General features: G+C 47.0%; 4 protein-coding genes across 4 annotated transcripts; all 4 read right to left on the minus strand.

The window, feature by feature from the left end:
* Positions 1 to 10700: 10700 nt before the first annotated feature.
* Positions 10701 to 21279, minus strand: LOC146199054 (uncharacterized). The gene is made up of 9 exons (XM_084594542.1): positions 21143 to 21279; positions 20248 to 21057; positions 19642 to 19754; positions 18953 to 19196; positions 17173 to 17328; positions 17018 to 17087; positions 15011 to 15057; positions 14849 to 14930; positions 10701 to 11149 (listed from the first exon to the last, which is right to left on the minus strand). The coding sequence occupies exons 1-9, from the start codon at positions 21195 to 21197 to the stop codon at positions 10909 to 10911; spliced, it is 1818 nt and encodes a 605-aa protein (XP_084450668.1). The 5' UTR covers positions 21198 to 21279; the 3' UTR covers positions 10701 to 10908.
* A 7297-nt stretch (positions 21280 to 28576) lies between these two features.
* LOC146199055 (uncharacterized) lies at positions 28577 to 29488 on the minus strand. Its single transcript, XM_084592025.1, has one exon. The coding sequence runs from the start codon at positions 29486 to 29488 to the stop codon at positions 28577 to 28579; it is 912 nt and encodes a 303-aa protein (XP_084448151.1).
* A 5630-nt stretch (positions 29489 to 35118) lies between these two features.
* On the minus strand, positions 35119 to 49703 carry LOC146199056 (uncharacterized). The gene is made up of 4 exons (XM_084592026.1): positions 49676 to 49703; positions 48667 to 49268; positions 44376 to 44588; positions 35119 to 35418 (listed from the first exon to the last, which is right to left on the minus strand). Exons 1-4 carry the CDS (start codon positions 49701 to 49703, stop codon positions 35119 to 35121), a joined length of 1143 nt encoding a protein of 380 aa, XP_084448152.1.
* Positions 49704 to 66274: 16571 nt separating this feature from the next.
* Positions 66275 to 68495, minus strand: LOC146199057 (uncharacterized). Its single transcript, XM_084592700.1, has 2 exons — positions 68061 to 68495; positions 66275 to 66445 (listed from the first exon to the last, which is right to left on the minus strand). Exons 1-2 carry the CDS (start codon positions 68493 to 68495, stop codon positions 66275 to 66277), a joined length of 606 nt encoding a protein of 201 aa, XP_084448826.1.
* Between the last annotated feature and the right edge of the window lie 2870 nt (positions 68496 to 71365).

A 71365-nucleotide genomic window follows, 5' to 3' on the forward strand; every position in this document is an offset into this window, starting at 1 on the left:
TAACACATAGATGATATTTGTCAAATATGGCTCGCTTAGTGGCCTGGTTAGAGCTATGTGATTCGAGTGACGACCTAAATAATGAAGATTCTGTCTACTCCCCTTTATCTCCATCCATGGCCATGAGCCTTCCCATTCAATAAAGGACATTCAATCAATCAATGATGCGCTACGCGTTCGTTGCCCGTCCCTTTTCTTTGTCCTCTTCCTTCGTGCTCCTTGTATTCTAAAATAACATTTGTGTGATGCTTGCTCATTACACTGCTGGCTATTTACAATCTTTAATAACTGCTGGGTGTCGCCGTCAAGCATTGTAATTTTTCGTTTTATTTCCGTCATGGAGCTTTTTAAAAGTTTATTTTAAGTTTATTAAAAGTTATTGTTGTTAAAGTTGTTAAAAGCTTATTTTAAAAGTTATTTTGTTTGTTCGCGTTTTTCTCGGGGAATTCTCCTATGACGCATAATTTCTGTACGATGTCTTGCGTGCACAGTCGTACTTTTATGGTTCACCACTGTGGCATACTGGATAGAGGGTGACAAATAACCAGCGCTTACCAGTGCACAGTCGTGCTTATACGGTTCACCACTGTGGCGTACTGGATAGAGGGAGGCAAATAACCAGCGCTTACCGTCTCCTGCCTTCAGCACTCTGAACTGTGTGTAGTCGAAATGTGTTGCTGGAGCATTACCCTTCTGAATTAACAGATTTACACATATATGGAGCTGGTGGCCGATTCTCAACCTATCCCTCCTCTCTCTTTCTCCCTTCCTCATCCTTTTCTAGTTTAACTGTCGCCCGATGGCTCTTCCCAGGTCGATAATAATAATAATAATAATAATAATAATAATAATAATAATAATAATAATAATAATAATAATAATAATAATAATAATAATAATAATAATAATAATAATAATAATAATAAAATTGGTTCACAGGAAAAGAAAGGTGCAGTATACGTCACACTTGTTCCTGTGGGCACCTGAACCGCGCCGTAAGGGAAGGGAGGAAGGTGAGAGTTAAAGTGGAAAGAGAGAAAGAGGAACCGTAGTGGATGGAGGGCTTCGGAGCAATTTCGACCACCTGGAGATCTTTAACGTGCACTGACATCGCGCAGCACACGACGCTGAAAACTATTTTAAATGTCTGCAGGCATACGATAGACTTGTACTCATGAAAAGATGACCGAACTTTTTGCTTTATTAAGACCGCGTTAAGGACCCCGTTCTCCGGAAAATCCGGCGTCGGCCCTGTAAGCGTAATGGGTGTGCTTCTGACAGGCGATAGTTGGCAGCTGGTATGGCCGGCTGCTGATTAGTTGGTTGGTTGGTTGTACAACTTTCAATTCCATCGGAAATAGGCGTTCTCTTTCCCGCCCTCGGCACGCGTGCCGGGGAAGACGGGGAGTCGTGCGCCCGCGGATTAGAGGCTGGCAGGTAGCCCTTGGCTTGTTATATAAAAAAAATTCTTTATTCTTTATTTTCGAACCCGACCTCGGCGGCTGCGTTTAGATGGAGGCGAAACGAAGTGGCGTCCGTGTGCTGTGCGATGTCAGCGCACGTTAAAGATCCCCAGGTGGTCAAAATTTCTCCGTAGCCCTCCACTACGGCTCCTCTTTCTCTCTTTCCACTTTCACTCCCACCTTCCTCCCTTCCCTTACGCAACACAAGTTCGTCTAGGTGGCGTTCCGTTACGGTGCGGTTGAGGTGTCCCCAGAAAACAAGTGAGAGAGTTACCGCGCCTTTCCCTTTCTATAAATCAATCTTCTGCCAGGTGGACGGTGCGGTGCTGGATCGCAGGGTCCGCGCTTCGCAGCGCGGTATCCCAGGCTACTCTACTTGTAATATTTTGTCCTATTCCTGGAGATTGTGGGCACTCCCAAATTATGTGGTCGGGGATCCCTCTCGCCCCACAGTGTTTGCACAGATCATTGTCCCTAAGGTCTAGTAGCACGTGAAGCGCCCAGACTGGGTTCATGAACGTATTAGTTTGTAGCCGCCCCGCCGGGGTGGTGCAGTGGTAAGACGCCCGACTACTGTGCCGGAGTTCCCTGGTTCGAACCTGACCGCGGCGGCTGCGTTTCGATGGAGGCGAAACGAAGTGGCGTCCGTGTGCTGTGCGATGTCAGCGCACGTTAAAGATCCCCAGGTGGTCAAAATTACTCCGTAGCCCTCCACTACGGCTCCTCTTTCTCTCTTTCCACTTTCATTCCCACCTTCCTCCCTTTCCTTACGGCGCGGTTCGGGTGTCCACAGAGCAAGTGTGACAGTTACTGCGCCTTTCCCTTCCTGTGAACCAATTTAACTTATTTATTAGTTTGTAGCCGCCTCCACGCGACAGCTTCTCTATTATTTAGTCTAACATCTGGCGGGGGTACCAGTTTACGTCCCAATTTATAATGGTCGATGATTTCCCCGTAATTTTGCAAACGCTCGTCGTATGCCCAGTGTTCGGGGCGCTCGACGGCTGCCCGGAAGTAGAGAGCTCGGGCTAGCTCGTGAGCCGCCTCGTTACCAGGGACGGCAGCGTGAGCGGGTGTCTAAACTAATTGAATTTTCCTATTCAGCGTTCTTTGGGTGAGAATTTTGGCCGCCTCCGGCGATATCCTCTCCTTCCCAAAATTTTTAATGGCAGTTTTGCTGTCGCTAATTATGAACTTGGCTTCCGTTCCTACGCAAGCTGGCGCTATCGCAACTTCCTCCACAGTCTCTATGTTGCGACCTCTGATGGCTGCCGCGGATACCGGCACGCCTTGGCCATCGACTACCGAAGCTACTGCCGCACCTGTTCTGCCACTTGCCACATCAACATATACTTCCTTCGCTCTCATGTTTTTGAACCATCGCTCTAGAGCTTCGGCTCGTTTGGCCCTTCTTTCGACATTAAATTCTGGATGCATATTTCAAGAGAAGGGGGGGGGGGGGGGAGGGGGGAGGGGGGGGAGGACTGCCAAGGCATTCCTGATTTCACTATTATTGTGACTTTAAAAAACTCCTCTGTCTGGGTTGAGGCCTACTTTTGCAAGGATTACCCTGCCTGTCTCGGTCGTGCTTATCTAATTGGGAGACTCGCACTGCCTCCGCCAATTCTGCCCACATGTTATGCACCCCGAGTTCGAGCAGTCGGTCGCTCGAGGTACCCATGGGCAGTCCTAACGCCTTCTGATTACTTGGTGGGTTGTGTCACGTCATGAAACCACGTGATATGCCCGAGATGTCAAGGGCTGCCAGCTCTGACTGACAGCTTGTTTGAGATGGGGTGAGATGGTGACCGAGCCTAGCGGGGCCGGGGGAACCAACAGGCGCCTACGGGGGCAGTCGAGCTAGGCACTCTCTACTCGTATACAACTATCGTCCTAGTAAGCAACGTAAATGATCGCTTACATCTTAGTTAACGCGAAGTGTTATAGTATCTCTGTCAGATGGTGGTTTACATAAAATGGCAGTTTACGATTGTTTGGCAAAATTATGTGCGAGGAGATAGAGGCAAAATTTGAGGCATTGGTGATTAAGAGGGTGGCAAAGTGGATGTACGCGAACGAGAATTCGTAAAGCGGAACCGCAGACAAGAGCCATTAACGCTATCGCGTCACAGCCTAAAGGCGGAGCTTAGGTGCCCCCCCCTCCCCCCCATATTTTTTTACCTGTGTTCGATACATGACTACTTAGATTAGCCGGTATACACGAGACAGTAGGAACATAATACATGAACAGAAATTTCAACGCCTTTAATATACGGCAGCCTTCAAGCTCTTATTCAGCGTAAAAGCAGTGCATGCAGGACTTTATTTGTATAATAATAATAATAATAATAATAATAATAATAATAATAATAATAATAATAATAATAATAATAATAATAATAATAATAATAATAATAATAATAATAATAATAATAATAATAATAATAATAATAATAATAATATTAATATTATTAATAATAATAATAATAATAATAATAATAATAATAATAATAATAATAATAATAATAATAATAATAATAATAATAATAATAATAATAATAATAATAATTGGTTCGCAGAAAAGGAAAGGCGCAGTGTCTGCCACACTTGTTTCTGTGGATACCTGACCCGCGTCGTAAGGGAGGGGAGGAAGCTGGGAATGGAAGTGGAAAGAAAGAGGACGTAGTGGAGGGCTACGGAGTAATTTCGACCACCTGGGTGATTTTTAACGTGCACTGAAATTTCACAGCACACGGACGCATCTTTGTTTCGCCTCCATCGAAACGCAACCTCCGGCTTAGCTGAAATTCCCATTTGTAAATTTGCACCCGACCTCGGTGGCTGCGTTTCGATGGAGGCGAAACGAAGAGGCATGCGTGTGCTGTGCGATGTCAGCGCACGTTAAAGATCTCCAGGTGGTCGAAATTATATTCCGTAGCCCTCCACTACGGCTCCTCTTTCTTTCCACTTTCACTCCCACCTTCCTCCCTTCCCTTACGGCACGGTAGAGGTGTCAACAGAAAACAAGTGAGACAGTTAACGCGCCTTTCCCTACCTATAAATCAATCCAATCCAATCCCATTCGTAAATTGAGTGAGCGGGCTGACTCTATGACTTATTTTAACTTGCAGCGAAAGGCTTTAAAATTAAAAGACAAAAACATCCCTGACTGATTTGTTCCCTTATTCAGTGTAGGGTTCTTAGGTGCAGCTGTTTGTTTGTTTCTTTTTCTTTTTTTTTTTTTTTGCCAGTTAAACTCATTGGCAATCCCTTAGATCGTTTTGTTGGCTTTGCCGCAGTACACACTAATGTGCGCAGGTGCACCCTTTACAGTGTTCGAGTCTGATAGGGCGGCACCGAAAAAAGTTAAAACGGCGGTCTAGCCTTAAATATGGTTTCGTTTCATTTATGGAGTTTAACGTCCCAAAGCGACTTAGGCTATGAGAGATGCCGTAAGTGGAGGGCTCCGGAAATTGCAACCACATGGAGTTCTTTAACGGGCTCTGAAATCATACAGCACACGGGAGCCTTGATTTTTGTCTCCATTTAAAAAGGCGGTCGCCGTGGCCGGAATTCGATATCGCATCCTTGGTAAAGCAGTCAAGCTCACTAACTACTGCGCCACCGTAGTGAGGCTAGTTTTAAAAGAACTTATTGAACTTTGATGTAGTGTTGCGAAAATGCGGGGTGCGAACAACAGCAGAGAAATTACTACCGTTGAAGCTAAGATTATTACTGCTTTGTTTTACATTCAGAGTGAAGCAAACCCAAGGTGTATTACCGATACCGACCCCCCCCCCCCCTCCCCACCCGAAAAAAAAAAATTCTATCCAAACGATCCGGCTTTTAGGTGAGCGCAGAGCAATTGGTTCAAAGAAATGTATCCAAAGCACTTAACTGCTTTGCGAGCTATATAATGTACCAACATTGCTACGATTCTTAGTCATCTATGTGCTGTCCTTTTTTTGCGGCAATGCTGGGCCTTGAAGCTCTTCTCCTGTTGCTGAACCTTGCTCAGTTGCTAATCCAGCTTCTGCCTCAATTTCTTCACCTTGGCGGCGTGCGAGAGGGTGCGCTGGCGCTCAGTCTCCAGGTCGCGCTTCCACTCGGCCAGCTGCCTCCTAACGTGGGCCTCTTGCTCAGAGACAACGGAAGCGATGCTCAAAGGCACCTTATCTGTTATGCTCAGGTCGGCCGGTACTAAGCATCGAACCTCGTGCCGGAGAGCTGCCACCGCCCCAGTGCGGGCAGCCAGTTGGGCCTCCAGCCGCTGGGAGATAAGCTCCAGGATGCGCTTAGCACCAGCGTCCAGCTGCTGGGGAGGACCAAGCCCCTCCGAGCACCTAGACCTAGCGGCGCCAGCCGCCGCATCTTCGGCGCCATCAGCTAGTGGTGTACACCGGTCGACCGCCACGTCGGGAGCTTGTGTGGGGCATCATCCCACCGCTGCCACCAAGACGTTACGGGGTATGATGACACCCAGGGGGCACACATAAGCAGAGGCACACCACCAGCTCCATCGTCCTTCTTCTTTCATCTCCTATCCACGTGCTTGCCCCGCGCTTCTTCTTCCACGCCGTAACACGTATAGGCTGTCTAAGCTAAGTTTAGCCAAGGGTTAAAAAATAAAACATTTGAGGTAAGCGAGGGAAACCAGTTGCATGCAGCTGCAAGCGGTCTTGCGCACAACAGGTAGTTTTTGTTTTCTGATTAGTTAAATAGTAATTAAGGCAATTTTTTAAAATTACTAAATATTGAATTTAGTCAAAAATGTGATTCGCAAAGTTGGAGAGCACCTTCATGAACCCCCAATTCATTTACTTGCGATAAAGAAAGCCTCACGCGAATCTTTTTTCCAAGCTGCAAAGAAAGCCCGCGAAAATCAGAATATGTCCCGATTGGTGCATAGCGCTAAAAAGACAAGGACACAGCGAGACACACAGGACGGGCGCTAACTTACAACTGAATTTTTAATGCAAGACCAGGCAATATAAGCACTTTCTTGACAAAGAAGAGGGGGAGACATAAAAGCGTTAAAATATAGGAAGCAATCAAACAGCGTTATCGTCAAACACGTTCACTCAGAATATGTCACGTGACTGACGTATTCGCGCGCCGCGATTGTGCTAGTCCCAGTCGTGGCTTGAGTGAACGAAATCACTGCGACCGTGGCTCCACGGCCCCGTTGCAGCGGCACGCCGATGACTGCGGTAGTTTCTTCGTTCGCGTCAGCCAGTCGGCGCACGTGCTGCAGGCTGCAGCGAGCGCGTCGAGCTCGCTGCAATCAGCCAGTGTCCCTCAATACTTTTTTTCTGGTCACGAAACTCCTCCGTAACGCTATGGGAGAGGTTCGTATACCGCCCGCGCCTTCCACTGCCCAGTGGAAGGCGCGGGCGGGCACTGAAGAGCACCGTTGAAGTGCTCAGCACTGTCGCGACCGATCAGAAAGCATCGCCGCTGGTATGAATTTCGACGTCTCGTGTTATGCTGTGCGTTGAAATCATGTAACTCGTGTGCTTGGAACCATGCCGGACACTTGCTGCGTACCAGGACGCCGTTCCGCCTACAAAGGTGCGACCGAGAAAGTCTCGTTGTTTCGCTTCCCTGCTGACAAGGAGCTGTCGAAAAAATGGAAGCGTGCAATACCGCGGCAAGAGACTGGAGACTTCACTTTCGATTCTAAATATGCGCGTATTTATGAAAAGCACTTTCATGCCGCGGACATCATTCGTGTCGAGGGATTTACTGTGAACAGCAACGCAGCATCACTACAACGGGAGAGGCCAGCGCTCCGGCCATTAGGTTATCCCAAGGATTTTCGAAGGCCTTCCAAGTTATTTGACAATTGTCTAAACCACGTAGGCGGTCCCTAGTAGCTCGGAAACAGGGGAGACCGCGGCGGTCCAAAATTTAGTGATAAGAGAGGAAGCTGGCTCAGCTTACATTTTACGCGACGTAAACAGCGATATCTGTAACACTCGTAGCGCAGAGGTGCAGCAGTTGCCATCGGTGCATTCCTGGGAAAACATCGCGCACACTCGCGATGTGGAGAATCTTGTGCTATCATCTTTAAGCTTTCGTTTCTCAAATTCGCGACTATAATTGCATAACAAGCGGCCCAAAAAATCTTCAAGCAGAAATCAAATTCAACGCTACGGGAGCCGACGCGCGTCGCGGCTGTGGGCGGGCTCAAGAGAAAACTGCGGGTCAGCGGAGCACCGCGACGACGTGCAGGCCGATCTCGACGACGTGGTGGTGGCACTGCAGGCTGACGTCGGCACGCCGCTGACCATCACCATAGAGCGGCAAGGGCAAATAAAGCACAGAAAATGTGTTTGCTAACCATCTGCCAACCGATATCGGTTGACGAAGATCTGTGACTGCGCCTTAGATCACGCGCTATGTGTTCAACACGGACTGTGATGGCGTTCTCGCTTGCGTGCTGCAAGTTTTGTGATCGGACAGAACAGCGTGTAGGCAGCAAACAAGTAAACGGTGCTGCGGCTCGTTTAGTAGGACCATAGTGGATCTAAGTTTGCCGCAACGTTAGAAACTTCATTGATAGCAGGTTCTATGCTGTGCAGTTAGTTTCACGCCCGGCGTCTGCTCCGGGGAGGCATGCGCGTATATCATTAGCGTTGTCCTCGTCTCTCAAGGAATTGCCTAATGGGGAGCACATCCTTACATCACCTAATACGACAATCACAAGACAATTTGAACTTTTAGAGGCAAATAAAACTAGAAATATGACGGTCGGCTGCACCACCGGCAGCGGATGCATGCCCTTCAGTGCCCAACTGCGCCTCAAGCGGCCAGCGCTGACCTTAGTTGGTTCACAGGAAGGGAAAGGCGCAGTATCTGTCACACTTGTTTCTGTGGACACCTGACCCGCGCCGTAGGGGGAGGGAGGAAGGTGGGAGTAAAGTGGAAAGGGAGAAAGAGGAGCCGTAGTGGAGGGCTACGGAGTAATTTCGACCACCTGGGGATCTTTAACGTGCTCTGACATCGCACAGCACACGTTAAAGATCCCCAGGTGGTCGAAATTACTCCGTATATTAAACTTTGGAGGGAGTTTCGCTTTCAGAAAAACAAAAAAAAGTATTGAGGGACTTTGAATCAACCTTCCGCTGGAACTGGGCCGTCGATTCACGGTGGCTGTTAATTTCGTTCATTGAAACCTTGATTGGGAGCGCAACAATCGCGGCGCGCGAATGCGCTAGTCCTGCGGTAATTTTTCTATTTCATGGGCTTTCTTTGACGATGGGAAGAAATATATGCATGAGGCTTTCTTTATCACAAATAAATGAGATCGGTATTTACGAATATGCTCTTGAACTGTGCGAATCACATGTATTGGCTAAAGTCAATATTTAGCAATTTAGAAAAAAATATCTTAATTACTAAGTAAATAACTGAGGAGCGCCAGACGGTATGCAATGGGTTGCCCTGGCCTGCCTCAAATGTTTTATTTTTAACCATTGGCTAAAGTTAGCCTGGACACTCTGTATAACTACATAACGATGTTCGACTCGCAGCTGCGGCCTGCCACGCTTTCTCCTGGAGACGGGAGTGAAGCCTAGAGTCACCAGTGACTTTAGTGAAGCTGTCATTGTCACGCCCCTTATGTTGCCATGGATACGGAAAGAACGCTAGACAAGGAGAGTTACGTTTCTCAAGTGTCCGGTGTGGCGCAGTTGGTTAGCGCGTTCGGCTGGTGATTGGAGGGTAGTGGTTCCGATTACTGTGGAGGACGATCCTTTCTTAACGGTTAAATCAAAGGTTAATATATTTACTGGATTGGCTTTGGATTGGATTATGATCTGCTGGTTTAGATTATGGACTCTTTTCTGGATTGGCTTCTCGATTTGATTACGCACTGGTGGGTTGGATTGTGGATTGTTTTATTATGGACTGGATTCCGGCCTGGCTTATTGGATTGGCTTTGGATTTGTCTGAGCTGCTTTTCTTAGCCTTTTCCTTAGCAAAAATAACACACGCGGACACACTTAAACCTGCTGCGAATACAGCAGCAACTGTATTTTGGCACATGGGCCCGCGAGAAACTTATCAAGACGTGCTTGTGAAAGACAGTAGTGAAAAACAGAGATAGCAGTGAGAAATAATGCTGAGATATGGTTACGTTCACTTTTCCACAGCTATAATTGGAACCGAATGTGCAGTTTTCAGCTCCACGCTAGTCACTACGCCTGTCTTCTCGCAACGTATAGCGTAACAGAACGACTTCACTCATGAAGAAACAAAACTTGACATATAAGCCTACTTTTGTCGTTAACGGGTTGTATGCTGCGCTTGATTTACCAAGAACAGTTTCCTGCCATTTCATTGAAATTTTGCGTAATTGTACTAACGTACACTACATACCCTGCGAAAGTCATAATTATGATTTAGAAATGAAGCAGAGTACGGCGAACGATATTTACTGGTTAGAAAAAAGGGCTCTTCGGGCACCCACATCTTTATTGCCGCAGCATTTTCCCCTTAATTTGTCCGCCATTCTGCTCTCGGCGCTTCTTGACAGCACTTTGAGTAGGCCATTTTTTAATGGCAGTTGTGCCGTCGACTTTAACGTATTTGGAACTTTTGTAATTGACTGAAATTTTGTGAAATACAGCGAGTGGTCGTAAGAATAAACGTTCCTGTCAGCTTTCAAGGAATATTTGTTCCAAACTGCGCTGGCAAAAAAAAAAAACAAAAAAAAACAAAACAACATATATACAGCCATAGTAGCTTAGCCAGCGAAATGCGAAAGTGCGCGCGCCAACAGAATACATGCATGTGAATCTCGTTTTCTAACACGTGGTTCGTTGTTAAGGCGTTTAATTTGGCGGAGTAGGATACCTGTGGCATTAATAGCTGCCCGAAGTCTGCGTTCTCCCTGTTCGGGATGTGCCGCTCCGATTGGCCGAGTCTACCCGAGGTGCCGCTCCGATTGGCCACAGTTGTGCTACGACGACGAGCAATTCACAGCGCGCGAGAGCGGCAGTTAAACAGGCGGAATGTTCGGCTGCGGCTATGGCCTATCGTTCTAAAGCAGTGGTCAGCGATACTTTTCCTTCCGGGCGACAGTGGAATGAAAACCCAGTCTCGACCCATTTTGTTTCGGCGCCAGCGGAACTGCGCAGAAAAAGCTGAATGGAAACCTTAGAACTACCGCACCAAAACACAGATGCCTTCGTGCCCGAGCCTACAACCAGCATGCAAGAAGAATTCACGTCGTTGAGGACTGCAGTTTTCTTTATTGATGCGCAAGTTACACGCGTAGAAAGCAAGGAGAAGCGAGACCCCTCTCGCACTAAGAGAAGTGCTCGAGAGAGATTGTTACATTAGTGCCTAAAAACCGCGGCATGAGCTTAAAACAGAAATGAAGGAAAATGAGCAATCTAAAAACCCGCGTCCCTCCATCAACTTGGGCCGTTTCTTGGGTCTACTTGGATATTACGGAGACGACCACGCTGGAGAGGCTGCCTTCTTCGAGGCAGTTGACGAATCCGGGGCGCAGGCTGTTGGCGCTGTCGGGTGAGGCGCAGGCGGTTCCGTGACGGTCTCCGGTGCTGGACATTGTGTTCCGAGCTAGCTTGGTGTCGAGCGGCCGCTTAGAGGAGCTTCTCTTGGCGGGCTCGACGATCAGCATACGGCATACCCGGTTGCTGCAGTGTTGAATACGCCTGCGATGAGAAGTAGACAGACGACGTGTAGATTATGTTGAGGGATGTGCCGCTGCAAGCAGTTCTTGGCACAGTGCTCTTGTTGCACGCTTAGGGTAGAGCGCACCTTATGTTTGTATTATTTTGTTGCAAAATGGCTGCTATGATCAGTTGGCGTAAGCTTGAAGGCGAAATTTAACAATTCCGACCTACAAAACGACCAAGTTAGTGATCACTGCGTCACTGTGGTAGATCCATTACGGGAGTGTGCTCTTTTACCTACGAACTATTGACGAGGCTGATGCATTACAATGCTTACTACGTTGAAAGAAAGACAACGATCTAACAGTAGTTCGGAAAATAAGGCAGGCTGACGTTTCAAATAGTGGACACATTTATGTCAATATGAGTCGTTGCTAATCTCTCGAATATTCCAACAACGCTTACTTGTCAATGACGTGACTCTGCATCTGATAGAAGTAAGTGTGCCACAGACACTCGAGCGATCCTGTGCACTGCATAAACCTCAAACACATCCACGAATGAACGCGAAGCGCTTTTTTAACACTGGGGCTCTTCACTTCTTCCCACATCGTTGAGCAGACTTTTTCGAATAGGCAGCCATAATAATCCTCGCCTTCGTCTATATGCGGTATTAAAAAGAAAAAGTAAAAAGCTGCCTGCGCTCTTCGGCTTTCTCCAGGCCGCAGTTGGCGTATTAAGCTCACAAAATGTATCGATAACGCGGGGTAAGAGAAATGACGAAATTGCCCGACATGTTCGGCTTCTATTAGCATTACCTCTCGGACTGCACATCAAGATGTTTGCATATCTATGATTGTGCTGAAAATTGGGAGACGCTTAATCTTCGTTTTAAGAGTGGAGCGGAATGGTGTTAACGGTCCTCATCTTGCTTTTTCTGCTTGTGGTTAGCTACCTGCCTGTCATGGGATTGACAGGTAAACAATTTTTTTTGGTCTGTAGATTTCCTTTAGAATTTAAAACGACATTGCTTACCAGTGCTGCTGTTTACGCAATTAATAGCTCCTGATTAACATGCTCTTAATTACAGTTAGCATCAGTACACGTCTTCAAGGCACACTAGTCAAAAACAAACCACAGCGCATTCACCAGGTTCATTTCTAACAGTGAACCAACGACCCTCAGTGGCCTATGTATAGAGTGTTCATCTCGCAACAAATGCCTGGATTCGACCCGAAATACCTACCCCGATTGATCCCATCTATTATCAGATATTCTTGTTTGTCTACAGGACAAGAACCCCGTCACCAATGTTGGCTCCATTTGTGATTCCCTTGAATTGGCTGGTTAAATATGAACCCTTACCAACTTGCCCAGTCGTCAACCTTGTTGAATTTCTTTAAAACCCCTTGTATTGTTCGATCACAAGTGACGCATTTGCTGGGGCCGCTGACGACGATGCCATGCAATATTCAAGATCATTACGCTATCGCGTAAAATTCTCCATGCTGGATACCAAAATCTCGGAAAACGCCGATATTTTCTTATTCCACAAGAAACAGGACGTCAAGGACTTGAAAAATTGAGGTCCGATGAGCTTACCGCCGGTTGCCTGCAGGGTATTAACTAAAACAATCGCTAGTAGAACCAGTACAATAATACACTTCAATTAACTGAAGGAACAAGCAAGCTTCCATAAACTCTACTCGAGTGCAGATAATATTCATACTAAAATTATTGGAGACTCTTAAGCTTCCCCGTTAGGGTTATGACGCGATAGCGTAGGCTACCATCCGACCTACAAAACTCTGCTTTAACCAAGCAGTATGAACGTGCTTGCGTGGCCTAGGGGTAACGTAAATGCAAGGATCCTGGCAGGCTGTGATATTACCCTCCGATATGAAAGGACAGGCCAGAGTTGGCAGCTCCTGTCAAACGTAACGTAAGGAAATTCTAAGTCCAGTCAGTGCGCGGCCATGTCGGTTGACAGCTGCCACCTGCCAGCACCATGCTCGCGATTTTTTGGTCACGACGCCAACGCCGGGTTTTTCTTGAAAGGGACCTTATGCTATAGCAATAAAATTAAGTGGTAGAGAGATACGACGAAGTGCTCAGGCGTCAGCAGTGATATATGCATTAGGGAACCACGGTGTGAGAGCCATACGTAAAAATACTGCAAGATTTTATACCGGATGCACAGACGTCGTGGTCCTTCATAATAAAAGAAATAAAATCCCAACAACGAATTATGTGAGGTAGGAAAACATATGTCCAGTGCTGCTCCACCGCTTGTTAACAGGAAGTATAATCTGAGCTGGATAGGGAACAGTTGGGAATAAGAGTTAAGGGGGAATACCTAAGCGATCTGCAATTCGATTATGGCATTGGCTTGGTAAGTAACTCGGGGAAGGAATTGAAAAGCATGGTCAATGACCTAGACAGGCAAAGGTTGGTCTAAACAAGAACTGATGGCACATTGATCAGACATGATTTTTTGTGCAAAAGCGCTGGCTGACAGTTTTGTTAATCGGGAGGGGTTTCGGTAGAGGTCTCGGACCCAGCACCATGTCCACTTCATCCGAAATACATCTACTGGCCTTAGCTCTTCCACGCATCGAAGAACCCGCTTTACGATTGCTATTAGCTTGGGGGACTACATCCTTGGCTCAACCGCAAACTTTGGGCCAAGACGTAGGACGCGCTGCACATCCTCGAAATCCAACGAAGTTCATAACCCGGAAATTGTCCCTATTCCGGAGGATGTGCAGCGTGTCCTAAGTTTTGGCCCAAAGTTTGCGTTTGAGCCAATGATGTAGCTTCCCGAGCTACTAGCAATGGTAAGGCCCGACGAGTGGAAGAGCCTGAAGCCAGTAGATGTTTTTCGGATGGAGTGGGCGCGGTGCTGCGTCCGAGAACTCTACCAAAAACCTCCCGATCAACAATACTGTCAGTCAGCGCTGTGTCTCGCCCCTTCTTATCCTCTGGCATCTGCCGTAGCGCTGTTGCATAGTAAGTGAGTATAAAAATCAGTACCCCGAGAACTAATGTAATGGCCAACAGCCTAGGAAGGGGCTAACAGTTTTCGTTGTTTTAGGTGTTAGAGAGGACAAATAAAATGGGTAAATGGATACTTTGACAGTTTGACAACACCCCTCAAGAGGAAAATATATAACAGCTGTATCTTACGGATAACTATGGCGAGGAAAGGTGGATGTTAACGAAAATGTTCCAACTTAAAGGACAACGCATGCGTATGGAAAGGGCAATGTAATTCGAAGGCAGGATAACCGACGTCCGTTAAGAGTGATGTACTGCATTCCCAAAGCAAGGGTAGTACGGGGCGGCAGTAAGTTAGGTGGGTGTATGTGGCTAGGAAGTTTCCTGGGTTACAAGGCCGTTGCTGGCACACGACCACAGAGATATGGGAGATCCTTCGTCCTGCAGTAGGCGTAGTCAAGCTGCTGCTGGTTAACGTTCTACTATCTATGGGCAGCGAAGGACTTAAGCTATATCGCCGCTGCTTAATTGAGATGTATGTATTTCGTCGCGCAAGCATCGGGCTTGGAAACGGTTCAGACAAACTTGCGACAGCTGCTTCATGTGCTTAAGTAAGACTGACCTCGCTGTAGAAAGAGCCGGTTTGTCCGTTTGGTATTCAATGCCGTAGAAAATTGTGCGCGAAGCATTAGCTATCTGATCATGAGAAACTTCGCGTGAGGAAATGATTGAACGACGAACCCTTTTCTCCAGTACTTCTGGAAGGCGACTCCGACGGCCGTCAGAAGCACCGCTGCCACGACCACTACGATGATAATGATTCCTGATGGATAAGAGAATAAGATTCACGGTTATACAAGATGTCACACACAATCGCGTCCGCCGGTGTGACAAAATACTTACGTTTCATTTGGAACTGGCATTTGTTGCCGATGTACCAGTCACGGCACCTGGACGAAGCCATTTAGGTAAAGTGTTATTAAAATGACATTGAAACATACGCAACACGGGTACGCAGGCAGTAAGTAATCATGGAAGCGCGATCGTCAGCGACTTGTAGGTGCTGCACAAGGAATTGACTGAATTTTCTAGCGCCCGCATTTCAATTACATTTTTTATCGGTCGTTCAAGTGCGGTTACAGCCAAGTGTTGCGAGAAATTCCTGTAGGCAATTTTACGTAGTAATACGAAGTGACGGCTACTTCATGAAGTGCAACTAATCTTTCAGAACCTTCTTTCGTCCTCACTATGTCAATGAAATAGTTCTAGTAGGGTTTCATGGATAAAATAAATTTCGCGCCAAGTTTTCGTTGGGCCTGCGCTGAACGATCCACTGGATACGCGAATAATTGCTCACCCTTTCGAGCCTACGTAAAGAACTACCTGGCAACCGTACAGTCCCATAAATCGGCTTTGAAATATATAAAAATCGGGCAATATCAGCAAGCTGTCCCATTGCTCCACGCGGACAAATTTCGCACTTGAATCATTCAAAAAACACATCGATAGCACATCGAGCATGAAATTGAATCTGCCCCTCCCCCCTCCCCTCATTTATCTAGAAATCAAACAAGTAAACCTGCATTCAAACATTAAACCACATCAGCTTCGACGTCAAGTGACAATTAAACAATTTGTAGGGCTCGTTGGCAAATGCAATGGAAGTGAACATTCTGAAAATAAAAATAAAAATAAACGATGGCTACAGCTAGAAGGTCAAGACCGGCGTTCTACATGAATGTTCTCTCAGGACGATCGAATTTTTCCCATGGCGGTGACCTTTCAATTTGTTTCACGCGCAGAAATTATGCCATGACTGCGAAAGAAGAGATCCTCTATGGTGTCTCGAATATGGACAGTCAGCGCTGAAGATTCTCGCCTTGGTGGCCTGTAATAAAGGCGAACTGAAAAAAAAAAGAGAATAAATTAAGGTTCGGCACTCTTTTCTAAAGGTGAATGTTGCGGAGGAGCAAAAATTAGTAATGTAATTTTTGCACAGGTAGAATTTTTTGGCGGGCACCCAAGAAGGTACGATGTCAGAAGACTTAGTACCATCACTACATTGAATTATTACGCACAAAACATGTCAGCTTTTAATTCCAGAGACGTAGGATTCTAACTAGTGCACCGTTTGCGAGACTGGGATACTAACGATAGTGTTAAGTTTCAAACCTTCCATAGGCTGCGTTACTCGCACACGTTAGAGCATCAAAAATGGATGGGCCTCATTTTATCGCTTTACGTAGGACAATATACTGTAGCTGCGTATGGCTGAGCAGGTTCGTAATTTCCCAATGTTTCAACTTGGGCCTCTATATACAGTCTTTATGCCTCTGTCTCGTCATTTCTGCTTCAATTTAGAATAGTGCTGTGCAACGTTCCAGAATATCGTCGCTCACACGTGTGCGTGTTACTGTTCTGCAGTAACTTGGACTGAATCGAACCTTTAATATTTTACACGAACAAAGAAACACTGCGTCGTGGCTTGGTGTTGAGTTCGAAGTCGCTTGTTCGATAGCATGGTAATATCTTGATGGGGCCAAGTTTCAAAACAGTTAAATAGTTTGATTTGTTTGGTTTGTGTGGTTTAACGTACCAATGCAACCCAGTCTTTGAGAGACGCCGTATTGGAGGACTCCTGAAATTTCAACCACCTGAGGTTTTTTAACGTGCAAAGACATCGCACAGCGCCCTGTTATTAATCTTCATATAAAAGCACGGCCAGGATTCGATCTCACGTTCTTAGGTTTAGTAGCCGAGCTCCTTATAATCACTCAGCCATCGCGGCGGGGTGTTAAATATTTACGGATATTTACCAAATTAATTAAAATTACTCTACTATTCGGCGCACTGAATACTTTTGGAGAGTGTGAATGACAGTTTGTTATTTCAGATATAAAATCCACTCACTCGCACTCTACTCCAAAGCCAGCGCTCTTGCAGGTTCCGTTGTTATGGCAGTGACCGGGCTCGCATATGGCTGCATGTATAGATAGAAGTTATCGTCACCCGATGACATGCAGGACAGAATGCCCTAAGATAAGATTTCGCCGTTTCCCACTCACAGAAGCAGAGCTCCCCTGAGTGGTGTCCCGTGTCGGGGGACACGTCCTCGAATCCCGGAAGACAGCGGCAGCTCATGCCGTAGTCCTGTTTCCGGTAGGTGCAGATGGCATACGGGCTACAATAATTGGAGTCCCGGTCATCACAGGGGTTGACAGCTGCAGTGAGCAGAACCGGTTTGGACAAGAGGTACTTATTTGAACAGCTAGATATTAGGTGCCCGGTAGATTTCCATGCAAAATTTTGAAACAATTCATTGTGTATGGCACAGCCCTAAACCGAAGAAATGCGAAGACGCTGGCGAGCGCTGTTCATTTTGTCTTTCGCCCGTTTTGCTCTGTACTATCTACCATGAAAAGTTAGCAGCTCACCCAGATATCGTTTTTGAAAGAACTTCGCCTTTAGGGATCTGTGAGACTACTGCACCTCTCTAAGCGCCCCTGATAAAGAATAGCAGCGCTGCTCCAAACGGCCTTCACTGTGTTCTGCTATAAAATTTAGCTGAATACGAGAATAGCAGCAGCGCACCGGTGGCAGAGGTATAATGAATTTTGCGCTGAGCTTAATACAAGCAAAAGTTTTCGAAACCTGCGGGAGCATGGAGCATAATAAATATTTGGTCGCAAATAAAGTTAATATGAGCCACGAACGATTGGAGGAAATTGAAAAAAGAAATAAAATAAAAATATGCTCTGTGCATGTGACAGATGTCCCTCCCAGCCTTTTGAATCACCAATGGAGAGAGCAGCGAAATCAGCAAGCGAAGCAGATAGTTTAAACTACCGCAAGCCGTTATCAAACTTGTCCGGCTGCAAAAAATACACAAGTTTAATGCTTTTGCTGTGAAAACAAACCGGCACTTGAACATCGAGCCTATTTGTCAATTACAAGCATGTCAAGTCTACATCAGACAAAAGCATACACGTACTTGAAGCGTTATGGGGTGGTGTGCCGAAAGTGCATATTGTTACGAATATCTAGAAAAGTGAAGTAATGAAGCTGAGTGATGAAAAGGCTGCCCTTGACTGTCATCTATTTTCCTGAAGGCACTACTGACTAGTGCTTGGGAATTTATTAGCAGAGGCGTAGGATCAAGGATATGCACAAGATAGAGAGTAGAAATATGCTGCTCATTTATGTAAACTCCGATATTATAGTGACACTCCTTGAGTGCATCGAAGTAATAGAAGCTATGTTTGAATCTATCAGGTCAAAAGGCAAAACCTTTGGGTCAAACAATGTTCAGTTATAAGTGCACAAGCAAGCATTCCGTTTTCTGTTAGTCTGTTCCTATTTGTTCCTTGGTTAATATTTATTATAACATCTTTACATATTTTGAATGCTTTGTTAGGAATGCGTGCATAGCTGGGAATTCATTTATGTTGCATATAAAGTGATCAAATTTGCGATTTTGTGTGTCAGGAATAGAAAGCTGCAATTACCAAAGGCGGTTGTGCTAAGAAACGTGCTCCAAATGAATTAGATTTCTCCAAACTCCTTTCATTGCTTCAAAATGGCATAACTGCTCCCCGGGCTGCTGTGAAATGCTAGCCTGCTACCGCCTCTGTCTTTGGTGATGGATTATTTTGTTTGTATTTTGTCAAGGTCTCAAATCTAAAGGACCAATGTGATCAAGTTGCAAAGCATTCATTTGAGTTCAATTTTCAACAGCAAAATAATGGTACGCGCGGATGATCTATTCGTAATATACCGCCGGTGAGTAACGTGCGTACTACTGTAACAAACGTTCGTGAATCAAGGTGTAAATGAATTCATACTCGCCTACGTCAGCGGCCACGGTCGTCATGTTCCGAGTCCTCAGGAACGATTCAGTCGACTTGTGGCCGTCGATTGCCGCCTGAAACTCCTGATGGAGGGTACCGGAGACGTTAGGGGAGATCTCGTGCACCAGTGACAGCATCACCACGAGTCTACAGCGAACGAGCAGCCCAGGACGGAAGCCAGTAACTTCGATGTCTATGACAGCCCTCGAGAGCAACCGAGAGTGTCGCACCAGACCCCACACCTGTGAAAGGAACAGCAGGTATGTTTAAGCGGTGAACGTGAGTCGCTTGAATAGTTCGTCTAAGCCTATGTGCCATTTAAGATAAACGTACTGTGAACTTTAGGCTCATCTGTAGAAATATTAGAAAGGACGCGAAAAAAAAAGTATGTTGAAAGAATCTGGGGCAATCGTGGTACAGAAAGAGACTGAAACAGATAGAAAAGTATAGAATATAAGAATGAAATTTTATTCTGCTTGCGGCGACAAGCTCTAGGAGCCAAATGTGCGCGACAGCAGGGCTGAACTCGTGCATTCATGAAGCCAGGTTAGACAAAGCAATAGTGGCCGTCTTTTCGGTGTGGTCAGAGACGGAAGGTTCCGTGTTGTAAAACTTCACGAACGCTTGGTCCCCGGGCTCGTAGCTGGCGAGAGGAGGGAAGGCCAAGGGCTCGGCCTCTTCCCTTACCAGGTGATGCGCGGCGGATTCGTAGGCCTTGAATTCCAGAGACTTCTTGTCTGCAACCTCCTGCACGTACGAGTGTTCCGGGAGTTCCAGGGACACCAACAGTGGAAGCTTTCCTGCGTGAGCAAGAAGCGCGTCTGTGCGAGGCCAATGGCAGTCAAGAAACTGGAAGCGTAGGGCAAGGGCGCAAAATACCGGGAACATTTTTAGGTGGAAAGGCGGTCGCGGATTGAAGCTGGTGCCATGTGGCAGAAATCCTGCAATGTGAGTGGAATCGTGTCAACGGACTGGAGTGAACCAGATGGTAATCCGTCCGTCTTTGCAAGGATGGGGAGAACGGCGGGAAGATATTTAAAGCGAAATCAGAGCAATATATCACTCGCTAGGTGCCGGAAAACGTCAAGAGAAAGCAGGGTCTTGTTCTAGTAGTACGGCAAAGAAGCAATTGCAGCAGGTTTTTGAATAATAGAGGCTAGATTTGAGAGTTTTAGTAGCAACGACAACTATGGGCTGCTGAAAATAACGGAATATCGACTTTCGGGGAAGCCGAATGAATTGAGGGATTGTGTTAAGGAGTGGTCCCTTGATTGATGCAGAGACAGTGCTTACGTTCGCACACGAGCGTCTCCGGATTCCTGAAGAAGGCCCGGCCACAGCCGCAGACGCTCTTCATGTGGCGCATGACGCAACGCTCGTTGAGTTCCTTGTAGCAGAACCTGGCCGCAATGCAGTAGCGTTCCTTGCTCATGTTGTACACACTGGGAGGCTGCATCGTCGGAGCGTCCACGCTCGGAGTGGAAGTAGGAAGAGAAACGCCATCGGTCGATGATGCGCCATAGTTGTCGGAAAGGTCGAGCTCAGGGAAGAGGCTGGAAACGAACGAGAGGTCATCCGTCCCCGAGACGGAGTTCGACCCCGTCGCCAAAGTCGAGGCCATTTTCGAGGAGGAATCCGGTTCACCAAGGGTCACGGGTGCTTCGGAAGCGAGAACATCTAACGTCGTGCTGTCGACGGACTTGTTAGCTGTAACCACGGTGTTCAAAGCAGGCGTTGTGAGGCGAACGGTACGGTCTTCGAAAGTCGTGGCCGCGCTGTTCATCGAAGAGCGGAGCTCATCTTCGACGAGGCCGTTAACCTCCGGTAGAACGAACGTTTTAGCGAAAGCAGGTTCCTGTGGTCCCAGCGTTATCTCGGGCAGCGTGTTAGTAACAGGCTCCACAGCAGGCGTTGCAGGAGTCTGCGCAGCTCGCATACGTTCGGTCGGTAGTACGGGAAGTTTCATCACGGTTTGGAATGCGGTTGACGGCTCGGAGACGCTCGAAGACGGGTTGAAAACAGCTGCGGTTGCTCCAGAGTCGGTCTGCTTTGTGCTGTAAACGGGAGGCATTGTTGCAGAAACATTCTGGCCAGTGGATACGTCTGGAATAAGAAAGCAGAAAGAAAAGCACAGTTGCAAATTTTGCGGTTACGGCAACTAAAACACAGCAACGGAGAACACGCCCACCTATGAAGTTAGCCACAAGCAGCCAGATAATCGCAGTCAAACAAGGAAGAGCCATAACAGTGCCCAGGCAGCTAGATTCAATAGTTAAAACACTGGCGCGCGTATGCTTTGCCAGTCGCTCTTCTGCCGTGCACCCTCAGAGACGCCGCCTTCTTGTAGCGATTCGACTTGTGATGTCATCAACGTCACATGGTTGGGATCCATCGACCAAGTTTTAAAAGGCTCGCCCTCCCTTCTTTTCATTTCTTTTTCCCAGTACTTTTATCAGAACGGTGCGAAATGGCCTGTCACTCTTCTCTCGTGCTATACTAAAATTGCGACTGCGCAATGGTCATGTTAGTAAAAAAAAAAGAGGGAGGTTGGGGTGGTGCTTGGACGTCTTTAAGACGAAATATGTTTAGATTGCTGAAAACGCACATGTGTAGTATTCGGGTTTCTGGTTTCACAAAGGTCGGAAGCGCATAGAGCTCGTTTAGCGTCTACCAGTGGTTTAAAAATCGTAGCTTTATTTTGGCATACTCGTGTTATTAAAGTAATTTTTGGCGCTGGAAACCAGGTATCTCAGTTCTTGCCGACTTTGACAGTATATAAATGAAATTAAGCTTTTTACAGTACATCAAGGCATGTTGCTGATCTTGTTGGTGACTGAACATTTTGAAAGAAAGCGCAAAAAGCGAGACGGCGGAAAGAAAAGGCACACACGACTTTGGAATTAATTTGTTTGCAACAGTCATTCACGCTGGTGCTGCGAGTCTCTGAGCGCCTACGCATTTATCCCACGAACGCATTTAACGGTTACATGTTCAACTTCTGTGTACATTTGTCCGTCTGCCCACACGCCAAGGAAAATATTAACTGGGTCATATAAATTAAAAAGCAAGTAAACATAATTGTATTGCTTTGTTGTTTATTTAATCATGTCTGCATGCCTGCTTTTTCATGTCTACTTGAAAGTAACCATAATAATAAAAAGTAACTGATTAGTAGAAATGGACTGCTGAAAAGAAACTAACTGGACTGCCGAAAGTTGCCCTTTGCGAAATGTATTCAAAGCATTTCAGTGTTCGTAGGAAGTTTAATCTGCAACGCTTTGCGTACAACCGTTCACTCCACAGCGGCACCTCTCCATCTTTTCATTCCATCTTCCATCTTCCTCCCTACTTCTACGTGACGGCTGGATCATAGTTAATCAGTTATTGCGACTTTCTTTTGTGCAAAACCAGTTTTTGTTTATCTCCTTTTTGCATAGTGTGCGCCGAACTAAAGCATTGCGCGTAGACTACATTATTAAATAGACCGTTTCCGCCCACTTTGACTATTATCAAGTTGTTTGCACGGCTGTCCAGCCCAGCGTTGATTTATTTATCGGCGACTAAGATATCTGTTCAGATTCGCGTAATGTTTTTTCCACTCCCACATCTCGAAGCGCCCGCTTGTATCACTGCGAAGCGGTTTTCACGTTTATACATCAGTAAAAAAGCGAAATATTATTTCATGGGAATCAAAAGAGTCCCTACTGCACTTAAATGTTCATATTCCTGCGGTCCATATACAGACGTCATGGACCGAGGTACTTTAGCGTTTGAGTGTAGTGGGGCAGTGCGGGGTCCCATTGGTTGATGTACGCCAAAATCTTTTGTTTAGCTAAATTTTTACTTCTACGGCTTCCCATTATAGTTTTCAGTTAGGTTATTTCTGGCGAAGCTTTGTGCTTTTTCCCCTTCTAAACGAACACTTCCGACAGCCCTCGAATGCTTTTACCGGTAAAGTTTTTTCGCAAACCACGGTGACAAAAAACTGAAATAATTTCGCGCTGAGCTTATGGCGGTCACTGCAATGGCCCAGCATCTGGGAAGGGCAGAAGGTTTAGACGGAGGCTAAACGCAAAATGCACTCGTGCACTGCACGATGTCGGTGCATATTAAAGAACCCCAAGAGTGCAGGATTGTTCCAGAGCACTCCGTTGTACGGCGTCCACCATAGTCATAGTTGGTTCGACACGTTAAACCGCACCTACCACCACATACAGCAGAAAACAATGAAAGTTGCAACGCGTTGAACGCAGCATTAATAGCATTTAGCGCACAGCCCCAGATAAGTAAGCGATAATTTGATATCAGGAAAAGAATGGTGAAGTTACCAGTTTTACTGAGGGCCGTCACTTGAAAAACGCCTTTGCAGCGTCTTGCCGTGAGGGAAGGGTAAAGGATGGTGTGAAATAATGAACACAGAAAGACGTACGGTAGCGAAGAGCTTAAGCATTTCGTTTGTTACGGGGATGTGAGGTGAAGTCTCCACCTCGCATGCTCATGCCAGCTCCCCCCCTAAGAGAGCTGGAATCAACTGCTACTCAAGCAGAAGAAAACAACACAGGAAAGTTCACCCCTGTACGGGGATCACAGTGAGGTCGAGTCGCCCACGGTCTTCCAATCCTTAGCATTAAAGTTGTTTCTTTCTCTCTCTTTCTCTCTTAGACCACGCTGGGTTCTTCAACGCGCTCACTTAAGTCGCATAGCACATGGGCTGCTTTTGCATTCCGCAGAGATAAAAATTGTATCATGCCGTGTTTCGGTGCCACGAGCTTTCGGAGAGTAAAATGGCTGGGCCATTCTTACTTTCCCTTCCTCATGGCAGGAGTCGCATGCTTTAGACACCAGATTGTCATGGCGGGAAAGGAATACATGCCCCGCTTCGGTGGTGCAGAGGTTAGGGCGCTCGACTACTGTACCTAAGGATGCGGGACCGAATCTCTGCCGCGGCAGCCGCTTGTCGATGGAGGCAAAGAACAAGGCGCCTCTGTGCTCTGCGATATCAGTGCATGTTAACCAGATGGACAAAATTTCGCTTTGGGACGTTAAGCCCTATCAACCAAACCAAACCTACTCAGCGGTTTGAGGTTGTCGCGTATGGCTTATGAACTATCGCCCCGTACGAAGCGCGCTCAGCTCGCTAGTTTGTACATAGATCATGTGCAGAGAACATTGCTTCACTGTAATAAATATCGCGTAAGAGAAAAAAAAAATCTGCTTCGGATAGCTATCGAAAGAATAGTGGTTCGATTACCCGCTCGACGCCCTGTTTATTTTCAGAAACATTGTTTTTCCTTTTTTGGAGGCAGTATACGTAATTGTTGGAATGACGTCATGACTCTGTAGACCAAGAGGAATTGCGCAGAGATCCCGCCACTACTCTACGGCCAAATCGTCCTGGGGTGTTTGAATTACCCGCGCAAGGTCATGTGGTCATGACGTCATGGCCCTCTCGATCAATCGATGATATAGTTACATCCTTCAGCGAGGATTTTAGTGTGACAACGTGCTCTCGCGATAAAAGTGCTGGGCCGGTGGTCAGGTACGAAACGAAGAAATAAACCCATTCTGAGCAATCAGTCATGTATTTTAAAGTTTTTGTTACAAGGATCGAGACCGGTTTTGTGAACGGGATCAGTATACGATGTGAAGAATATACAATTAAAACATCAGTTCATTGGGAAATATGCTATGATGAGAAAGTTTATGTGCACGGCGACACAATTCCGAAGTGGCAGGGCGTTCCTTCTACTCAAAATTCGTGTGATACGATTCAGAAAGGCGTCAGAGATATCGGCGATCAGGCGTCAAAGGAAATACAAGCATGGCTCATGTGTTGAGCGAATTCTTGAACCTCAGAAGTGACCTCCTTTACTGCGAAAGTTCGACACTGCAACAACGTTGTTCCAGCCATGTTATCGCTATCGCCGGAGCTGCGTCTCTCACTTACTGTAATAGCCGCGAGCCAAAAAAGAAAAACAAAACAAAACACCGTTATGCTCTTCTTTTTTTTTTTTCTTCTCGTGCACGCCGACTCTGTACAATACCTTTATCGGCGCCTGCTGAACAATTATGGTGTGCTATGTGGGCTAAACGACACGGATATGCATACGGGCTATATGTAAGGCCGCAGTGGAAGTTGCCGACTTATTTAGAGCACATGGGATTCTTTACATAGCTGTGGAATAGCTTACCCGCGAAAGCTTTTGAATGCCGCTGTCATGAAAACGCGGCCGCCGCGGCCAAGACGCCCAAGTCGCAAAGTATTTGCGACGGACATGCTAGTAGTCGCTGTCGAACCTCCTATGACGTTTTCAAGAACAGCGCTACTTTGACAAGGGCGGAAGGAAGGCACACACGGACAGATGCTGTCCTCGTCTATGTCGCGCTGTTCTTGAAAATAGCATATCAACTTGTCCGAGCATCCCTTCATATGAAGTGTGGCAACATTTACAGCAAAAATGTCTGATGTAACCATCAGTGTAATCGGTGCGCGAGTAAGAAGACGAGAAGACGAGAAACCACATGCATTCCCTATCAGTGTGCAAACTGCTCGTATAATGCGGAAACCCGACAGCCAGATGAGGTACCAAACCTGTAGACAACTAGCATAGTTTCTCGCCGAATTTATCGAGTCAAGCCATCGGTTAACCATGCCTTTTTTATGCTAAAAGTTCCGTCAACCTGCGCGTGCCAACTTCACGCACTCCGTGACTTCTCTCATGGCCAATTAGTTTTGCCGAGCAAACCATCTCACCCATTTGGGCTTATGCAAGCATCATCGAGAAGGACGAAAAGAAAGCCTGGCACAACAAAAATAAATACTTCATTGTGTGCATATCCTGTCCATTTATTTACTTGACTGCACCCTGGCATTAACTAAACTCGGTGGTTGGGAGTGTCAGTATCCAAGGGATACCTGTGCAGGAGACCCGTCCGTGTGCGAGAATCTATCCATTCAGGAATGTCTTTATTGTGTGTAGCTGCGAGAACAGTTTTGATTTGCTGGGCCGACGTATTTAGTCTACAGCTCATACTCATCATCATCATCAGCTTGACTATACCGACTGCGGGGCGAAGGCCTCTCTCATATCCCTCCAATTGCCCCGGTCCTGTGCTAGCTGCATCCACTTGACCCGTACAAACTTCTTAACCTAATCCGCCCACCCAACTTTCTGCCGCTCCCTGATAGGCTTTCCTTCCCTTAGAATCCAGTTTGCTATCCTAAGCGACCATTGGTTATCCTCTCTTCGCACTACATGTCCTGCCCATGCCTATGTCTTCTTCTTGATTTCCACTAGAATTTCAGTAACGAGTTATTTCTCTAACCCACTCTGCACGTTTCCTATTTCTTAATGTTATCCCTACCATGTATGCTCCATAGCAGAGGGCTATAAAACAGCTCATACTCTTTCTTCTTTAATTCGTCTGTGATACAGCGCCCTTGCTCAGACAGACCTGCAGTTCGCATGAGTATTTTACAGCGGGGCTTGGTAATGCACCTAGCCGTAGACATATCGACATCGTCCTGCGTAAGTTAGCACCTCGCATAGGCCACAGTGCAAACTCCTCTAGCGCGAGGCGCTTATCAACGGCATAAAAGTTAGTGTTGGTGCTCTCAGCAGCATTTCGAAAACACTAACCTCTACCACCGCTAATATCGTGCATTCCTTTAGACACGCACCTACTGTTCACAAAGTGTCACGTATTCTACTGGCAGGATAATTTGCATGGACATGAAATCGACCACATTTAAAACTGACTGAATTTATTCACCTACCTTTCAGGATGGGCAGAGTACACACTGGCAAACTGGCATTACAGTGATCTAAAATCATTTCCAATGACACTGCTAAAATCTCACAAATACTTACAACGGCTATTATGCATCTCTCTGCCTCATGTGCCATGTCTATGAAACCATACCACGTTACTCCGGATGCAATTAAAGCCTACGATCATAACGAACGGCAACAGAGAGAGCAATCACACCGAATAAACACTAAGCTTCTATCGGGATTCTCCATGATTACACAGTTACAAAGGATAAGTCTGCTTGCTAACTTTTTCAAAATTCTTACAAATGTCCCTTTTTCTCTAAAATGTTATGCTTGTTATTCTACTTGAAATGTTATTTTATCGTTTTTCATCGTTAAGTTTTTCAAAATTCTCGTTTGGCGTCTTTTTTCGTACTCGGCTGTGGAAATTCTCTTGTATTGCCTCATGCTGCGAATGGTGGATGCACTCCTCCTCCTCCTCCTCCTCCTCCTCCTCCTCCTCCTCCTCCTCCTCCTCCTCCTCCTCCTCCTCCTCCTCCTCCTCCTCCTCCTCCTCCTCCTCCTCCTCCTCCTCCTCCTCCTCCTCCTCCTCCTCCTCCTCCTCCTTCTTTGTGCTTCTTCCTTCTTCTTTCTTCTCGCCTTTGTGCATATGGCGCGTGCCCACAGCCGCCTTGAATACCAATTTCCCTACCGCAACCTCACGGCCAAGCAGACAGAGAAGGCCAACCTTATCCTATCACAGCCTTGGCCGATCCCCCTATGTGGGTATGTGTGTGTTTCAAGAGGCCAACCGCTACAAGAAGGACGACGCTGCACTGACAATTGAATTATTATCCTAGATTCGCGTATTTTCTTTGTTCACTTAATCTCCCTGCTGCTACCTTCTTTCTCTTCGTCTACCTGCTCCTATGAGTAGAATTTCCATTCCTTCTTCGATAGGGATCCAGACGGCGTGATGACACATTGCTCACCAGAAATTTTGACCGCGCAGACTTGTAAAGCCTCTCCAGTCAGCTTGTGTTTTTTGTTAATTTCCATTACCAGCGCAGCGAGACACGCTGCGAATGGTGGATGCACTCCTCCTCCTCCTCCTCCTCCTCCTCCTCCTCCTCCTCCTCCTCCTCCTCCTCCTCCTCCTCCTCCTCCTCCTCCTCCTCCTCCTCCTCCTCCTCCTTCTTTGTGCTTCTTCCTTCTTCTTTCTTCTCGCCTTTGTGCATATGGCGCGTGCCCACAGCCGCCTTGAATACCAATTTCCCTACCGCAACCTCACGGCCAAGCAGACAGAGAAGGCCAACCTTATCCTATCACAGTCAGCCAGGATATCTCTGCGCATCTCCTTGTATGCCAGCACGGTAAAGCTTGTTCAACCCGGAGTTCACGATACTATAGACGAACATTTAGAGGCCCATCGGTTGACGAAGCAGAAACGACGAAGCAGAAGCAGAAGCTCAACGAACTACCTTATTACTAAAGGTTTATCAATGTTTTTCACAGGTCTGTTCACTCATGCATAGGGTAAACGAAAAGCATATCTTTGTTATTGCTTTCCTTATAACTGATTTGAAAAGTCGCCGTTTGGTCTCAATCTGTAAATGCACATGAGCTGGAGGAAACCCTCTCAGCTAGATAAAGCTCCAGCGAGTCAATTCAAAAAACAATCGTTTAAGCTTGAGTTGAACTCACCGTCCTTCTATGCAATACCTCAGCACAGTCTATTTAAACGAAGCCAGGCCGACATAAAAAAGTGCAAGATATAACGATAATTTAATCGAGAAATCAATCCTGTTGTACTGTAAAAAATAAACAAACAAAACAGGCAATTACAAAAGAACAGAGTGGGTACGAAGTCAGTAGCGGACGCCCGCTTCCTTGCGCCGGTTTATGATGTAGCAGACCGCCGTGACTCCGCTCAGCACGAGCAGGATGACTACGGCCGATACGCCAATGATAGCGAGCTGGAACTCCTGCTCGCCACTATCCTCACAGTGGTGGCTGCCCGGGTTGAGCACGTAGCCCGCCTTGCACACGCAGCGCCCTTCCACACACTCAGCATTACTATCCACGCACGCGCTGGTCGACAGGCAGGTCGATGAGTCCGCTTTGGCCACGCATCGGCTGGACTCGGCACTGAACCCCGTTCGGCAACGGCACACGTGCTCCTCGCAATGCGATCCGTTGTCGATGCTGGCGCACTGTGCGCTGTCCACGCACGCCTGATCTAGCTTGGCCACCTCCAGACAGCGCATTTCCAGGCTGGAGTAGACAGGGTGCGCGTCGTCGCACTGGCAAAGCCGAGGACCGTGATCTCCTTCCCCTTGAGGTGACTCCTGGCACACGCTGTGCTCGATCTCGCACTCGGTGCTCGCCGCGCACGGCTCGCCGATGAGCTTCTTGCCGTCCAGCTTCTGCGAGATGGTCATTGGCGTGCTCAGGTGGAAAATGCGGTCCTCGCCTAGGCGGACTTGACAGCGGACGATGCTGGTGTGGTTGAACTGCGCGTTCTTGATGGTCAATGTGCTGCTGTATGCCACATTGGCGCCACTGGGACTCGAGCTCTCCGAAGTCTTGACGATGGCGAACGGCTCCCCGGTGAGGTCGCGCTCGTACATGAACCAGTTGACCACGGGTTTCGCGTCGGCGTGCACGGTGCACACGAAGGAGATGTCGTCGCCCACATAGGCCACGTCCTCTTGCGCCGAGATGTGCACTTCGGTCTCCTTGTCGGAGGCGTCATTCTGGCCACTGGCCAACACTAACATGAGAGCAAGACACGTCGCGCAAGGCCGAGGTGAGAAACCCATTTCCTTAGAGCCGTTGTTCTTGCTGTTGTCCTCCAAACTGAGGGCCGCTGTACGACACGGAGACTTCTTTGTTGTTATCTCTATGGCTTTGCGCGTGCTCGCAGTGATCGGGTTAGCCCCACCGGAACACTGTAATTTAGCAAACTTTGGTGAAATCTTATTAAAGGACAGAATGCAGGGAACCAGAGGCAGCAGAAACATGAAGTCAGTGTCACGACTCAGGAAATCGTACCGACCAATTCTGCTTCGTTGTGTTAAACGCTACGGCCAAGTAAGACTGGAAATGTGGTGGTTAAACTGGGTTAGTTTTCTGGAGTGACACGATACTTGTTTTTTTTTTTTTTCGGAGAAAATATGAAATAAATGTTGGAGACAACTGGGCGGGTTGCAGAAAATCGAAGGAGTTGCTTAATATTGAAATAACCATAGAAGAGAACTAGAAAGAAAAGGAAAGAAAAGTAAAGAAAAGGAAAGGAAAGGAAAGTAAAGGAAGGAAAGAAGGAAGGAAGGAAGGAAGGAAGGAAGGAAGGAAGGAAGGAAGGAAGGAAGGAAGGAAGGAAGGAAGGAAGGAAGGAAGGAAGGAAGGAATGATGAATGGAGGGAGGAAGGAAGGAGAAGGAGAAGAAGAAGAATAGTTTATGCACGTGCCTGGCGGTCTCGCAAAGTTGAGGTTTCCTTCACGCTGCATCGTTGTCGTGTTCCGAGGCTAAATTTTTACCTCTACGGCCTGGTCATGCAAAGTCCTTTTTGGAATATTGTTCCGAGTCGTAAACAATAGAACACTGTTTCCTCTTCTGTCGCCAATACGCTTCATCAGGAAGCAGCTGTTAGAATTGTCATTACAAAAACAAGTTTGCAATAAGCGAGTAATTACTCATTACATTCACCCAAGTGCAGCAATATGGCTACGAAGGAAAGCGCTTTACAGCTTTCTCAGAAATCCATAAGAGGGCGAATACCGGCTGGTTGGTACATGATTACGAATGGAAAGACAGATGTGTTTGTCTGCTCTCCTGTCCCGTTTTAGTAGCGCTGTTTCTTTCCATTCGTGATTTTTCTCAGAAACTTCGTAGTCAAATCATAATTCGTCCTGGTCCGGGGATCGAACCTGGGACCACCCAACGCCTTTCCTGGGCAGTCAGTCGCTCTACCAACTGAGCTAACAGGACGGTCAGAAGATCAGATGGTAGGGCGAGAGCGAATTGACCTATAACTCGAAGTGGGAAGGGGTTGGTTGAACATTTTAGGAGAATCTCCCAAGGTGGAGTAGATTTGTAATAATGGATTAATTACTCATTGACATCCACCCAAGCGCAGCCATACGGCTACAAAGGAAAACTATACAGCTTTCTCAGAAACTTCGTAGTTAAAGAACAATTCGTCTTGATCCGGGGATCGAACTTGTGACCACCGCCTTTCCGGGCAGTCGCTCTACCAACTATAGATCAATTCGCTGTCGCCCTACCACCTAATCTGCTGACCGTCCTGGTTAACTCAGTTGATAGAGCGACTGCCCCGAAAAGGCAGTAGTCTCAGGTTCGATCCCCGGATCGGGACGAATTTTTCTTTAACAACGAATTTTCCGAGAAAGCTGTATAGCCTTCTTTTGTAGCCGTATATGGCTACGCTTGAGTGGATATAAATGAGTAATCACTCCCATATTACAAGCCTACTCTACCTTGGGGGATTTTCCTAAAATATTCGGCCAGAAACAAGTTTGCGCCTGTCTTCTACGGTTGTGTTCATTGGAGCTTCTATGCTGGGACGTAAAAATGGGAATGTTTGCTCTGTCACGCACAATTGTCTTATAGAATTAAAAAGTTTCCATCATAACGGGTTGTTATAACCCTTCATTCATTAATTTTGACATTCTCTCTCTTTTAGAACGATATCTATTGCCTCAGGGCATCAGAAAGCTGTAATGAAGGGTGATGAAATGATCAAATTCATGGAAAGAGTTTGTTGACTATGAAATCCACTGAAGTGAGAAATGGTGTGGTCCCTGCATCTAGCCAGTATATGCAGTATGATTCCTAGTTAAAAGGCCCGCTACCGCCAGGTGCCTGATACCTGTCGGTCTCAGTTCGGGGCAGTCCCACAGCAAGTGGTGAATGTCGGCTTCAGTGTTTTCGCATTTGCATATCAAACACCTTTGGCGAGGATGTAAATGTTGGAAATGTGGTTATGTCCGGAAGGTGTGCGGGCAATCCCTACCCGGATCCTCCGAAGCGCAACCTCCTCTGCACAGGTGAGACCACGGGGGAGCGTTATCACATGCGGAGGGATAAAAACACGTGTGCGGAAAGAAGAGTAGCTTTGTCCAAATGAAACAGTCGAGGCAATGATGACCCTGGGGTAACGAGGCGGGTCGCTAAATCTGCATATGTTTGAGGAGGCAGTTGATCCCGTCGAGCCTACTCAATAAGTATAGACTGCAGGATACGTGCTGCAAGCTGGTGGATGCCCTGACATATTCCTGGACAGCGGCTGACACGTCAAAGCAACAGAACTGCTTGCAGGGCATCAGTAAATTTGAAAATGTGGGCCGTAGGAGGCGCAATTTTGCTATTGCTATTTATGTTTGTCTATTCTTTTGCGTTTGACATCTCACAAATGAAATTTCAGTGATCCCTGATACCACCCTCAACCATATCTGTCACTGAAATTCAATTGCTCAAATTTCTGTTATTTCTGCCGCGTGCAATTTACGAATCTGTAATCACTGCGTGGTCATGGCAGATCCCGCTTTTGCGCCATTCCTATCAGGGCAACAACAACAGAAACTTAAAGTAGTAGAATCAATAAATATCTGGTTCACCGCATAAACGATGGAAAGTATGAATTTCGCATTTGACTCGGCTGAATGTGGCCAGAAACATGGTTCAGAAAGATAGTTTTCCTGGAGGCCAACTTCCGAAGATCCATCTTGGTGAAAGTAGCTTAATGTCGAACATTTGCTGATATAGAAAATGTATTAAAGGACAAAAAGCATGACTTCAAAACTAATCACACACAAAAAAAATAGGTTTCATTTTTTTTTCGGATAAATTCAAGAACCGTAAGATAGCTCTTTGAGGCTAATTGGGACGAAGATCACACTAGTCAGTGTTTCAGTCCATGGTCTTTAACGTGTCATATTTTAAGTGTGTCATCACATAAATAGCCCACAACGTTGACCGTGCAGCTGGATGGCTCAAACGCCAGCAAGCCAGGTACAAAGCTGGTACTTTCTGGCGATTATAATGATGCTAATTAAAGATTCGACATTGAAAGTGGCGTCTGTCTTGTTTTGGGGTATTTGCAGAAGCATACGTATACATAGTGCTGGCGCATGGTAGGACATATGACGTTTAACATGCCAAATAGACTCAGTCTACGATGGACGCCCGTAGCGGAGGATGCTGGTTACTTTAGACCACCCGGGGTTATTTAATGTGCATGACATCGCACTGTACACGGATGCCTGGTGTTTTGCCTCCATAGAAACGCGGCCACCGTGGTGGGGATATAACTCTGGCATCCTGACTCAGTGGTCGTGTTCTCTGCTGGGGATATACTGCAATGATAGTTTGGGTTTACTCCTGTGCATTTTAGAGTGGAAATGAGCGCATATGGAGGATGAATGAGCCGAGCATCGGAATTGTGTGTGTCGTCGCTCTGGTTGAATAAGGTGTTTCAAGACGTCATCAATGCGGAATATTTCATTAGCGTTTGCTATTGCAACTATCGGAACCCTAGCACCTCACGTTTGAAGCCTCAGCTGAAAAAAAAAAATAACAAAAAGAAACTAACTTGTACCTGGAGGTGGTAGATGAAAATACCGGGAATCGATTGGTCGGCATGATATATAGCGCCACGAGGCCAGATGGCATGTTCGATTTGGAATCATGCCATCTGGTCTCGTGACGTAATGCTGCCCGCCGACCAATCAATATCAGCCTTTGAATCAATTAGCTGCCAGCTTGGCCAGCTCTATCCATATGGAAGGGCGAGATGAGAATCGAACACAACGATCGTGTACCATCGCTCTGACTGGCTATAGGCTGTTTAGTGACGTCACAACCAAGTGGCCTCGCGCGAGTAATTCAACGTTTGATATAGCTCAGCCTGCTCACGATTAGTTACTGATCATGATATTATATTTGACCTTGACTTGACCTTAGAATTAAACTTTGGCCTTGACCTAGTTACGAGCCAAACCAGTAGGATTGCAGCAGACTGGCATTGGCGTAACCGGGATTATTTTTCTCCTTAATCTTTTTTAGGGGCCAGGTTTCTGCAAAAAAAAAAAAAAAAAAAAAATCACCTGAGAGCGCTTCTTCTCGCTTCTGCTTTGAAATTGAGGTGCATATTAAGATTTTAAACTAAAAAAAAGCGTGAAAGCTTACATTTATTTTAGTTATTGCAGAATAGCTATCACTGTAGCCTATAGTACTTGTATTTCGGCATTTTTGTTTTCTATCGCATTTTTGTTATATTCTAACCTAAGCGCGTTCACAGGTAGAACATGTGTGACTGATTGTCAACTTTCGACATCACGCAATATTAAATGGCTGACATATATGGATTTCTTCACACTGTGTTCACCTAAGCAGAACCTCTGAGCTCACCTCTGTACAACCCCTCGCAGCAAACGAACTAAGATCCCGGCTGACTTGGCCCTCTATAGTGTATAGTGCGATAAAATCAGAGCACGTTCCGAATTTGCGTTGTCAGTTGCGGTGGTATTGGGTACTATCCGGTGGAAAACGTCGAAACTCGAGAGCATTGTTATATTGACCTTTGAGTTTAATAAATTCGGGCACGCAGCAGGTCGGAAAAACATCTGCGCTGATCTAGTCGAAAAATGTGAGGACTGCCCACCAGGGTCAGAAATTGGGCAGTTTAATCACCAATTACAGTGCAGATGTAGTCCATGAGAGTCGCGTTGGCAAAGTGTCGGCAAACATCACGTAAAGAACGAAAGCTTTTGCTAATTATTTGAGTCACGTAATACTGGCAGAATCTCGAGGCTGAACTGATAAGACGGCTGCTGCGGTAGGGATGCTGTTGCTGCAGTGACGCGACTCGAAACTGCAGGCACGGCAAATGACTTAAGTCAGAGGCCGCGGAAACGAGAGAGGTGACAACGTCCAAAACACAGTCGTGCGCAAAAGGGCAACAGCCACGCTTGGGCAAGGTCTTTCAGAGCACCATTGAACAGCGCCAAAAGAACAAACACTGAGACAATATGAAGGCGGGACGAAGATACGTTGCTGAACATTGGCAGGACAAGGTCTATAGTCACGTTGCTGCCTTCAGAGTTGCCTTCACGTTGTTGCCTTCAGAGGCACCAGCGAATGATTACTTTTTTTTTTCTTTTTTACTGTGTCTGAGGCCCAGGGCAGTCCCCTCAGGGACAACGTATTACTCATCACGCGCCTCTGCTGTTAGTGTTTTCTGCGCATGTTCGCTTGTGCAGTGCAGTTTTCTGCTCTCCCTCTCTTCCGAGCTCGTCTACTCGTCCTTTTCCTGTGCTGTCATGTCCTCTTTATCTTGCAGCTCTGGACCGTTGTCATATCACCCCGTCCTGCCACTTTGAAACTGTCTTAGAGAAGCCGGACGACCAGCCGACGGTGGCCGTGGTGCGAGCCGTGCTTGAGTGGCACCAACTGGCAGAGGGCGCGCGTGAGCGCGGTGCCCACAAGGGCCAGTAACGAGATAACGAAGAAGGCGCCAGCCAGCGTGTAGAAGATGCCTCGCAGGCGGAGGCCCTCGGCGCGCACCTCAGGCACGCACTTTGAGCCGTCGAAGCGTCGGCCTTCGTAACAGCGGCAGGTGCGGTTGATGCAGCGTGAGTGTTCCACGCTGCACATGCTCTCCGAGTTGCAGGCGCCCATGTAGGTCACCTGCGAGAGAATGAGGGCGCGTTGCGAGTACAGTCTATGCTGTTTCGGTACACCTGTTATCGTTAATCAAATCTTTTATGTTGTTTTATCTCAATTGTTTTTTGTTGCTCCTCCATAAATTACGTTTTGCATTCTTTTTATTGTTGTGAATTGCCTTTCCTCTCGGTAATATCCTCTGTACCCTGAGAGTAAAATAAATAAGTGGTTTGGTTTGGTTTGTGGGGTTTAACGTCCCAAAGCAACTTAGGCTATGAGAGACGCCGTAGTGGAGGACTCCGGAAATTTTGACCACCTGGGGTTCTTTAACGTGCACTGACAACGCACAGCACACGGGCGCCTCCAACGAAAAGCAGCCGCTGAGGCCGGGATTCGATCCCGCGTCCTTGGGAACAGTAGTGGAGCACCGATACCACTGCGCCACCCCGGTGGGGTAATAAATAAGTGAGCACATATAGTGTCCTGGTTATGTACTGTCAAATTTAATAAATAAGTGAGCACATAAATAAATTTGACAGTACATAACCAGGACACTATAAAACGGTGTATACTTGTCTCTTTTTCTGTGTCTGAGGTCCCAGTCGTCTCAGCGACAACGTATTACACGTACTACTTGGGTGCACCCGCCTTTCACAAGTATTAATGTTCACTACCTATAACGTGTTTTTGTTGCGTCATGAAGCCTTCAAAATGCGTTCCTGGTGCGCCTCAGTTAAGACACTAATTAGTATAAATAACTGTAGCGCCAGCTCTCGTGCTGCTGTGATACTTACCCAAAAAAGACCATGAGCGCGCACAATGTGCAGACACGGAAAAATTTATTCAGAAAGAATAAACGAGGCCTATATTGGTCAGCAAAAGATGTCATGGAAGCTTTGACGATCCCGTAAAACGACACTATTTTCCTGTCATCAAGGGAAAAGCAAGCCGCCAAGATGGATTTGTTAGAAACAGAATTCCGATGTATACGATAACATTCGATCGGGTTGTACTAATTTTGTTTCAGGTTAAACAAGCTGAGATGCAAGCTCTTAACGTTAGAGGTGCAGGCTAGATGGTTGTTTATGCTTTCCAGAACAAGGGGAAGGCCGCGAACAAAGACATAATAGGACATGCATGGTGCGGACAACAGCGCTTATTATAGAAATTTACATGTATGATGCGTTGGTTGCGACAGCTAGAAAAAAAAAAAGGCACAATGCGCAAGCAAGAAAAGCTTCTAATAATTATCTTTTGCATGTCTTCCAAGTACGAAAGTTAATTTCCCTATAATATAACAGAAGTAATGCTAACGCAGAGGCCACCAGCAGTGATGATCCTTGGTGTTTCTGATTTCTCTTGCGGTGCTGACCTGCCTGCTTCTGTACATTCCGAATTTGTCACTCCGCCGGGGTGGCGCAGCGGTTACGGCGTTCGACTACTGTTCCCAAGGATGCGGGATAGAATCCCGGAATCGGCGGCCACTTTTCGCTAGAGGTGAAAAGCAAGGCGCCTGTGTGCTGTGTGATGTCAGTGCATGTTAAAGAACCCCAGGTGGTCAAAATTTCCGGAGTCCTCCACTACGGTGTCTCTCATAGCCTGAGTCGCTTTGGGACGTTAAACCCCACAAACCAAACCAACCAAACCATTCCGAATTTGTCGAAAACAGGTTTACGCTTCGTTTTTTTTTGCATTATGAGCAGTCGTCTTTGGAATGAACAATATCATTTTCGTGTTCCCTTAATACATAATTCAGGTGACGCACATCTTGTACCACATTTCCACAAGATGATGAAAGCTCGAAGCCAGTCGTTAACTTGCAAGTTGGGTTCGATATGTTTCGTTTCACATGCACCACTTGCTCCGTCACCGGCTACTACAGCGCTAAACCATAAAGCTTGCGCGGAGCGGAAGCCACTACTCGGATCGTACTTGAACGAAGCCGAAATTCAGAAACCTTTAATCAGACTCGAACACTGTAAAGGGTGCACCTCCGCACATTAGTGTGTACTGCGGCAAAGCCCACAAAACAATCTAAGGGATTGCCAATGTGTTTAACTGGCAAAAAAGAAGAAGAAAATAAGAAACAAGTGCATCTAAGAAGCCTACACTGAATAAGGGAACAAATCAGTCAGGGATGTTTTTGTCTTTTAATTTTAAAGCATTTCGCTGCAAGTTAAAATAAGTCACTTATAGAGTCAGCCCGCTCACTCAATTTACGAATGGGATTGGATTGGATTGATTTATAGGTAGGAAAAGGCGTGTTAACTGTCTCACTTGTTTTCTGTGGACACCTCTACCGCGCCGTAAGGGAAGGGAGGAAGGTGGGAGTGAAAGTGGAAAGAAAGAGGAGCCGTAGTGGAGGGCTACGGAGTGATTTCGACCACCTGGGGATCTTTAACGTGCGCTGACATCGCACAACACACGGACGCCTCTTCGTTTCGCCTCCATCGAAACGCAGCCACCAAAGGTCGGGTTCGAACCCGGGTACTCCGGCACAGTAGTCGGGCGTCTTACCACTGCACCACCCCGGCGGGGCGAGCGCGTCGAACACCGACGTCTAACACCGACTTGACGTCACCCTAATTGAATGAATTAATTTGGTACTTTCAAATTGCGCGCCAATTGCAGTATCTGTCACTCGCGGAATCCCGCTATAATTCTCAAGGTAGACAAGCGGAATTATGAAGAGCATTTCGCGACCCGGGGGGTGGCACCGCAGTACAGCGGTACAGCGCTGGGCTGGGGATCAAAGGGATGGAGGTTCAAATCCCGGATGGAGACAATTTTTTTAATGATGATGGGTTGCACACCTGTTAAGCTTTGCTGGGCAACGCCAGCAGAGCTTGGCGAGGGGGCTGCGCAGCTGACCTTGGATGTGACGTCCCTCGGTGGTGGTGGTGACGAACTTTAAGATGAGCCTTAGCTGTGACATCCTAGGGATGGAATGGCTCTTGGGTGCGTGTAGTGGCCGGAAGGTGACGTTTCCCGGCGACTTCCAAAGCCCAGTCCACCAGCTGCCGTTGGGCAACCGGCTCAGAACTGGACACCGCAGCCTCCCATCGCTCGAGGTTTGTGAGTTGCCATTCGGCAGGTGGAAGATGTTCAGGGCAAGAATAAAGAATGTGAGCAAAATCCGCTTTTGGAGCACCACAGAGGGTGCATTCTGGCGTGAACAGTCCCGGGTGAACAAGGGCGAGGTAGGCAGGGGAGAGGAAATTGCGGGATTGTAGCTGGCGCCACGTCACCTGCTGCAATTTAGTGAGAGACTTGTGTGGAGGTGGATAGGCAAGACGTTGTTCGCGGTAGTGCACAGTGATCTCGTGGTATGTGACCATACGATCTCGAGCGTCACCCCAGGCGTCGGCGGCTCCTGCTCGGCTGACGAAACCTCGAGCAAAAGAATGAGCCGCCTCGTTACCTGGGTGGCCGGCATGGGCTGGGACTCAGAGAAGCTGAATAGGTCGGATAGGAACGGGAGATTAGCTGAGAAGACGGAACGTGGGTTCGGAAACACGTCCTTTCGCAAAGTTCCGGATGGCTGTCTTCGAATCAGTAAAAATGAGGGTCGCCGATGTAGTAGAGATTGCTAAGGCTACTGACGCGTCCTCCGCTTCCGAGGAAGTGGAAGCGATGGCAGTACCTACGGTAAGAAGGTTGGAGGAGTTTGACACTACAGCTAGGGCGAAGGCGGGAGACGATGTGTAAGAGGCAGCATCGACGTAGACGGTCTCCGGCTCTGTGCCATAGTGTTTGTGTAGGGCGGCAGCCCGAGCAGCACGACGAGCCACGTGATGTTCGGGGTGCATGTTCTTAGGTAGGGGGTAAATGGTAAGGAGTTATCGTGTGTGGCGTGGGAGGGAGAAGGTGTGGGCGTAATATCCAGGGGGACGTAGACCGATAGCGCCAAGAATGTGACGGCCGGCTAAGGTGGAGGAGAGCCGATCAAGCTGGGCAGACCGATGAGCCTCGATGAGTTCGGCTAGGGTATTGTGTACGCCCATCTTAAGAAGACGTTCATTCGACGTGTGGCGGGGAAGGTTGAGGGCCGTCTTGTACGCCTGGCGGATAAGGCAGTTGACCTTGTTCTCCTCTACTCGAGAGAGGAAGAGGTATGGTAATGAATAGACTACCCGACTAAGAACGAAAGCATGGATCAGGCGATGGAGGTCGTGTTCCCGCATGCCACTGTGCTTATTAGCGATTCGTCTAATCAGGCGGACTGTTTGTTGAACGGTAACACTGAGCTTGGTGATCGTGGCAGTGTTCTTGCCATTGTTCTGAATAATCATTCCCAGGATGCGAACTCTCTCCACCTCCGGGATTCGGACGGCGCGAATAGTGACCTCGATTCTAGGTGGGGGAGCTTTGCCGATTCTCGCTCTAGGCGGGTGAAGGACCAAAAGTTCAGATTTGGTGGGTGAGCATGCAAGACCGACCCTCTGAGCATGAGAGGTCACCACATCTGCGCCAGCCTGCAGTCTCTCTTCAATGGTTCCCACATTACCTGTGGAGGTCCACAGGGTGATGTCGCCAGCATATAGAGAGTGCGACAGGCCGGGAATGGCTGACAGAGCCTTTGTCATTGGGATGAGAGTAATATTAAACAGAAGAGGAGAGAGCACAGATCCCTGAGGCCTGCCTCGGTTACCAAGGGTAAACACAGGGGAGCAGAGGGAGCCAATGTGATTTCAGCTGTGCGCTGGCGAAGAAAGGCTGATATATATTGATGAATACGATGGCCGACATGTAGGGATGACAGAGCGTCCAAAATGACCGAATGGTGTACATTGTCGAATGCTTTTTCCAGGTCGAGGGCAAGCACCGCGCGCGTGCGTTTCCTGTTGCGGGGGGGAATGATGTCTTCTGAGATCTGCAGCATGATATCTTGAGTGGAGAGGTGGGGTCGGAATCCTATCATTGTGGGGGGAAAGAGGAGTTTATCATCCATGTGTTCCTGGAGACGAGCAAAGATTACGTTCTCGAAGAGCTTCCCGAGGCAAGACGTAAGGGAAATAGGGCGCAGATTTTTGATATCAAGAGGCTTGCCTGGCTTGGGGATGAAATTTATGCAGGCATGAGTCCACTGTGAGGGGAGGGTTCCCGTTCGCCAGCACTGATTGAACAGGTCCGCAACAGCCTCTACAGACGAGCCGTCCAGATTGCGGAGCATCTTATTAGTGACTTTGTCAGCACCGGGGGCTGAGGTGGTTCGGAGTTTGTGCATGGCCGCGCGAACTTCTGCTGGCGAGATATCCGCGTCGAGCTCCGGGTTGGGGCTCCCCGAATACGGGGGAAAAGGCGTGGGAGGGGTTGTGGTTAGATATTGATCTTTAAGGGCTTGGATAAGCGCGTCGTCTGAGAGGGGGAGTTGATGCAAGATGCGTGTGATATTCCTGTGTTGGGTAGCCTTGGAGTAACCCGGGTCGGAGAGATGCCTCAGTAGGGACCAAGTGTTTTTGAGGCCTAAATTGCCACTTATGCGGTCGCAGAGTTGTCCCCATTGTTGATGGGCTAGGTCGCGTGCATGCGCTTCAATCTCGCACACAAGGTTAGAGATACGTCGTTTAAGAGGTCTATTGTGCTTTTGACATAGTCAGCGCCGCTGAAGGCTGGCGTGTGCTTCCCACATATGGAGAAGGCGGCTATCAGCACTCGACGTGTCCTCAGGCTCTGGAATGGTAGAAGTAGCGCGGGCGACATCGCGGGTGAGGGTGTCGGTCCATTCAGAGAGGTCTGTGATGGTGTCCGGGGCCAGCCTCCGTATCTGGCGGAACTTGTCCCAGTTCACCACTTGAACTCCTCGTCGTTTTAGCGGGGTAATTGAAGAAATATTGAGCTCTGTGGAAATTATATAATGGTCACTGCCAAGTGAATTGTTTGTATTGACCCATCGGCTGTCATGGATGTGTTTGCTAAGTGTGAGGTCTGGGCTGGTGTTGTGTTGAACACTTGACTCGATCCGCGTGGGGAACATGGTGTCATTAAGCAGGGAGAGGCCTTCGTCCTGAATGAATGACCATAGGAAGGTGCCTTTACGACAGTTTTTGCGGTACCCCCAGCTGATGTGGTTGGCGTTGAAGTCACCCATTATAAGCAGTGAGTTGTTCGAGCTTATCGATATCGCCTTGCGGAGAGCAGCAAGAAGAGGGGCAGGAGGACATTTGGGAGGGCTGTAGAGATTTAGGATGAAAAGACTGAGTGATTTGCGTGTGCGGGGGAGGAGCTCCAGCAAGAGACCGTCCACGTCGTCTATCTCTAACGGGTGCTCTATCGCAGTTAGATTGCGATGGACTAGTGTGGCGACCCTGGTCTGTGGTGGAGTAGCTGGTTCGTATGTAGTGTAATTACGGAGCTTGACTGACGTTAGCGTTTCCTGAAGCGCAATGACACTGGGGCTGTCGCAGCTGGAAAGGGTCTGTAAGTGAAACTGCAAGTTGTCTCGTTTTGAACGAAACCCCCTTGCAGTTCCACTGCCATGCCTTAATGGTTTGGGGTTTCGCAGCCATTTTGGACAATGACGGAGAGCGCGCAAGATTTAACGGGTGACGTATGACCTCTGGGGGGGAGGCTCGAGAAATTGCGTTTGGATTTGCGCGACAGACGCCTCTAGATTGCTCTGGCGTGTTTCGAGCGCCGCCACGTGGTCAAAAATGTTCTTCATTCACGTTTGACTTTCAGAGCGGAATGTGTTAAGTGTCGCCATCATGCGTTTCTCAAAATCTTGCATGAATGACGTGACCTGATGTACAAGGTTGTCAGTGACTGGCTGGGAAAGGGAATTAGCATCATCAGCGGGCTTCCGCTTAGCGGGGAGCCCACGTGCTGGTGACGTGGCGCGTGAGGAGGAGGTGGAGGGGGTAGAGACAGAGGAGGAATGGGGCATGTTTGGATTTGTCCGGGGTTGCACCACTGGGGGCAATGGCGCTGGGGAGCGTTCACGCCTTAGGAGGATTTGGAGCTGCTCTTTAAGAGCAGCGATTTCGCGACCTTGGGATGATAATTTGGCTCTCAGCTCCGCGTTTTCTTACTCGAGCGAGGAAGGCTGCAGCCGCCAGCTCACCTGGTTTTTAGATGAATCCTGGACCTTTTGGCCTGGAAGTATCGGGAAGGACACGGAACGGCTCCGACTGCGGTCAGTTCTTGAGCGGGAGGAAGAGCGTCGGCGGCTTCGCGACTCCCTGAGACTTTTGGGTGGTGGATTTGGTGGTAGACTTGCTGGAGGCGTTGTCCCAGTATTGGAGACAGGCGTCTTGTTACCGGAGCGCTCGAAACGCACTTTGCACTTGCGCGTTCCTGTGAAGTGCGCTCCGTTGCAGATGATACACTTGGGGGTGCAATCCGGCGTTTCTCTGATGGGGTGCGACGCTACAGCGTGGACAAAGGCGTTCCTTGGGACACACATCAGCACGGTGGCCTGGCTTGCGGCAGTTGGTGCACGCTTCAACTCTCGCCTTGAAAGGGTAACATGCGTAGAGCGTGCCGTAGAAGACAAGCTGTTTTGGAACCTCCATAGTGTCGATGGAGGTAACCAATATGGACTTGGTGCGTCCTAGTTGGCGAGCGTCGGCGATCGTAAAATGCCGGCTAGCGTTCAGCGCCACAAGGTCGGAGAAGATTTCTTCTTGGGTCTGGTTATAAACTGCGTTGTAAAGTATCCCCCTGACAGCGTTGTCAGGGGCAGCGACGTATGTTTTCACCGGGTACTGTTGGTCGCGAAGTCGCAGTTCTTGAATCTGGACATAGCGCTTCATTCGGGCTTCTAAAGGCGTACTTACGGTGAATGAGTTGTTGTCGGTCGCGGCATACGGTATACGCGAAGCTCGGCTCCGATCCTCGCAGTGAAGCTTTTCACTTCAAAAAGTACAAGGTATAAAGGTCCACTAACAGGCATTCCTCACGTATTCTGAAAAGCCCCCCCCCCCCCCCCCTTCCCCCGCTTCAAGATTATTGAGACATTTATCAACCCACTCGCCGCGGTGGCGCAGCGGTTAAGACGCTCGACTGCTCTATTCAAGGGTGTGGGATCGAATCGCGATCGCGGCGGCCGTTTTTCGATGGAGGCGAAAATCAAGGCGTCCGTGGGCTGTGCGATGTCAGTTCACGTTAAAGAACAACAAGGAGTCGAAATTTCCAGTCCTACACTACGGCGGGGTCGTCGTGCCTCTTACCTAGTGCCCGCCCTAGTCCCCAATCTATATACTGCACTCGTAAACTCCCGAGAAGTTCACGCCTGGAGACCGACGCCAGCAACATTAAATGCGGAAAAAGAAAAACAGGCACGACGCCTGACTACTGTGCCGGAGTACCCGGGCTCGATCCCCCTCGCGGTGGCTGCGTTTCGGTGGCGGCGAAATGAAATGTCATCCGTGTGCTGTGAGATGTCAGTTGTTGTTGTGGCTGTAGGAAGAAGGAAAAGAAAATGCACGGGCCTGCTACTGGCTCTGTAGCTGAGCTACCTCCGCTGCCTTGTGCAGACAGAAGAGAAAATAGAGAAGAAAGAAAAGGAAGAGTGAGAGAAAGACGCGCGCCGCTTCAACAGCCGTCGTACATCACCGAAACGGTGGCGGATGCAATGACGGCCTACAACAGAAAAATTCTGTAACAGGCTAGCCCACGCCGCAAGCGGCGGTGACCTACCTGTCCCAGCCCGCTCAGGGGAGTGACCACGTTAAAAATCCCCAGATAGTCGAAATTACTTCATAGCCCTCCACGATCGCTCCTCTTTCTCTTTTTTCCACATCACTCCCCCCTCCCTCCCTTCCCTTACGGCGCAGTACAGGTGTCCACAGAAACAAGTGTGACAGATACAGCGCATTGCCCTTCCTGTAAACCAATTATTATTATTATTATTATTATTATTATTATTATTATTATTATTATTATTATTATTATTATTATTATTATTATTATTATTATTATTATTATTATGAAAAACCTAAACTTATAACATGCATTGCCGCACTGAAACGTATCCTCACCTCTTGCACGCACTGTCCCAGCCGGTACTCGGCGCTGTACGAAGGGCGGCACACGCAGCGGCCTGCGGCGCCACACACGGCGTTCGGCTCGCTTCCTGCCCGGCAGTCGATGTCGGTGACGCAGCGAGAGCCGAGGCCCGCGTAGTGCTTCAGGCACGACGCCCGCGCAGCCGAGTAGTACGGGTAGCCGCGCGTGCAGAGGCAGCGGCGAACCTGTGCGAGCGTTTCCACGCAACAAACATTGTAGACGTTTAGAATATGCGAAGGAAGCCACCAGTTCCAGCATTTAGTTAGCAGCGGGTTGAGCCAATTCTTAGTTTGACATAGATACACTTGTTATTCCGGGTGCCGAAACAATTCGCTGACGATGCAGGCACTCTTAAAAAAAAAAAAAATGAGCTGTAGATATTACGACTATTCTACTAGCGGGATTGTTTTAGCCACTAGCAGGAACTAAAGTCGGCTGGGTTGGGTTGTGGGGTTTAACGTCCCAAAGCGACGCAGGCTATGAGAGACGCCGTAGTGGAGGACACCGGAGATTTTGACCACCTGGGGTTTTTTAACTGCACTGACCTCGCACACTGACACTGACAACTGCACTGACATCGCACAGCACACGGGCGCCTTGCATTTCGCCTCCATCGAAAAGCGGCCGCCGAGGCTGGGATTCGATCCTGCGTCCTTGGGACAGCAGTCGAGCGCCGTAACCACTGCGATTAAAGTGATTATGATAGGGTTTGGTGATGTCAGGAAGGCAGATTAAACATTACAGTGCTAAACGGTGCGCGTTTACTATTATACCGCTTTCAACATGGATACAGCTGAAAATCCCCCAGTATTATAACTAAAGCGTTGCAGTGACATTTAGCAGAACGTTTCTGCGAAGTCGTGGAATTTGCAGTGAGTAAAATAAAAAGCAATGCGCATTCACTTATGGGCGACTTCAATGACATGCTCGAGAAGCAGCAGAGAAGCGCGCGCGCGCACACACACACACACACACACACACACACACACACACACACACACACACACACACACACACACACACACACACACACACACACACACACACACACACACACACACACACACACACACACACACACACACACACACACACACACACACACACACACACACACACACACACACACACACACACACACACACACACACACACATGAATACTTACATACATACAGGGTGTTTCAAGTAACTTGAACCAAGGATTTAAAAAAAAAACGAAGCAATGCAGTTGGCTGAAGCCAACGTCATATTGTTCGTCGCCATGTACTGGTCCTCGGAGTAATTTTATATTCCCCTCAACTAGCTAATTAACTAATATGAATTATTGCTAAAGAGGAATGTATATAACAGTTGCATCTTACCTGTACTCACCTATGGCGCTGAAACGTGGAGACTAACCAAGAGAGTTCTACTTAAGTTGGGGACAACCCAGAGGGCTATGGAACGAAAAATGATAGGGGTAACATTAAGAGGTAGGAAGCGTGCAGAGTGGGTCAGAGAAATGATTCAAGTTGCTGACATTCTAGTGGAAATCAGAAGAAGAAATGGACATGGGCAGGACATGTAGTGCGAAGAGAGGATAACCGATGGTCGCTTACGGTGACAAACTGGATTCCAAGGGAAGGGAACCGTAGCAGGGGGCGGCAGAAAGTTAGGTGAGCGGATGAAGTTAAGAAGTTCGCAGGGGTCAAGTGGATGCAGCTAGCACAGAACCGGGTTAAGTGGAGAAATATGGGAGAGGCCTTCGCCCTGCAGTGGGTATAGTCAGGCTGATGATGATGATGATGATGATGATGATGAATTATGCAAAATCTTTATTATTGGCTTTAGGGGGGCCTACATTAAGTTTTAGAGAGGGTTAAGATACAACCGACCCAGTTTTTTCTACTGACGTACCACCTACGTGATCATTTTTTCGGCATTTAAACAAAGCCCGCGAAATATGAAAAAATACCCCGTGACCGCGGTCTTGCGCTACCGTATCCAAACGCGTTTTGAAGAAAGAAAGCGTGCACGCTCGCCATCTCTAAATGAGTGGCTAACGCCATTGCCAGCATAGCATCGAAACGGCCTATATATATATATATATATATATATATATATATATATATATATATATATATATATATATATATATATATATATATATATATATATATATATATATATATATATATATATATATATGAAGGAAAGAAGCCAACAGTCGGCGAGGCCAAGGAAAGCGTTGGGGAAGGCACTTTTTTTTATGTTTGCTTAGATAATCACAGAAATCAGTAATGTAATCTGTTTAGGGGAAAGATAATTAAACACAAAGTAGAAGAAAAAACAACGTGCCGATGGTGGGAACCGAACCCACGACTTCCCCAACGCTTTCCTTGGCCTCGCCGACTGTTGGCTTCTTTCCTTCATGTATTTTAACGAGCACCCTCATTTCCCCTTAATTGACCTGCTTATATATATATATATATATATATATATATATATATATATATATATATATATATATATATATATATATATATATATATATATATATATATATATATATATATATATATACAAAAAGTATTTATAAGTACGAGTGTGAAGAATGAGGGAAAACGAGTTAATGGAGAACACTTTAGTAATCTGCGATTACCTGATGATATTGCCTTACAAAGTAACTAAAGGAACAAATTGCAGAACATTGGCGACGATTCAGATAAGCAGAGCAGGAAAAGGAGATCGGTGGGCCTGCTAAGTTAATGCTCAGGAAACTGAAGTAATGTTCAATACTTTCAAAAAAGAAAAGCAGTTTGCGAATGACAGCGAAGTGTTGCAAATGGCAAGGTAAAACAACTACTTTGAGCAGTTGGCGGCCTCGCATGTGGACTACGAGAGCGAAATAATTAGGGCAATAAGTATGGGTGGAGCACGGTTGCAGGGGCTCTCAGCTGATGAATAGCAGTTACCATTTTTTTCTCATTCTTGTGAACACGCATGTTCCCAAGACCTGCCTCAGCCCATTCAGAGAAGTTAACAGCGTTTGTAAATAAACGTGTAAATATTTCAATATATCAGTAATTCGATATATACAGACGTTAACAACGAAGTTTATCTACAACTAAGAAAGAAGCAAAAATACATTGCCTTGACAAGCCTCCAGCAGCGGCATGCCACTGTCCGGTGTGCTGGCTCTCTAGTTATTGCTAAGATAGTCTGCTGCGCACCGAAGCTGCAAACGATGGTGCTTCGAAACCAACCACTGGTTATGGTGATGTGGCTAATGATATGACCAACGCAATGAAGTAATAGAGGTGAGGGACGCCACTAGGCCTTATTTAGGTTGACCATCTTCAAGAAAACCCAACGTTCACATGGTCACGCGTTTTCTAAGCTCTAGAGCTGCCAACACGAGCCCAAGACCGCATGGCCAACTCTCCTCCGCTCTCGTGAAGTGATCGCAGCTATGCCTATTGGTATACTGAATATGTTCCGCCCAACACGAGTTCAATTAGCAGAAAGGATATATTGCTAAACTTTTGCACGAACTTTTGAACAACCCGGTTTTACCTTTCGATATAAATAATTATTCGATAATCCCCCGCTCGATATTTTCGGGCTCGGCTATACACTACTTACACAGCTCAATGCAATGAAGGTGTCGCCATTACCGGCGGATATTGCAAGGAAAATGTGAGCATAAGAATTTCGTTTTTTCTCCAACAAATCGCTGAAAGGGGAGAGGCGCCACATCGCTATTCAGTTAAATAGGGTTGCAACCCATCCCTTTCGGCAAGGCCATCAAACGTTTTTATCCAGAGAGATGTTTCAATGAAAATTTTTCAGAAAAGATGCGCACATCCCCGAGAAAACTGTAAATTAGCAATATTCCCTTAGTCAATTCAAGTTCGTCGCGTCCTTGACAGAAAGGATGGTTACTACAGTTTTGAAGTGAACGGCGTTGCAACACATGCCGCTGGAAGTCCACGATGTAAAAAACCGAGGTCGATGCGCGGATTTCACTTGCGAAATCGGCCGTTGATGAGAATACATGCGTTTTGTTTATGTCTGCCTTATTATCTTATATCACCTTGTGCAATCTCGGTATTCGGTGAAAATGTCTATTTCTGATTAGAACGCGGTACCCTACCGTTGCAGCCCCCCTGAATCTGTTCTCAGCGCGCTATCAAAGAACAGCTGATTATTTGCGCTTGGCACTGCATGACTGCCCCGTTTAAACTTTGAGTTGAGCAAGGATGTCCACGTCTTACCACACCTGCGTCGTAAGATCGGCGTAGCAGCTCGAATTTCCGTCCACGCACTGGCTCTGGTGGGTGCAGCTGCCGTTGTGCGAGAAGTGCACCAGGTGGCTGCTGTCCGAACTTACGTACGGCGAGGACAGCCGCAATCGCCGCTCTCCTCCGGTGCCGTTCCCTGAGACGAGGCAGCTCACGCGACCAATCTTGAGTCGCTCGGCTCGCACTTCGAGCACGGTGTACGCCCGCTCCTCGGAGCGCAGCGCGCGGTCCTCTCCGTGGTGCACGGCGACGCGAAACGGCTGTCCGGCCGAGAACTGGTCTGCATCGACGCGGTCGCCGTCCGCGAACCACTGAAAGGAGGCTGCCCAGGCCACGGGCGCGGAGCACGTGAAACGCATGACTGAGCCCGGAGTTGCATGCGGGCTCGACGTCGTTAGCCACGCGGCTCCGGGGGCGACGGTGGTCGTGGTGTCAGCGGCCGAAGAACAGTGGCTTACCGTGGGAACAAGCAAGTACAACAGCCACAGTCCGTGAACCTCGTTTTCGGCTCGCATGTGACGGTCAGTCTCGATACCTCCAGATGGTGGTGTACAGCGGGACAGCTGATGATGTTGTTGTCCTGGGAAAGATGATGCACAGCGAGAGGTTGTTTTTGTTGATGTTCAATGTAGGGAAATGGCACGTACGCACTCCGAGGAATCGGTCAGGTCTTGAATGGTGACGTCTTAACACCCAGAAAAAAAGCTCCTTCTGTACTTTCTTCTTCCTACTCTTCTTTGCATCAGATGCTCGTTAACCAAAATAACTAATGATGCTGATGCTGATGCTGATGCGGCCATTCCCCTTTGTATCGGGGGATCACAAAGTTCTGGATCAGGCCAGGAGAAACGGGTAGACAAAATTGAGGAGTGAGAGAAAATTTTATGCTAAATGTTCAGTCAAATAGTCCGAAGAACTACGCACTCAGATGATGATGATGATTATTATTGTGAAGATGATGATGTCCTAAGCCGTAATGGCACTTACCCACAGCGGGGAATTGGCCAAGATGCATTGCAGATACTAAGCACTAGTGGACAAGGAGTGGAGTATGTGGATGACTTTGTGCCTTAAACTAGAATTCGAATAAAAAATAAAAAGCTGAAAGAAAGAAAGCAATGGATTTTCAACATAGCAGAGGAAGCTACCTGACTCGTGAACAGCATAGCAGACTTGTTTCAAGATCTATTCCTTGTACCGAATGACGGGAGAATCTGAACAGATGGACGAAGCCTTAGTCGAGCGAGGGAAATCTCCTACAATAAATTCTATAGAGAGAAGCGAACCGCCGACAAGAGAGGAAAAAGTGATCTATGCACTCAATTTCGCCACAAGACTCACAAATGTTAATCATTGATAACCCCGATCGACATAAATAAATATTTAGTCGCGGTGTTCTGTAGTGCAGAGGGTCATGTACACCTTACATTGCTTTAACTGCACATCCGCACACTCCAAGGACATTTCAAGTGATGGGAATACGCGGCATCAAGGAGAGGAGGCTCATGGCTTAGGTAGTGGAGACGATGGAAGCGTTGAAATCGTGTTATTCTTAAGTAGGCAGTATTTAGGACGAAATGAATAGCTCATCAAGTGCAGTGCCATAGTGCTGAGGGACTCATTGAAAGCGAACTTCTGTAATATGCGGCGGAATAAAAAAATGAAATGAAGGGAACGGCTGAGTGGAGTATCCTTCGAGTTTGAGAGCGCTGTTCAGACGGAGATTTGTCTGAAAGTGTAATAACTTGAGATATATTGCACGGAATCTTTATTAAAGCCAACTGAATGGCCAGAAACACAGCGACAAAAATATGGCTATAATCAGGGGCCTGAAATGAATAACTCCAATCAAGGACCCTGCCTCTTTATTTTGCTGGGTGGCATCTGCACAAACGGCAATATGGCTAGGAAAATTACCAAAATACTCATCTGTAAGCCCATTTAATGCATTGGCAGGGTAATGTTAGCATTCCCTGGGATGGTGTCGTCAAATGCGAATACAGTATTAGGCCTTCGAAGGTTAACTCGTACTAAATAATTTATTGATACAGAAATTTTTAACATCAGGGAATTAGTGAACACAACCTGAATGAGCTTATACTAGATCTAATATTATCAGAGCAGACAGATGGGTTCGATGTAATTATGGGATTAGCCAATAGAGAAACAGGTTCCAAACACCTGAAAACGTTCGCACAATAAGAAGCTAAAACCGCAAATTTAGAATTGGTACCCGCGCTCCAAGTAAAGCACAACATTAGCCACTGCGTTTTTTCTAGCTTGCGTCTCTCCAAAAGAAACAGAGGTTCAAGCTTGTTTCTTGGGTACCCAGAAAAAGAGAACGAAGCCGAATTCAAACACTGACCGCATGTAGGTGTTATAAAGAGCATAGTGTCCTGACGCATAGCGTATTTTCGTTGATTTTCGCCAACCAGCTAAAGGCACCCTCACTTTTAAGCACAGTGCCTCTAATCTGGGGTCGTCAGTCTAACTGCGGGTTGTATATATAAAGCTTATTCTCGTGACGTCATTGCTGCTCTGATTCATTTATTGGAAGGTAAAGGCGCGGTAACTGCCTCACTTGTTTTCTGTGGACACCTCAACCGCGCCGCAAGGGAAGGGAGAAAGGTGGGAGAGAAAGTGGAAAGAGAGAAAGAGGAGCCGTAGTGGAGGACTACGGAGTAATTTCGACCACCTGAAGATCTTTAACGTGCGCTGATTTATTTATAGGAAGGGAAAGGCGCAGTAACTGTCTCACTTGTTTTTCTGTGGACACCGCAACCGCGCCGTAAGGGAAGGGAGGAAGATGGGAGTGAAAGTGGAAAGAGAGAAAGAGGAACCCTAGTGGAGGGCTACGGAGTAATTTCGACCACCTGGGGATCTTAACGTGCGCTGACATCGCACAGCACACGACGCCTCTCGTTTCGCCTCCATCAAAACGCAGCCGCCGAGGTCGGGTTCGAACCCGGGTACTCCGGCACAGTAGTCGGGCGTCTTACCACTGCACCACCCTGGCGGGGCTAACGTGCGCTGACTCATGGCACGCACAACGCAACATGAGAGAGAGAGAGAGAGAGAGAGAGAGAGAGAGAGAGAGAGAGAGAGAGAGAGAGAGAGAGAGAGAGAGAGAGAGAGAGAGAGAGAGAGAGAGAGAGAGAGAGAGAGAGAGAGAGAGAGAGAGAGAGAGGGCCTACGGCGAATCAGGGTACGGCATCGCTTAAATCCGAGTTCTGGTTGGACGGCGTTCCAAACGGCGTCTCAATTATCCACAAAGCAGGGACACGGCCGCTCAATGGAGGCGCACTTGGTGCGGCCCGTCGCGTCGCGCCTCAATGGCTGGGGAAGCGCGTATTGGGAGAAGTTACAGTTTCCGCCGTCATTCTCCGCGGGGGCGCCACCACTCCGGGACAAGACGCCGCCGGCACGGACGAGCAGACGACGCGGAAGGAGCGCGCTGGCTGGGTTGGCGCGTGTTATCGTTTTGACTACTCAGCATAACAGCGTCCTAAGCGTATGCAGCACCATGCCAGGCAACTGCTGTGTGCCGCTGTGCACCACGAAAGCAAGAAAAGATTGGTTACCATGAGTTCCCGTGCGATTCACAACGTCGAGCAGCATGGCTGAAAAACATATCTCGGGAGGGCTAGGATGGAAAAGGAAGCCGGTGGGAGCCGAGTGACAAGTCACTGGTATACTCACTACACTTCACAGATGACGATTACAGGAAGAACATAAAACTGAAGATCCTGCTTCCTTCAGCTGTCCCCTCCGTGTTCCCGAACTGCCCATATTACAAGTTAAGTTACTCACGCGGGCTCATGTTGAGCCAAACAACCTTGAAAAAATTAACGCGCGCAGGTCAATAGCTTTATTTTCCCCACTTGTTATAGCTACACTTTATTTCCTCCTGGACAACCCCCCGTGTCATCCTGAAGCATGTGTGTTTCAAGATAGCTGCGCCACGATCACTTTTATGACGATGATATCAAAATGGTATGCCTTGCCCAACATCGCATAAGTGAAGCCATGGAGACACCAAGAGGAGCCGCTCTATTTGTCAGATGACGAGTGACTATCTTGGTTAGAGTTGGACTTTGCCATATCGAAGACATTCAGGTCCAAGGAGGCATGTCAAAGCAAAGGCTAACCAAACAAACGTACGAAGCAACAATCATGACAATCAGATCCACAGTGGCGCAAATCACGTACCTTCTTGATCACTTCAAGTATCTTACAACAATGTCTTCTGTGTGCCTTACTAGTGCATTGCATTTAACCGAATCTTATTTTCAGCTTCCGATACGCCCTAAAGCAGGCTCTGAAAGCGGGTCTATAGTATCGCTTTTTAGCAGCCTAAGGCAATTCAAAGGCGGGAACTACAAAGTTGACGCAAGGGCTGCAGTTTTCACCTCGCAGAAAATACTGAAGGTACCACTAGCAAAAAATATATATATATCGACTGATGTTATACACATTTTGCCATGCTTCGTGCAGGTTGGCATCTTGCAAGCATCGGTTTGCAAATGCACCTATCAACAATAGGCAGCTATAAAACTTGGAATTCGCGATTATGAAAGTCGTACCTTGCCAACTGCCTGCTGCGAGAGAGTTTTCGAGTCAGCTTGGATTCATCCATGTGTGGTGTGAACCAGCAGCTGACATAGAGTTAGCACCGATTGCATTCTTGGCTGGTTACCTTGCACGTCCATTTGAAGAGAAAGTGTGAATAGTTTTACAGAATCTCATGAAACATTTTTATTTATTCTGTTTTCAGTGCCTGCCCGTGTTTTCATTATTTATATATTACCAAAGTTTAAATAACTTCTAGTGCTTACTTTAGAGTGTCAATAATTTTATTTTATTAGTCCCCATCCATTTATTAACTTTGTGCCTTGTGATTCCTGCAAAACCCTCGACTTATCAAAATTCTTAATGACGGACGCCTAAGGTATCTGAAAATCCCCATGCACCTTTGTTAGCAAGGTGATGAAGTGCCCGGAGGTCAGAAGAAGCAGCAAGCTATGCAACATGTTAGTTTCATCCCTTCTTCCCCATTTTGTGCAATTTCCGGAGTTGATTTGCGAGAGAGAAGACCGCAGTCACACTAAGGACCTAACCAAACTAATGCGACCACTGCTGACCAATTGGACAGGCAACATCAATCTGACAGTGGAAAAAATCACGCTTGCACATAAACCTTTTTTGAGGAAAAGTTCTTCGCTTGTAAAATAAGCTTGTGTGCCTTCTGTGCATCACGCGACTTCATAATCAAACGAAAAAAGAAATTGCCTGAGCCTGCGGGCGTGTCGATGAACTGGCTGTCTTGTGTTGTTTCTTTTGCAACAGTTTGTGTTAGCTAGTATGTTTAGGTGGTGGTACCCACTTGGATATTATTTCCAGTGAAAACGGAGGAACTGGTTGAACGATAATGTTGAACGCTACGTCCTCAATTGTAAGTTTCCAGAAAAGTGCGCGCTGAATAAATGGCCCCAAACCTTGTCCCGATTTCAAGATTGTAATATCTAATACGTTATTACAGTGGTTGAAACGCAACTAAATGGGTGCCCACTCAGCGAAGCACACGACTGCCTCGATTCTCGTTGTAAACGGAAGACCACGAATGACTTCGAAAAGCCCAATGATGATGACATGCCGCTATCACCTTATCAATAGCAAACTTGCACGTAGCATCACATAATGTGTGAAACGCCGCTCATAAATCCTAAATTGAGCAAGCGCCGATCACGCGGACGCCGAAACGAAAGCACAGCCACGGCCGCTGCGCGCAGCTCTCCGCCCGGACTCGTCCCGGAGCGGTGGCGCCGCAGCGGTGGCAATGAGAACTAGGCGCAATACGGCTCTTCTGGGCGACGCGACGGGCCGCACCCAAGTGCGCCTCCATTGAGCGGCCGTGGCAGGGAGGACGCAGGTCGTTATGGCGTCTCCGCAATACAGTGTTGCCACAACGGCCGCCTGCTAAACTTGATAGTGAATAGGGTCTATACCCAAGTATTTAATAGAATGAATCAGCGAGATTAGGATATTATGACGGCAATGTTTAACAGAGGACGCTTGTGGGAAAACGAGGACGGTACACTAGTTGAAATATAACAGCAAAAAAAAAATAATAATAACCATAATTGAAAGCTAATTTCATGCTGTACTTCCAGCGCATTTAGATACTGTTGCAATAATTGATACATGATGTGAATATTTGTGGCAGAAGCGAAAAAAGCAATATCGTCCGCATACACATGAACTTTGACGACCGGGTGAATAGGGATATCACCCATTACGATATTAACTAATAACGGCGAGAGGAGCTAGGAGCCTTGTGGTACACTTCCAGACGGTGTAAGTGCTAGAATTTAATGTACCCTTAGTTCAATAGAGGGATCTATACCTTAAGAACTCCCTTATTTACGCGAAGAATTACAAAGGAGGTTGTATACCAGCTAGTTTATGAAGCAAAATGCTGTGTTCTACGCTGTCGTACGGATCATAATTCCCAATGTAATTAGAGCCGATTCCTCTTTTCGCCTTATAGCAACATTAAAACAGCTCTCCAAGTCTTATGTGCGCGATTAAAATCGAACACCCAGGTTGGAAACGAATCTCAGCCTCACTAAAGCCTTAAAGGGTCGGAACATGATTCGTGAGGTGGCTGGAGACTACCCGTTCAACAAGCACAACTAAATTCGAAGTGAGAGCAATCGGCCGAATATTGTCGAGATGAGAACCATTCCTCTAGTCATTTAGAAGTGAAATTATTTTCGCTGTTCTCCAATCTTTCGGAAACTAGGCTTTTTCCAAAGACCAATTCACAATCTGCAATAAGTCCGGAGCAAAGTCTTGCGTTGGTTGGTATTTTAAGCGTGGAAACTGAAATTCTGTCAACACCAGGGGCAGCAGACCACAGACAATTACCACAGATACAGACACATGAGTGAAGTCTGCATCCAAATGATACGGGGTTGAAAGAAAGGCAGTGCGAGCTTGAAAACGCGCGGCAAGGGCTTGGACTATGGATTCTAGTTGATCTTTTTTCTTTTCGTGGGCCAATACCTTGGTCTAGGCAATTTAAAAAAAACGCATTGGTAAATAGTTGGTTAGTTCACAGGAAGGGAAAGGCGCAGTATCTGTCACACTTGTTTCTGTGGACACCTGAACCGCGCCGTAGGGGAAGGGAGGACGGAGGGAGTAAAGTGGAAAGGGAGAAAGAGGAGCCGTAGTGGAGGGCTACGGAGTAGTTTCGACCACCTGGGGTTCTTTAACGTGCGCTGACATCATTCTCTCCCCTGGTGGGACTGGGGCAGGTAGGTCACCGCCGCTTGCGGCGGGGGCTAGCCTTCCACCGAATTTTTATCTGTTGTAGGCCGTCATTGCACCCGCCACCGCTTCGGTGGCGGACGACGGCTGTTGCGGCGCGCGTCTCTCTTTCCCTCTTCCTTTTCTTTCTTCTCTATTTTCTCTTCTGTCTGCCCCGCCGGGGTGGTGCAGTGGTAAGACGCCCGACTACTGTGCCGGAGTACCCGGGTTCGAACCCGACCTCGGCGGCTGCGTTTCGATGGAGGCGAAACGGAGGCGTCCGTGTGCTGTGCGATGTCAGCGCACGTTAAAGATCCCCAGGTGGTCGAAATTACCGCGTGGCCCTCCACTACGGCTCCTCTTTCTCTCTTTCCACTTTCACTCCCACCTTCCACCCTTCCCTTACGGCGCGGTTGCGGTGTCCACAGAATACAAGTGAGACAGTTACTGCGCCTTTCCCTTCCTATAAATAAATCAGTTGAAAAATCTCCTGTCTGCACGAGGCAGTGGAGGTGGTTCAGCTACAAAGCCAGTAGCAGGCCCGTGCATTTTCTTTTCCTTCTTCCTACAGCCACAACAACAGCGCTGACATCGCACAGCACACGGACACCTCTTCGTTTCGCCTCCATCGAAACGCAGCCGCCGAGGTCGGGTTCGAACCCGGACACTTCGGGCAGTAGTCGGGTGTCTTACCGCTACACCACCCCGGCGGGGCAACGCATTAGTAAGTTTCATGTATATATAGATTTCCAGTTGACTGGGTTAGACAAATAGGCGTTTAGGTTTGCGCTGTATTCGTCCTTAGCCTTGTAATTAGTAAGTTTCATCTATATATAGATTCCCAGTTGACTGGGTTAGACAAATAGGCGTTTAGATTTGCGCTGTATTCATCCTTAGCCCTAAATATTGTTCTTTTAAACGAAGCTGCAAATAATTTGTAATTTATCAGTTGTTTAGGCATTAGTTATGCGTTAGGCGCTTCCATGCGACATTCCACAGACTGTGGGCTTTTTCGTATTCTTTATTCCACCAGCTCGAACGAGTATTGTTTTGTAGTTGACCGAACTGCAAACATTGACCGCCGAATGGCGTCTAACACTGTAGTTAATACTTGAGGATCGCGGTTATATTTATCAGAGGGGGCAGCGGACGAGAAGGCCGACCTAGAAGTTTCTTAAGTGTATTATTGACAAATGTTAGTGCGGAACCAGTTGGCTTAAGCGGACTGCACGCAATGGTGAAAGTGAGTAGGTAATGGTCACTTGACGTACTGTAGTCAATCGTAGGCCACGAAGATTCCTCATTACCATCAACAGCTAACGTTAAATCAATCAAAAGCTGAATGAGAATCTGCCCTCATATAAGTTATGGCGCGAATGGTGTAACAGAGCACGTCATTTGTTGACATCCAAGACCAAAGTAACCTACCGACTACATTCTGTTCTGGAACCCCACATGACCTGATGCGAATTGAAGTCCCGAGACGAAATTACTTTTGAAATTGCGCAGTAAAGCGTCTAAGCCATCCATCCTACGGACACCCGCGTGGAAGTAGATACTTGCAACTATAACAGGGACCCACTGCGGAACAACAACTTTGAACTGCAAATATATCAACATCAGGTCGCATAAATTCATGAGACACTTGCGTGAAACAGTTTCGTTGACATCGATGTTAACAAGCTCTCACCCCTGCTGTTTGGGCAATCAACTCTAAAACATGGAAATTTTTAATTGTGAAAAGGTAATCAGGAGAGAGCCAAGTTTCCTGTCATAATACAACGTCTGTAGTAAGTTTAAGAAAAATTCTAGGGAGCACTTTGGATCTCTAAACTGCGATGAGGCGAAAGCCTTTATCACGCGGTGGTCCGAAGCCCTCCACAAGGGCACCTATTTCTCTCTGTTTTCACTCCCGTCTTCGCGATGACGCGATAGCGTAAGCTACAAGCCTGTATATAAAGCCCCGCTTTAACCGAGCCGTATAAACGTGCCTGAGTGGCCTAGGGATAACATGAATGCAGGGGTATTGGCAAGCTGATTCTGATATCCCCCTCCCATATGAAAGGAGAGGCCCAAGTTGGCAGCTCCTGCAAAATGTAATGCCAGGAAGCCCTATGTCCAGTTAGTGCTCGACCATATCAGCTGCCAAATGCCAGCCTTCCAACCTTTGGATGTAACGGACGGATGGTCAGCGCGAATATGAGCGCTTAAAGGCTTTCGTCTTAATAAGCTGCCGTAAGTGGTGGAAAGAAGATGAGATAAAGAGAAAATTCGAGTCCAGAAATTCCAACCATGATTATTGCTTTAAACGTGAGGCAGCAACAACCTCTCTCGACACGTCTGATTTCTTTGCAATTCCTCGAGAACCGCTTAGTCTTGAGATGCGAATGATCAAATTTAGAAGGAGAGGGGGAATAACAACGTTTCTGAGATGTACATACATGGCATTTCAATGTCTGATTGGCAAGCGTTAGAGAGGTAGACAGGATCAGTATCATCTACAGCCACAGGCGTGGACGCAGAAGAGGCGGCTGGTTGAATGGTATCTACGGTTGCATAGGAAGGTGGGCGTGTATAGTCAGACTACATAAAGCCGATGAAACAGCCTGCGCGGAAATGTTTTGTGACAACGCATCGCTGAATGCACTGATAAGGGAGTAATTACTCATTGACATCCACTCAAGCACAGCCATACAGCTGAAAAAGAAAAGCTAACAGCTTTCTAAGAAACTTCGTAGTTGAAAAATTATCCTGATCAGGACGAATTTTTTTTTTTTTTTACGATGTTTCTGAGAAAGCTGTATAGCTTCCCTTTGTAGTCGTATGACTGCGATTGGGTGGATGTCAATGCGTAATTACTCCTTTATTACAAATCAACTCCACCTTGGGGGATTCCTCTAAATATCCGACCAACAGAATTCACTGATCATGCGGTCAAGTAAACCAGCAACAGCCTTCTTCGGCGCAGCAACAATCGACTTTGTTAGGTTTGCCTCAACATCAGTAGGGGTCTCGCTGACAATATTTGTGTACGAACTCTGTCTTCTGTTAAGTACGGCATAAGTACCCGCTCGCGAGAACCTGTCACGATTAATAATGTTCAGGACACTCTGTTCATCGCCGAGATTTGGACAAGTGGGATCGTAAGCTGTGTAATCGCAGTTTCACGTGCAGCAACAAATCGACTCAGAAGGGCAACATCTGATGCACGATAACCACCGCAAACTTGGCAGCGCGTTGCTGACTTACAAGATATGACCTGTGTCCAAACAGCCAGCAGTTCGTACACTGCAATGGTCATGGCTGCAGTGTATCAACACGGTATGTAATACATAGGGCCAAACTTCGATTTCACACGGGCAAGAGGACCCTGCTCATGTTGCGATAATTGACTCGGTTGGCATACGAGAGCCCCAAACCTTTCTACTATAGCGATAAACTGAGAAGATGTCAACACCGACATCATGGAGGCCCTAAAGAATCTCTTCTGGCGTAGCAGAGAAATCCACACCGCGGATTATTCCTTGGCACGTCGTTCAGGAGTAAAGGCTTTCGCCGACAGTTAGGCGAAACAGACGGACTGGAGGAAGTGCACAACACAATACAAGTCATCTTTTTTGCATAAAATTTCTCTCCTGCCAAATGATCGTACCTCGGAAATTTTCAGATCTCGGATGGTCGCAGTCTTCAGTTTGTCCTGGATAGCCTATTTTAATTACACCATCGCCTACAGGAACAGCGCCATAGAAATGACCTTGACATCATTTTCACAAAAAGACTTTAGCGGCATGATTTCAATTGGCAAACTGGCGAACCAGGTTACCGGACCTGTGCTCGGAGAAGACATAGCCATGGTCGTAAGCACATGAACTCTACATCCAAAGGGGAAATCCTGGTTAAATCCACCACTCGCGGAATGGCCTCACCAACTGACTACAAGCCAACTGACTCAGAGGCAGGAAGTGGATCAGGCAGGTGGGGTTCAGGTAGGCCGGGAGAGGAACAAACAAAACAAGATCGAAGGTGACCAGCAGCCAAAAATGCACCACGCTTCGAGAAAGAGCCTGACGTTGAGCAATCCGTACCAGCGCGTGCCTGCATAGCTTATGAATAGCCTGTCTCCCTCGGGATCTAAGGGTCCCATTGTTTTAGGTTCTCGTCTCAAGAATTCTGCTCAAGTTGGCAGCTCCTGCCAATTCGGTCATGGCAAGTTGTCTCGTAATGTCACACAAAAGGGTGACCAACCACCAATGCATTGATATTGCTATTTAGTTCACAGACAGGCCTGGAACTGCCTCCGCTGCTTGTATACGGTGTGCCTGTGCGGATGTTGAACAATATTTTATGCGTTGTCCAGACACAAAGCTTAGATGAATGTTGTAGACGTTCCTCTCAAGACGACAGGAGAGCCAAGTGACTCTCTTCGAGACATTGTTTAACGGCGAAACCCCACTCGTAAAAAAAGGAAGCTTCTCGGCTTATAAAACTTATTCGAAACTCTGAGGTAGAGTCCAGATGTTGGCAGCCGCAGTTGATGACTGCGGGATGAGTGCGCCCATTTTAACTAACTCCCAATTTATAGTGGAGAAATCGCCAGAATAACACTCGCAAGGCTAAATTTACCAATAGTTAACCACAATTTCAGTTCGACTTTGGCCTGAATTCGCATCCACACAGTGGACATGAGTTTTAATGGCCTTTTCAGAGGTTGTCCAGACAAATAGAGGGCCTAGAAGCGTAGAACACAGCTCAGAGAACAAATCAATGAAGAATTGATTTCATTCAAGACTATTAGTGCGTCAAGAACTTAAGGCCGATATTGTGAACCGAGGTGGCATCGTAAAGAGCTAGAAACAAAATATTGTGAGTCAAGAAAATATTGTCAGTCAAGAATCATTATTCGTAAGCTAATCCTTTCTGACCTAAGAAGTAGAGAATTATTAGCCGATTAAGTATTGCCATCTGTAGAATAATGCCGCTGAGCTGTCCCACCCCCCCCCCTACACACACACACACTTTCTTTCAGTGTTATTAGTTTTGACGTAGACTCCCCCTTTTTTCATTTTTGTTTTTCTCTCTCTGCAATGCAAAAATTTTATTTTTCGCAAATATTTATATTTATATTGGTTTAAAACCGTTGTGCTTTAGGCAGTGTGGGCGGGGCAACATAATTATTATCTACTTTTAATTACCAGACCAACTTCAGACATTAAGGATTGTCTGAATGACAAGAAGACACATCAGTGAATCATGCTGTAATTAATGTAACATCTATTTTGTGGATGGGACGTGACTGAGGCTGGACGTGACCATTGTGCATCAAATGACATATTTAGCTGCCACGCCCACTCCTATCTTCTCGCTTCGATGGCACGGAGTGCGAATGTTGTTGTTGTTGTTGTCCAAATAACATATGACACATAACCACACAGGGGGATCGGCCGAGAATTTGGGCAGAAAACAAAAGCTTTTGAAGTATGCTTACATCTAAAAAAAGTTAATACGATTGGAGGGGTAGAGGAAAAGAAATGAAAAGGTGAAATAAACGAAATAAAAAATGAAAAGTCATAACGCACACGGGAGATTGACACTGGGATTTTCAGAACAAGTGACGTTTAAAAATTTAGCAAGGCAAACGATTTCATACCATTAAAAAAATTTGCATGACGGTAAAAACAGGCCTGTGACTAGGTCCAAGGATGATGGCGCCATATGATAACAATATCGGGCTATTTAAATTGAGGCCAAGCTGTTGAAATATATTTTCCATCAACTGTCTTCTCAACGTAGTTAAGCGGCGGCAAAATAATAAAAAACTATCTAATAATTTTTGTTCATCGTAAAATGCGCAAGCTGATTTTATGGCGTCATTCTGTTCCCTCAACGGTATGGATGGGTGGATGGATGGAATATAGGAGCGTACCCTTTGAAACGGGGTGGTAGCAGTAGCTGTCATGCTCATTTTTCTTCCTATATTCTAATTATTGATTTAGAATGGTCAACTAAACCATCATTCTATTTATTAAATTTTTGTTCCTACATTGCTAACCTTATGTCACTTCTCTGCTTTTAAGCCACCAATCTTCCAGTCGTTTTTTGCTAGTTTCCACCGCCGGTTTATTCACCCGGCCACTGTTATCTCTAAACCCCGGAGCTTTAGGAACAGTGATAGCGCCTGCATCAACTTCCGGATGAGTACCATTACATTCGAGTATAATATGGTCAATTGTTTCACTGGAATTACCACACACAGCACATGCGTCATCTCCATTGTTAAATTTCTTTTTGCAGCTGCGTGTTCTAAGGCACCCTGATCTAGCTTCAAAAAGTAGGGCACTGCCTCTTGAGTTATCAAAGAAATCTTCCTGATCTGCATTTTCCACTTTCGGTATAATTCCACACTCTGCTTCTTTTCCATCGAATTTATCCAATTTTTACCTTCTGTGTTTTTCACCTGTTGCTTAATGCTCTTTATTTCTCCGTCCTTGTGACTAGCATACTTACTAGTTAGTTTCCTAGCTCTTTTCCTCCATTGTGAGTCAACGCTTTTCAAGTACAGGTATTTAAATACTTTAGCTGCCCATCTGTTACTGTCCAGTTTCCTCAGGCGTTCCTCCTATAATATTTTACTCTGAGCTTCCCGTACTTCGAAAGATGCCCAGCCCATATCTCCCTGTACCGCCTCATTTGTAGTTTTGCCGTGGGCACCTAGTGCTAATCGTCCAACGGATCTCTAATTTATTTTTAATGCCGACTGTACCTCTGATTTTAGGCACAAAACCGAATTTCCGAAAGTAAGTCCGGGCACCATAATTCCTTTCCAAATACCCCCCAAAACCTCATACCTATTGTATCCCCACAATGCCTTATGCTTCATTATCCCGGCGTTCCTTCGCCCTTTGGCCTTAAGTGAGGCCTTAAGGTTGAGGGTCGCCGGAAAAGGGGTAGGCAGCGAACGCGATGGTTAGATGGCATCCTCGAGGCACTGCAGATGAAGTTATGTGATGTTAGGAAGATGGTGAAAGACCGGAAAGCGTGGCGTGACATGGTCCATAGGGTCACGAAGAGTCGGACACGACTGAACGACTGGACTGAACTGAACTGAACTGAACTGATTGCTCATTGCTCACGCTTTGGTAGGGTCCTCTGAGCAGCGCCACCTGGCGACAGATAGCGGAAATATTGTAAAAATGAATAATAGCGGGTGTAAAGCATGCCGAACTCATTGCTTCAGTGGCGCAAAGCATTGACACTACTTACCTCAGCAATAAACGATTAAAACATGTGTTCGAATCTGGTAACATAAGCTTTTTGTTTTTTACACACAATGATTTTTTTGCTATTTCTCTTTAATATGACGAGCTATTCTCACGAATAATTTAAAGGTTTTCTTGAATTATACCTATGCTCTTAACAGTCTGTATAATAATGGCGTGCTTGGCTCTCTTTGCTGTACTCTGTTGTAGTAACACGTATACATGCCAATTGTGATTGACCAAGGCGTTGGTGTTCAGTTCTAGAGAATGTAACATAACATCTGCTTACATACACGAAGAAAAATAATTGCAAGTTTAAAGGAAAGAGGAAATAATCTAGCATTAGCTTAGAATCAATTCTGCCTCGTTTTTATTTTTGCCGACGTATTTCATGTAATTGTCTCATGACTGTGCGCCATTTCAAAGAAGAAGACGGTATAAGTAGGTTCATGGCGCATCTTCACTGGATCGCCGTTGTGAACGCGACCTGGCTTCTAGCGACTGGAAGCGATGTCACTGGGACCAGACGCCTGTCAGACAGGACCATTCCGGGGCGTAGTGCGGTTCGCAAATTGTCCCTGGAAGTTGGTGAAGAGCTGAACATACAGTGCAACCACAGTACTGCCTCACGGTCAAAAGTCACCTTCGCATGGTTCTTCAACGACTACGCCATACCCCCGCACCCTCGCCCAGGTCTATATCGCTACAGGATCATCACCGAACAAGCCGACCGTCAGCCATACCCGACATCTCACAGCAGCAGGCTGGAAATGGGGCGCTGCCGCACAGAGCACACTGGTATCTACATCTGTCTGAGCGTCGTGGACAGGACGGTCGTGGACGAACATCGCTTTGATGTGAACGTGAGGACCGGTAGCTGTAAAAGAAACACGTTGGAAGCAGGCACCGGTGATGACATGAGGTGCTTCGGGCATGCTTCGACGGAACAACTGTCCAGAAGTGAGTCACCCGAGCATGCTAAATGTAAGGTCGTTATGTTCATACGGCGAATAATTTGTCGTAACTTCTGTTTTTTGTTTCCCTAGATTATAAGATATGACCGCTGAATAAACAGTAACGTCTCTCCCAGTGTCGACGTTTTAAGTCTTGAAAGCGTGTTCTTAAATCATAGGATTATGCGCCTCACATTCTGTCAACCCCATGATAGATTACGAAGGCCATGTCAGTGCTTAGGGCGCTCGACCGCTGATACCGAAGACGCTGGTACAATCCCGGCCGCGTCCGCTGATTTTTGATGAGAACAGAAAGCAGTACATCCGATCATTGCCAATGAACGTTAAGGAATCTCAGGTGGCTGAAATTGACGGAGCTCTCCACTACGGCATTCCATATAACCTGTATCACTTTTTGACGTTAAGATATATAGACCAAATCAAACCTATACTGCCAGTAGAAATGTTCAGCGAGCTTCTTAATGCACCTCTAACCGAACGTACAAACGCAAACACACAAAAACTACAATATTGTGCTCCTCAGCGGCGGATGTGTGGACGCTTTGCGCAGAATCTCACCACCTCCTGGCGCCCACTCGACGGTGGAGCTTTGCGAGTGCGCTTGTGGGACAGGCGTGCGACAGCGACGAGCTATGCGCCGAGACCGACCCGGTATCCTTGTGCGAGGGTGGCCGTTGCATCTGCGCGCCCACGTTCACACTGGAGGGCAAGCACTGTATTAAGAGAGTGGGCCGCTACCAGCGCTGCGGAGCCCAGGTCATGTGCCGCGGCAACAGCATGACTTGCAACGAGGGCATCTGCGAGTGCTTCCAGGACGACCAGCACGATATCGACTGCCACGCCAAGAGCATGCCCAGCACGCTAACCACGGTCATGATCTACACGGCCATTAGCATCGCGGTCTTTGCCGCGGCCTTTGTCCTGTTTTACGCCTTCTGTCAGAAACGTTATGACCTTGACGACCAGCTGGAGGGCGCGTTTATCATTACCTGCGCCATCCTGTAAACTGCGCATGCGCTTCTTGAACTTAAAGGTCATCTCCAGTTACATAGAGATCTGCTTGTGGAGGACAATCTGTGGCGAGCCATCGATATTTACGAAACTATATGACCATGTTTGTGATCGGATAGTTTTTTTGTCCCCCTGCGTTTTCATAAAAATGTTTTGCTGCGACTGATCTCTTATTTTGATCTCCTTCTATTCGCAGTTGGCATTCGTTTCCCTCTTGGAGAGCGTTGAGTGAAATTACAGTAAACCATAACACCATGTATTTTTTTTTCTCGTCAAAAGTTGACATTACACGCTTTAGTTTAGCCAGGTTTCTTAACCGGTTACTCTAAATTATCTTTACGAAGGTTGAATACAGGGCATTCACAAATTTTGGCATGTGCGCATTGTCCACATACGTAAGCACGATGACCAACAGGTACTCTCTGGTTGTGTGCCGTGCAGGGAACAATAGCTTCAGGTGCCAAGGGATGCAACCTTAAAGTTACATAGGTGCAGATACCAATATAAACGTGCCACGTTGCCGATGCTTGATGCGTGATCTAATGATGCGGCAGCGTTTCTAGCTCGCAGCAGGGATGCTCACACTCAAACGTGCGCTTCCGGTTAGCCTATCCGTGCAGCTAGATTCCGAACTCCGGTATGTTTTGTTTGCGTGACGTCGAACCGGAGCATAGCATTCACTGACATGAGTGACGCAGACAGCGAAAAAAAAAAGCAGCAATGCTCATTCAATTTTACATGGAGCTAACACAATTACTTTATTTCTGCCTGCGTATGTGAACATATCAAAGCAGCCTTCCCAGCCTTCATTCCTCTCGTATTCCACCAGATTCCAGAATGTGCCTCCGTACTTTAGTAAATCGTCCTATAAAAAGTACTTCATTGCTAGCGCTGAAATTCAATAAAATATGACACTATCCGAATCCCGGAGGTGCGACACTGTGTTCGACTGACATTACAGGACAGTCCATCATCTCGATGTCAGTAAACAGCCAAGGTCTCCGTGAGAGTTCAGCCTATAGAATAGCAGCCGCTGCTTAGAGTATGGTGCACTGGGCAAGAAAGCAGTTGTCACAAGCCTCGTCCTTGATGTGACGTTGCCGGACTTGCGTGTACAGCATGGACGACACGCCGCCAACAACGAACAGCACAGTCGCCGCGCACACCACGTACAGCAGGATGCGGCTGGACGCGCGCGAAGGATCCACCTGCGACGCACCGTGTGCGCGGAAAACAGCAGTTTGCGAATAACAGCTCGCTTTCCTCATGCGAAAAACTGCACGTACATAATATGCAATTGGTTTGGTTTGGTTTGGTTTGTGGGGTTTAACGTCCCAAAGCAACTGAGGCTATGAGAGACGCCGTAGTGGAGGACTCCGGTAATTTCGACCACCTGGGGTTCTTTAACGTGCACTGACATCGCACAGCGCACGGGCGCCTTGCCTTTCGCCTCCATCGAAAAGCTGCCGCCGAGGCCGGGATTCGATCCCGCGTCCTTGGGAACAGTAGTCGAGCGCCGTAACCACTGCGCCACCCCGGCGGGGTATAATATGCAATTGAGACGAGAACAAAGGCACCAGCGCTGAATTTGTTTCTGTAAGCACTACACAGAATAGCGAGGTTCCCATTTAACGAGAGCCCTACTTATCGCGTTATACGATGGCTCGAAGTCCGCTCCAATTTCGACAGCTCGCAGAGCTATCGAAATCTGTGGCATAATTTATGATTAATTGGTAGGTATGAACAAATTAATTCGAAAAAGGTGTCTTCATAGGACGTCGTAATCCAAAGAAGATCGAGAAGACGGCTAATACGGGCTGGTTGGTACATGATCACGAATAGAAAGAAACAACGCTACTAAGACGAGACAAGAGAGCAGCGCATGTGCTTGTTTGCTTTCATGGTTTCTTTCCATTCGTGACCAAAGATCCTACGAGTATAGCGTAAAGTGGCCCTGTGATTGCTTGCAACGAAGGGGTGTGAGATGTCTCAAGCCCGGGAAGCACTCTACTTGAAACCCTTGGACTACAAAGAAAACGGCGATGTGCCAATAAAATTAGCTAAAAGATGTAACTGAGTTTTTTAACAATTATTACAGTGACGCAGCGCGATAGTTGTTCTCGCATCATCCTGAAAATTTACGGAGTATTGTCATGAGCCTATCTGTCTGCTGTTCATGAAGTTTTTTTTAAACAAACATATCCCACTAGGGTTCCATGACTGTCTTCATAAGCCAGATCCTTCCTTCTGTAGGTAGCCACAATGTCAATTATTCTTAGATTCATTATGCTTTACAGCTTTCCTGCTAAGCGAGAGAACAAAATTATATCCCTGATTTAAGCCTCACAGTGTCATCAGTGATCATACGAACTGCACCTGACGCCACACTAGAGTTACACGACGCTTTACACAGGACCTGACTGCAGCCAATGTAAAGCTAAGGCAACAAAGCTGTTAAGTTGCTGAAAAAGTTGTACGAAACGGTTCTGTACCTTGCCTCCGGGAGAAGCCCCGTGAATGAATGACCCTCTCGATTCCCGTGTTTTTTTTTTTTTTTTTTTTTTTGCGCTGGTTTTAAAGGCGCTGTGAAGTATTGAGCGCTCGCAGTCTGCCCAGTTGTCTACAGACCGTTTAACGCCGCGCCTCTAGTGCAGGGTCACATTCACTGACCACCAAAAACCTTTCTCGCGACAAAGTTTCCTCATGTGATCATTGCAGGCTCACCAGCGCCTGGTAACACAGCTACCCCAGATGGCTATTGATTCCTTCAGTGCACGTAACTAATCTCTGAACAAATAGCGATTACATTCTGTTCTTAATTACCTTGACGCAGGAGCCCTCGTCTTCGGCAAAGCCTCGATCGCAGACGCATCGCTCGTCGACGCATTGAACAGCGTCACCGGCACAGACAAAGTTCTCCGAGCAGGCGTCCCCCAGCTGGACGAGCTTTTTGCAGCGGTCACCGAACTGGTCCGTGAATCCGTGCTGGCAAACGCAGAACTGCTCTAAGCAGCGGGAAGCCGGGTCCCGTGTTATGCACGTCTCGTCAGAGCTGCACGGTTCGGACTTCAAGAGGCCGTAATTGGTTCTAGGTCTCAGTTCCTTCTGAGGACGCTGCTCTCCCTGTTGTTGATGCTGTTGCAGGTAACCTTGTTCAGCTGGTTGTTCAGAGCTGCTCAAGACAGTGGCCGTCGGCGAACATTCAGTCTTCAGCAGCAACAGCAGAAGAACGCCCATTACGCACCAAGTCGTCAACATTTCTTCGGTGTCCTCTAATCTCTGGTCTGAAGATCTTCCGGGAGCTTTTCATTCATGACAAAACGGGTTTCACGGGGTAGGTTAAACTGCAGACGCTGATTTTACAGGTTTTCACTCCCATGACAATCCAAACAGACAGGGGAGGAAGGTGTGTCAACCGCAGTCTGGTTAACCCGGTGGATTCATATCCGTGAGGATGGTCTACCTTCTCCCACCGTTCGCTGCGTGTGAAAAGTAGAAGGCGCCGGTTGAAGACAATAACTCATGGGGTTACAATGACGTCTAATTTCTACAATAAAAAAAAATTAAACGAATCATTACTAATTTTTGGTTGCTGGAGCAACCGACTCTTTTTAGTTTAGTTTATGGGGTTTAGAGATTCAGTGACATAGGCTATGGGAGACTCCATAGTGGAGGGCTGCGGAGATTTCGACCATTTGGGGTTCTTTAACGTGCACTGACATCGCACGGTACACGGGAACCTTGCTCTTCGCCTCCATCGAAAAGCGGCCGCCGCGGCCGGGATTCGATCCCGCATCCTTGGGCACAGCAAACGAATGCAGCCGGTTCTTTTTGTATGGACAAAAAAAAAAAAAATCGGCTCTTTTTATATGGGCAATATGGCTGCTTCATCAAAATGCACTTGCTTTTAATGACAGAGAAGTGCACTGTTCACAACTTCAGGCCCTTGGTAGTCACTGCTCATGTAGTAATCAGCGTCTTGGACGTCGATGTATAGACCAGACAGATATGCTTGCCCTATATCTCGCACTGTTTATCGCCATGGAAGTTGCGAAGCCAACATGCATAATATGCAGCCGTTAGTAAACAAAACCGATCTTAATGAGAACGATTTCTCACTGAGCGCACCCCAACACAAAAGCCACAGCTTTGTGACTATAAAATTACCTGCGAGTGCGGTTGTGGTTAGACCTGGATTCACTGTCGTAAGGACGGGCGGCAGCATGTCCCGCGGGCCAGCAAGATATGCCGCCACCGTGCAAGCACCGACACGAACGGCGATTGAATGCCGGTCGCTTTGCCGACATCGCTTTCTTTAGAACCAATACGGACTAATCATTACGTTGCCTTTTGTGCAGCAACAATTACAAATATATCATTGCATCGTGAGGATTTCCAGAAATATTGTAGCCACAGAAAGATCCCTTTCATACTAATAAATGAACCGATAGGAACCTAGAAGTTTTTGTTGCAAATAAAAGAAAAGATGTACGTAATTCCTACGCTTCCTCGAATGTGCTTTCCTCGGGCACGTGCTATTACAGGGAAGAAGAAGAAAAACTGGAGCACACCAGCAATGATTGAACGTCTACAGAAAGAAAAGAAAAGAAACAGCCGAGGTGGGGGTATTCTATCGTTGTCAGCCATTGCCTCTTAAGGAGCGAGACTTCAGGGCAGTAACTAGTACTTTTGCAAGAACCGCGGAGATCACACTTGCCTATAGAGCGCTCGAGCGGTGCTCTACAAAAGAAAATAAGCGGGCCTTTTACACTTTGGAACAAGTTATTTCTTTCGCTCGAAGACGATTTCGAAGCGAATAGTAGCTTTTCGTGAACTGCTGACCGAAAAAAATAAATGCTAAAACTGCGCAATGGTGCATTTCCTAAATAATGTGCTTTTTTTTCTAGCAAAACTCAGGAAAACTTCATTGAAGCTGTTTAGCGCTCTACAACGTCGAAGCTGCGACCTTTTGTAAAAATGAGCATCTGAAATTGGGAGAATCGACTAACCTGCGCAGCAAACCTTTTTATTGGTCTAGCTGCTGGTTTTAATTGTGATTGCGTCGTAGTTCGGCTATTGTTTTTAAGTTTTAAGCGGCGACTCCAGAAGCTTACACGGGCTACTACGAAGCCGTGTAGGCACAGGCGCAGCAATTCGGCACTAGTACGTTAAGCATACGATAATGGCACTATTGTGCGCACTGTTTGGAAAAGTGTTGCATTTATATAATTTTTCTTGCAAGAGCTAGTTATGGCACCAACGCCCATGGTGAAATCTATATCTTGTACTGTCTTTACTGCGTGCCCCCTTCCTATGATAATTCTGCTCAGGTCGATATGTTTGCCAGAGGGATAATAGACCACCGTCCGCATCTATGACATTGCAGAATTAAAAATACTTTTCGCTTGTGGCTGCGCAAGGCCATATTAGCTGAATATTTAACTTTGAGACAATAATTTTTCCCTACGCGTCCGTGACGGCAAAGTGGTCACCTTTTCTTATTCATTGTTCTGCATGGGAATGGGGTGAGACGGAATGTTAAGGTGATAAGCGACTGCTTATTTGTTTTTTATTTTCAAATCTGCTTGTCTCATCCATTCCGCGCATTCTGCTTTAATGCAATAGCGTGCAAGTAACCAAATGAAATGCAATTAACCAAAAATTCGGCGCCGGCGTCGTAAGCGAAAAATTTGGAGGACGCTTAAGCTTCGCCTTCAAGTGTGGAACGCGATAGCGTTATTGCACCTCGTTCGCACCGCCCACTCATTCGCTCGGTATGCTCTTGAGTCACACAAAGACATAGTTTTCATACTCAACACTTCTAAGTGCACTGTACAACTTTTTTTCTAATTATTTGTTCAAACAAGTGCTTCTCACAATCTACATGAGTGAAGATAGTGATCTAAAGAAAGGAAAGACGCTTGATTCTACAACCCGTGGGGGTGCACGGCGAAACGTCAGGGGCGAGTGGCGCGCCACGTGTCGGGGCAGCGCCGCACATTGCGAGGAGGGGTTCTTCTGTGTTTGCCGCAAGATGGCTCTGCATGTGCGCGGAGCGCAGAAGAAATGTAGCGGAAACGTACTTCGCTACTCGTGTAACTGCGACTTCTGTAAGTAACATGCTCATA

This window comes from Amblyomma maculatum, chromosome 2 (assembly GCF_055883805.1).
Source record: "Amblyomma maculatum isolate TAMU_Amacu chromosome 2, ASM5588380v1, whole genome shotgun sequence".
Taxonomy (NCBI): domain Eukaryota; kingdom Metazoa; phylum Arthropoda; class Arachnida; order Ixodida; family Ixodidae; genus Amblyomma; species Amblyomma maculatum.

Bases quoted from the DNA above. Each gene is read 5' to 3' on its own strand.
- LOC146199054 (XM_084594542.1), bottom strand. From the start codon at position 21,197: ATGGCTCTTCCTTGTTTGACTGCGATTATCTGGCTGCTTGTGGCTAAC. The intron at 15,058-17,017 runs GTGAGTGGATTT...GGCTTCGTCCAG, and splicing joins GGCTTTGGAGTAGAGTGCGA to GTGCCGTGACTGGTACATCG. The intron at 14,931-15,010 runs GTAAGTATTTTG...CTTATCCATCAG, and splicing joins ATGCCAGTTCCAAATGAAAC to GAATCATTATCATCGTAGTG.
- LOC146199057 (XM_084592700.1), bottom strand. From the start codon at position 68,495: ATGTTGACGACTTGGTGCGTAATGGGCGTTCTTCTGCTGTTGCTGCTG. The intron at 66,446-68,060 runs GTAATTAAGAAC...GGTGCGTCGCAG, and splicing joins ACGAGGGCTCCTGCGTCAAG to GTGGATCCTTCGCGCGCGTC.
- LOC146199056 (XM_084592026.1), bottom strand. From the start codon at position 49,703: ATGCATCTTGGCCAATTCCCCGCTGTGG. The intron at 49,269-49,675 runs GTAAGTGCCATT...CATCTTTCCCAG, and splicing joins TGGCCAATTCCCCGCTGTGG to GACAACAACATCATCAGCTG. The intron at 44,589-48,666 runs GTGTGGTAAGAC...ACGCTCGCACAG, and splicing joins ACGCCGATCTTACGACGCAG to GTTCGCCGCTGCCTCTGCAC.
- LOC146199055 (XM_084592025.1), bottom strand. From the start codon at position 29,488: ATGTTAGTGTTGGCCAGTGGCCAGAATGACGCCTCCGACAAGGAGACC.